A 72,089-nucleotide genomic window follows, 5' to 3' on the forward strand; every position below is an offset into this window, starting at 1 on the left:
CCAATTTCGTTCAGTGTTGGCAATTTTCCATTTGAAACGGTATATATATATATATATATATATATATATATATATATATATATATATATATCTTAATAAGCATTTAGCATGTTTTGCTGAATTTTAAGAGGTACAACATTTAGAGCATCATAAACAATAACTTTATGCCATGAAAAATAAGTAAAAGCCCTTTGTACCATCTCAAACTTCTCTGTTCCCAACTTTTTTTGAAAATCCATCTTTTATCCTAATATTTTGTGCACTTGGTTACGACGTTTAATTTTGATTTCCATCCTCAGCAATCTCGGCATTTATCTCTTGAATCTCGCCTCCTTCCCTTATATGTCGCGTCTCACCTCCCTTGTAATCCCCCAGTTCTCCAAAAACCCTACATTCCACCTCCATCACAGTTGTCATGATTACAACTTGGTTTTAAGCGAAAACCCATATCGAATGGAGCTTGGAAAGGAATGAAAACCAAGATCTCTTTTTTCAACTGGTAATATGTTTTTCTTGTATTTTTGATTATCTGTTTGATTACTGATTTTGGTTTATGTCTTTTCTATTTCAATTAGTTTAGATGTCTCGAATGACATATTCTGAATTCCATGTACAAATAATATGGTTCTAGGGTCTGTTTTCTTTCAGAGTATTTTCCCCTCATCCGAGTCCAAAGTTAGGTAGGTAATGATGGCCTGTCTCAAATTCCCATGATTTTGGTCTATATTTTTTAATCATTACGTCTTGACTGGGTGCTCTCTTTTGTAGTGTTCATAGTTGTTCATTGCGAATCACTCTGGAGTCTCTGCACCCTTCCCAGGATGAAGATGAAGCATAATGATTCTCATGCCTGCTTGATTTATACGGTAAATCTTTCAAAGCTATTCGCTATTACAGTGTTAATATCTCGGATGTATATAAATATTTACATAAGCAAGCTTGCTATGATTTTTGGACCATCTGCATACTGATCTTGAGTGCTTCTAGTTCCATACACCGTGCATGTATTGATATTTTGATTCCGTACGTTGGGTGCAGGTAGCCTTAGGTAGCTTGATGAGTTAATTTTCTTATATCTTTTTTCCCCTGATTGTTTTTTTTGTGCAACAGATGATAAAATCACTTACTTGGAGTCATGCAGACTGTTTGAAGGATCATTGTACGCAGTTGTTTGACTAATATCATGTTGTAAATTATAACTTATTGTAGAGGAGGAGATTGATATTTCTTATACACCTGATGAAATTGTGGTTAGTAAATGTATTGATATTTTGATTCCGTACGTTGTGTGCAGATAGCCTTGGGTAGCTTAATGAGTTAATTTTCTTATATCTTTTTTCCCCTTATTGTTTTTTTGTGTGCAATAGACAATAAAATCACTTACTTGGAGTCATGCAGTCTGTTTGGAGGACCATTGTACGCAGTTGTTTGACGAATATCATGTTGTAAATTATAACTTATTGTACAGGAGGAGAATGATATTTCTTATACACCTGATGAAAATGTGGTTAGTAATTAGGCAAAATATAGTACACTATAAGCAATTCTTGTTGGGTCTGAGTATACATGTTTTTTTTATGATTTCTGTAAATAGATTTGTGGGATTACTTTACAAATTTACTTGATGTTCAGGTTATATTTCCAACCATTTTTGGTATGTTACCTTGAGTTTATTATAAAATCAATTGTCGTTTAGTGGATGTATTGTCAATTTTGAAATATGACTACTTCTGCAACAGTCATCCAAGGATTCATGTTTAATTGATTCAGGAATACAGCTGAAGGATATGTTATGGAAGAGTCAGCTTCTCAAATTGCTCATTCTAAACTTGAAGGGACTATAGTAAGAGGATTTGTGATTCCCTTTATACTGGACATTAGTGTTTGTGTTGGATTAGTGTCTAAGTCCATAACTATATTTGGTATGTACTTGACCCGACCAGGCATGGTCCATTTGGGTTGCATGACATCATGCACTTGGATAGACTAAATGAGAGAAATAAGACACTTATGGTTATTAATATATTATAAGTTCTAATATATTAATAATAAGAATAATAATATTTAATTAGCATTGATCAAGAATTAATTTAGAATTAAATATGTGATCAAAAGAAGACTAATTAAATATATGGGTTGATTGTGTAAATCATCCATAACTTATATAGTGGGCCAAAGCTCCATGGATAATCAAGTTGGGTTAAACCCATAGGATGCTCCATGGATGCTCCATGGAGGTTACATAACCCATGGGTCATGGAAACGAAAGGTCACGACAATTAGGGTTTACATGGTGTAACCCTAATTGTAACATACTATATAAGTATCATATTATTCACCAAAATTGGCACAAGTGTGGGAAAAAGAAGGGCTAGCCGATTTCTTGAAGTGTGGATTTCTCTCTAAGTTATTCCAAGAGCATTTGATGTTGTGTGAGCCATTTGAGGTGTCACATTTGAGGCACTAGGCACTCAAGCCCCATGGAGTCAAGCTACACTACAAAAGGTATGTATTTTATCTACATTGTTACCCAAGTATCTATGATTGTATGCTAGATAGGGTAATACCTTGGAATATTAGCATTTGCATGTATATTAGAGAAAACATAGATCCAAGGTATTTAGGGTTGCATGTACACCATAGGAGTGTTAGAATGATCAAAACCCAACAGTGGTATCAGAGCCTAGGCTTGCTTTCTCTTATACTTGATGCAAATTGATTTTTCGAAGCCAAGAATCTGTCAGAACAGAAAACTCGACGAGTTCTGGAAGAAAACTCGACGAGTTCTGGAAGAAAACTCGACGAGTTCATGTATTTGAGCATGAACTCGACGAGTTCCATGTTGAACTCGACGAGTTTGACTTCCTGTTGGCAGATTTTCGACTGTTTTGGCTGGAATTGGACTAGGAACATTACCCTAAGCTGTTTTTGAACTTATAAACCTATTTTTGATGTGGTAATGTTCATGCTAATCCAATTTCAAAGATAATTGTCAATAGATTCATGTTTTGTATTAGTTTAAGAGTATTGCTAATTACATGGAAAAGTTTGATGTGAATTATCTTTATTCATATGAGTTGCTTAGATTAATAGAAAAGTTAATTGAATAGTTGTTTTCAATCCATTTTAATCTAAAAGTTGATTCTAAAATGTGTATGTGTAACTTGACCTCAAGTTACATGAAAAGTCACATTAAAGTTTCTTAAAACTCATAAAAGTTGGCAAAGGTTACAAAATGAAGAGTTTTGTCTTCATTGAATGGTTTTATGACTCCATAACTTGTCCTCAAGTTATGGAGGTACAAGAGTCACTTCATTAAGTAATAAAATGTGTAACCTTAATTAGTTCCATAAGTTACAAAAATAAAGAAAAGTTACATTCTTTTATTAGTTTAAAGTCTTCCATAACTTGTCCTCAAGTTATGGAACTTGAAGAGTTTTTTAATTAAAACTACTTTAAACACATAAGTTATGAAATTAATTAGTTTTGAATATTTTCAAAACTTGCCCTCAAGTTTTGGAATATGTAAAGTTTCCCTCAAGAATACTTTAATTCCAAGTTAAGCCCTTAGAGTTTTAAAAGTTAAAATTCAACCCTTATACTTTATAATATTATAAGTTAATAATATATATATATATATATATATATATATATGTATAAGAGCAAGTCAGTCTTACCATTAGTAGGCCTCATTCACGAAGCCGGTCTATAAGGGGGGGTATAAGGTTGTTGCCTATAAAATGGCAGCTTAATGGGTGTCTACTCTCATCCACCGCTTCCTTGACTGGTGGAGGGTCGTTAGCCGAACAGGTAGGACAAGGACTATAATTCTCCCTTCATTAAAAGTATTAATGATAAATACTAAGTAACTGAACACTTATAAATTCCCAATCTTAGTTACTTAGGAAAATGTGAATCAGGTGCTAATCAATAAAATTACACTTTGCACTTTGTTTAAGACGTGTGTGGTTAACCGGCACACTAACCTGGACTTAACAAGGTAGGCAAAGGGTAACTTAATGTTTATCATAGTATCGATGGAGCGTGTGTGGTTAACCGGCACATCGATTGAGGGGTAAACACTTAAGGGTACCAAGTAATTTGCATGGTTACTTCACACCTTGTTTTGTGATCCTCGGCATCCCAGTCACAAAACCTGAAGGGCACACTCGAGATTGAAACATGCCATTGAAAAGTTCAATGAATCTCAAAAGATCTAGGAGTTTCAAATCCAATTAAAACCTAATAATACATTTCGTTTATCTTGGTGGAAATTGGTGAATCGTCATTCACCTACCTTCAAATATTTTATAGCTTGGATTACAGCATCCCTGTTCTAAGTTATAAAATAGTTTGTTGGGTCCTAGCCTTAATATTTCATATTGGGTGTCATATTAAGGACTTTAGATCAACTATCTTGAATATCTCCCAAAAGATGTCTAAGTTCAGACATCTATGATCTTCCCAAATCTCTTAGAACTTTACTTCTTTCACCTCCTCCTGTTATTCTCCCTAACCCACAAGTTCTTGAAAAGTTCAAGATCACTCAAGCCCTATTGGCAAGGCAAGGTCTAGGTGTGATCACATCTTGGAGATGAAGTCACATATTGACAAGTCGGGAGAGTTGGGTGTAAAAGTCTTGAGAAAGTTGGTTGTTCAATCACTTTCTAAGTCACATAGTGAGTTCCTTTGGGACTCCTATGAAACAGACTATGACAAGACCCTTAATGATCTTATCTATTTGCTTGGTACTGCTGAATCAGCAATGATTTGGAAGGCTAGTAAAGCAAATTTGATTAGAAGATCGACTTCCCAAAACGTTATGGATAGGGACAATAGTGACACAGGCAATCCATAAAAGCATTCTCTTCCCAATGGAAAGGGATTGGCCATAGTCAACTTGGTTGACCAAATGGTAAAGAGAAAGACTAAGTCTGAGATAGTCCCATGTACTATTACCTAAGGGTCCATATGTTTCTATTGCCAAAGGAAGGGGCTTTGGTTACGAAGCTGCCAAACTTACCTAAGGATGGTAAAGTCAATGAGTTTGACTTTATTTCAGGTAAAGTCCATTGTCTAACTCTATTAAGTTCCTACTTGGAGATTCTTATTACATGATGTGACTGGGTCACATGTTGATGTTATAAGAATCAAAGAAAAGAGAGAAAGCTTAAAGGAAGTATATGCTGATTCTGATCGCGAAGATGGACTTCGATCGCATCAGAATTTTTGAGCTGTTACTTAGGAGTTATGACTCATTGCTTAGGAATAGATAACAACAAGGTTTTCATATGGATTGTAAGGATGAGTTTTTCCGCAAAGTTTTTTAAAATAAAAGGAAATTTTTGATTTTATTTATTTTAAGTATCCTTACAATGGCATTTGTGAAAAAAAAATTTGTTGCTTATATGATTCCATTGCTAGTAATATAGGAAAATGGTTTTGATTCTTTCATTGGTGGTAGTGTCTAAATTTACCAAATAAGGAAAGTTTCTCATCACCCAAGTTTAAATTGGACCGAAACTTGGAATCATGCAAGTTGTATAGTATGATGAATGAGAATTTTCATCTTTGGAAAATTAAGACTAATTCCTTGTTCACATGTATATATTAGTCAAGGGAAGGACAAAGGGATCGGGTACACTTGGGTGTGTGCTGGTCAGGTCCACCACAAAGAATATTCGTCATGATTTACTAAAGCTTAGTAAATATGGTTATACTTACAAGTTTAAGTATAATTCTGAAAAACATTGAAAATACTTCAATGTATGGCAGAACGAATGAGAAGAATCAAATTTGGCAGAAAGATAAAAGTTTCTCAAATCAGAAAAGATGGGAGAGTACTTTAGTATCATGTTTATGATCATCTTAATGATTAAGATACCATATCACAATTGATCCTCTAAGGTCATCTTAGTGCATTTTATGACTAAGAAGAGGAGTCATGAATTGTTGAAATGGTTAAATCAAAAAGATGAGTCATACTTCGTTCCAAAACAATTCTTAGAGTCATACTCCAAGATTGTAACTTGAGTGACATATCTTAAAGAAGGTTTATTAACACTAGTCAAATGGAAGAGTAAAAGGTTATCTACTCTTGTACATTTGAAATTGGTAAGTTGTGATGTTTTGGATAAAACAGAGACCAACTTAGACCAAGTGTGTGAAGTTTTTGTCTTGATAAAGAATCCGCACTATCTCTTGTATATTCGGCAAGTGAGTCTTATATGTCAAGAGAACAGTGGGAGTCCTAAAGCTCTTGAAAGTTTCAAGACCTAATCAAGAATAAAACCTGGAATTCTTCACTAGCACACGACTTGAGGTGTATAACCTATCGTGTTGACATTTCTGTGCCTATTCAAGTTGACTTTGCATAGTAGTTCTGAGAGTTCTCAATTGGTTGCACAACTACTTGGAAGCTATGGCAAGCCCTTGTGCTGCCAGGTGGCAAGAACTTAAGATTGCACAAGTTCAATCCATATGAGTTTGGATTTGTCACTAACCATGTCTTGTGATTATGGTTTTGACAAATTCATATGGGTAGGAACTCATACACCATAAAAATCTAAGTGTCATAAAATGATGGTGAGGAAACACTTTCACTAAGTAGTTTTTTAAGTAGATAGTAATCTTTGCATTCTCAAAGTCGTTAGTAGAGTACACTAACATGGACTTATGAGAAATAGCAAAGGTCTAACCAATTGAGACTATGATTACGACATCCCTTTTCATAGTTCTTAAATTGTTTAGACACACCAGTGGGCTATCTACAATAAGGTGTATGATTTTGATAAAGTCTTATCAAAGCAATCTAGTATCTGAAATTTGAACTTTGGTAAGAAAGTCAATAAAGTATTGATTTCTAGAAGTCCACTAATTTCTGAATACATGTCAAAGCTAGTGGGAGCATAAGTATTATGCTGATAATCATCATGTTAGTGGGAGCATGATAATTATGATAAGTATTGCAAGTTAGCAATGTTAATTATAGAAAACAAAAGTTTCAATTCGTGAGGTTGCAGGGGTTGAAAAAGTTGTTTTGCTATAATTAAGGGAGAGGAAATTATACTTCATTTCAATTCTAAAAGGCTTAGATTGAGATTTTAATCGTTTTAGTCAAGAATATATATATGAATTTCAGGTTGGATTGGTTCAACTTAAGGAAATTCTATATATTGCGTTCTCAAAATTCGATTATGATTACGACATCCCTCTTCATAGTCAAATTTTGAGAACATGGCAAATAAAAATATTGTAGCAAAAGACTGGTCTAGAATCATGTCTTTATGTGAAACATCATGAATCGTGTCCCATTTACTTTGGGTACAAGATCGATTACATGTGCTATAATATTTATCCTTTCTGAATTTTTCCAAATGCCTTGGGGCATTAAGGGGAAAAATGTCTAGAATTGGATATGACTAAAGTGATTAAGCAATTGTCGAGGACAATCTAAGGTTTTACCAAAGATTGGTTGCTCAAGGACAGTTGGAAGTATACTGTTAATATTGGAAGGACCATATTGACATATTCTGGAAAAGAGACAACTCTTGTTCAGAAGTAGTAGTCAAAATAGGAATATGGAGTTGTCTCCATAGGTGGAAGTTATATGTGTAAGATTAGAAAACTTAAAGCAAGAAGGATATTCAAAGCAATGTGCTTTGATACTTCGTCTCCATGGAATTGATCTCCATTGGAATAACCTGTAATGACTGATGACAAGTCTTTGTGACTTTGTACATATTCATTACAAAAGGGTCTGTGCATATAAGTTTAAAATCTAAACAGATTTTGGTAAATGTTAGGAATTTGGAATTCTTACATTTTTCGATAAGGATTTGGGAGTGTGAAAAGAGAATCATTGAAAGTACGTTCAATCGACCTATTTCACAAAGTAAGGATCATAGACAAACATAGAGTGCATTGCAAAGCTATTGTTTAGAAAATATAGTGTACATGCTTGGAGCATGGGACAACTAGTGTTTTCTAAATTCAAGTATAAAGTTGATAAAACTGAAACAATGAATAATGAGTAATCAGTATGGTGATAAATAAAAAGTGTTTTATTTATATTCATAGTTTGATACCATATTAGATTCATTTATTCTTGTGTTTCATTTTGCATGTTTTGACTTCCAGAATAAAGTAGGTTATTCTTCCTGAATGACTAAGTTATTCAAACCATCTACAGTCGGTCATATGTTGGAAGTAGATATGAATCAAGACTGTCATGGGTTGGCTTGTTGAGGTCCAAGTTGGTGGACAAAGTGATGCTACAACACTCATGAGTGCTCATAAGTTATGAGTATTGGATTCAACCCGCGCTCATTTGAATCACTTCATGGATTTTATCACGAGTGATCATGAGACGATAATATCGTATATTCTTCAAACCTAGAGATATGGGTTGTTACTATGAGTTGATAGTACATTGATTGCACGAAAACGCATTGGTAACTCGATGTTATAAAACGTGCCTTTGTGTATGATTCAACAAGTAGTAGAACAAGCCATATGAGTCGAAGTTTATCCATTCCTTTTACCTTCGGGATAAAAGCGATATCTGTGGGCCCCTCGATGATTTAGTGATGACACATGTGAGTGCTTGGCCAAGCCAGGACTGATTTGATTTGTTCAATGAGTCAGTCATCATGAATCGGAAATCGGGAAACAACAGATGGACAGAGAGAATGATTTATAATCCATGTCTTAGTCCATACGATATCTGGAATGGAGGAATATATGATCCCTTATCTAATGGACAAGTCATTGACAAGGTCAGAGTTCAGTTACAAGGTCAGAGTTCGACAGCGGCTTTTGAGAGCTACGATTGCCAGTTGGTTCTTGAAGTCATACGAAATAATAGTTTTAGACTTATCCAAGTGGGAGACTGTTGGATTAGTGTCTAAGTCCATAACTATATTTGGTATGTACTTGACCCGACCAGGCATGGTCCATTTGGGTTGCATGGCATCATGCACTTGGATAGACTAAATGAGAGAAATAAGACACTTATGATTATTAATATATTATAAGTTCTAATATATTAATAATAAGAATAATAATATTTAATTAGCATTGATCAAGAATTAATTTAGAATTAATTATGTGATCAAAAGAAGACTAATTAAATATATGGGTTGATTGTGTAAATCATCCATAACTTATATAGTGGGCCAAAGCTCCATGGATAATCAAGTTGGGTTAAACCCATAGGATGCTCCATGGATGCTCCATGGAGGTTACATAACCCATGGGTCATGGAAACGAAAGGTCAGGACAATTAGGGTTTACATGGTGTAACCCTAATTGTAACATACTATATAAGTATCATATTATTCATCAAAATTGGCACAAGTGTGGGAAAAAGAAGGGCTAGCCGATTTCTTGAAGTGTGGATTTCTCTCTAAGTTATTCCAAGAGCATTTGATGTTGTGTGAGCCATTTGAGGTGTCACATTTGAGGCACTAAGCACTCAAGCCCCATGGAGTCAAGTTACACTACAAAAGGTATGTATTCTATCTATATTATTACCCAAGTATGTATGATTGTATGCTAGATAGGGTAATACCTTGGAATATTAGCATTTGCATGTATATTAGGGAAAACATAGATCCAAGGTATTTAGGGTTGCATGTACACCATAGGAGTGTTAGAATGCTCAAAACCCAACAGTTTGATTGTTGGTAATTGCTTTCCATAGAAACGAAACCTGAAAATGGAACTTGCAAAAAGAGCATTATCTGATCGATATTGCCTCTTACAATATGTTGGCCTCCTACCATCCATACTTAACTTACCATTTCTGCTAACAAAATCATGGAAAAATATACATTTCTGACTATGTACTATATTATTAGAGAGTTTATGATAATATTATAGCATTGTACTTTTAAACAGACAAAAAGTTGACATTATTTATTTATTTTTTAAGTTTTTTATTATTATTAGTTGAACCTAACCCTAAGCTTACTCATTATTTTACTTTTAAGATCATATGTCATTCCTGGTACATGTGATGGCTATGTAGGATAGCTCTTCAGTTTTTTTGAAGGCCAAGAGTATGCTGATCATCAAATAAAAATGCAGACGAAATGAATTCCAATTATTTATGAGATTTCTGAGTTTTTGATTTATTTGAATAGATGATATCAAAAATGGAAATTTTGATTTTAAAGGGTTGTAGGATATGAGAATCTTGTTCGAAGTTATATGGGCAATATCTTTGATGTTGTTCGGGAACTTTTTGGAAGAAAAGGGCATTTTGGTCAAAAAACGGTAAATACAAACAGATTTAGAATCAATAATAAATACTTGGAAGTGATATTTTCTGGGATAATTTTTAGGGTCATATAATTGATTATTTTGATTATAACATTGTACTTAGGAGATTGTTATCATCAACTTGTGTGTATGTTGTAGAATTACTAATGGAAAGTATTAACTGTCATTGATGTGTAGACACATTAGAGTTACAAACTCAGTTTTCAATTTGTAATTACAAACTCAGTTTTCAATTTATGTTCAGCAAGCCTAAGTTGGAAACCTAAAATGGAAAGAAGGTAATGTGCCAATGCTACAAAAGAATAGGAGAAAGTATATGTATGGTGTGTAGCCGCTAAAATCCCTCCAACACACATGGCAAGCATTTTGATTAGTTTTGAATATTTTAGAGAGTGGTCAGGTACATGACAAGCATTTGGTGGTGGATATAATTTTGTTGGTAATACTATGAACCAATTAAAGTTGAATGAAATACTTATGTTATAATCTGTTTGACTTTGATGAAACACGAAGGTTCATTTTTTTAAATAGTTTGTTTGTTTGTTTGTTTTTTTATTTTTATTTTAACCTTTTATAAATCGGGTATCTAAGAACATTTGTTTTTAAAAAAGTTAAAAAATGTATATTGGTTTTAAACATAACATAATACATTAAGTAGGAAAATTTGATTCTTGAAAATCGTTTTTTAACATTCAATAAATAAATCAGTATGCTTATGTTGAGATTAATTGTGGAAGATCGCAAGGAAGTACTTCACGCTTAAAGGAAACTAATCGTTGTGTTAAAACTATCTGCCGAAACAAACTATTCACCGTGTGCGAACATACTTTTATCGTTAACCCAAACACAATGTACTTATATTTTTAACACAAAACAACAACATAGTTTACTTTCGTTTTACTTCAAAGTAGTAACAAACTTTTATTTTAACCTAAAGAGTAACTTATTTCTATTTTGAACCCAAAAATAACAAAGTTTTATTTTAACCTAAAGAGTAACTATCAAACTCTTATTTCACGGTCTAAGTTTTCGACTTTTAAATATTAAAAATTTAAAATTTTCATATATTTATTTTCTTAGAATATATAAATATTTGAATAATTTTTTAATAAATACACCTAAAGATCTCCGTCTATACATCAAATGTGTGTATAAATACGCGTTGCACGAATAATAATGTACATTGAACTATGTGTTCATGTGCATTTGTAAAGATTCTCAACTTTTCATTTTTAATTCTTACTGATTTCGTTTCTCCTAACATGACTTCTATTGATAATTGTTTAGATGTAGTAAACTGTTATGCAAAATAACTAATCGTCTCCAGAAATTAATTTCTGAAAAAAATATCCACACCCGGTGCTTGGTGCGGGTAAACAGCTATATATATATATATATATATATATATATATATATATATATATATATATATATATATATATACACACACACATTTAAGAACGATATATTTTTGTATAAATATGAATTTTTTATATTTAAATTGTAATGTTATATATATATATATATATATATATATATATATATATGTATATAAATATATATATATATATATTCTTTATAAGGAAATTGAGTAATATATAAATCAACTTTTCCACAAAAATAACTATTTTTTTTTATAAAATGAGCACTTTATCCGAAACTATGTGCTCTAGAGTGTAGTACGAAATCTGTGAGGAATATTTTGTAGTACATTTTTTTTTAAAATTAACTTAAGGGTTGGTTAATTCTATTGTTTTCATTTTTGTGTTAAGTTATGGTTTATTGGTCGTTAACTTGTATATGGTTTTTGAGAAAAATTGTATATGTTGCAAAAAGAAACAGAACAGTGCTTAAAACCCTTTAATCTATTGCAAAAAAATCATAATTACATAAAGTTAAGTATGTTTTAAGAATGATACATAAGACAAATATCATACATCCTGAATCCTTTAATCCTTAATCGCTACTATAACATGAATACATGTTAAATGGAGTAGGTTAGGCATTAGAAATGTCTAATCTTTGAAAACATTTCTCAAAATTTGTTATTTCGTCCATAATAATGCATGGAGTAACAAGAAACCATATTTTTGATAATCTAATAAAACTTAATTTGGATTTCATGTAAAATCTAAAATTCAGAAACAAATAATACCTTGCTTTGTTTGATGTTATTTGAGATAAGATTTTTACATAAGAAAATATGATGTTTGCATAATACCTTCTATTTATATAAAAAATATGATTTTTAAATGCAAAAAGATGTATTTATACGATTGCAAATATAAACATAATTATTTATACGGTTTCAAAAGTAAATTGGTCAACATTGAACGAAATTAGAAAAATTGATGTTCGATTTGGGATAAAAAAATAAAATATCAAAATGGAAAAAATGAAAGTTTGTGTTAAAATTGAAAAACCAAATGTGAAATTTTGTGTCTTTTGTGTCACTTAATAGCAATTTTGACACGTTATCATGTCAATTCAGGGTGACATAACCAAATAATTTCATATCATAATGTCACGTCACCAAAGAATGACTCGTCAGCATGCAATGTCAACGACTAACGAGTTGACAGGTGAAGTGGTTAACATTGAAAAAAATTGGAAAATTTGGTGACTAAATTGAAACAAATAATGACGCAATGTCAAAATCGAACTACTGTTTAAACATTATGACTTTTGTACAATTTATCGTATATAATAAAAGAAACTCGTGTAGAAGTAATATAGTTTTCCTTTTAGTCTTTTGCTACAATGGTTTTGGCTTTTAGACATGTTACAATTGTTTCTTATGTTGACAGGTCCGGTCTCTGTATAAAAAATAAATTTTAAAAATTGTCCATATAATTTATATAAAAGGTCAATGTCTATTTTTTATACGATTGGATATAGACTTTGACATAATACTTTTGTATGTTGACATGTTTGGTCCCTATATAGAAAATAAATTATAAACGTTATCCTTGTATTTTACAGAAAAATTTCATATGTAGTTTTTTTTAAGAAAAATGGTCCATGCGTTTAAATATTATAACTCTTTGAGTTTGAGATTTTGACCATAAGATATTTTTTATTTTGGCAGGTCCAAATGTAGAAAATAAATTATAAAATTGTTAATATAATTTATAAAAAAGATCATTCTATATATATTTTTTAAAAAATTAAAAATGATTTCTGACTTAGAAAATTTATAAATTATGCTCTCCACAAAACGGACATAAATAACTCTCGGTCTACGTCCACACATAACGGAAAAGAGAAATTTTGTAGTTGCAAACATGTCGATCAATATTAATATTTTGAGGAAAAAAACACAAAAGATTAATGGAATAAAAATATTAAATACATTTCCTCGGGTGGATAAAGTGTAAAGATACAGATAGCCTAGTGACGGAAAGTGAAACAATGAGTGGAACTATATAAACCAATAATTACTATATATATTATTAATAGGAGGTGTACAAAAATAAATTTTTATTTCGATGTATCATTACTTCAAAGTATATTAAAATACCACTTACCCTACAAAAAGAAATAAATAAATATAGATGTTTTTTTCCCTTACGGTTTCAAAACGTTTGAAAAGATACTTTTTATAAGATGGGGTTAATTCTCGTCGTCGGGGTTCAAGTCTTTTGTCATAAGTAGTTTAGGAATAGGATTTAGAATTTATATTTATTAGTCGTTAAAAAATGATTTTTAATCATGCATGTTTTTTTTAAACGGCAAAAACATAAACCCACAAAAACCTAATCTCAAACTATTCATTTTGTCAATTACGAGACTTAACCTCTATAACCTTTTAGAGGAGGGACATATTTTCAACATTTTGATACCGTCAAGCTAAAATCACTTTGTTAAAATCTGGTATGTTTTAACTTTGAAACTAAAACAAAAATTCTCACATTGCAAAACTCATTGTTTAAACTATAAATCTAATTTCCTTTTATTCTACTTTCTATTATCAAATTTGTTTCAAGTAGAACTTGAACCTTTGAAATCATAGAAAAATGGGACATGTCATACTGCTAGACCAAATGTGTTATAGTATTGACAAGTGGTATGTAACTCATCATCTTACTATATAGTTTACACTATGGAACAAGAAAAATGAAACCGATACAAAGTCTTTTGACTGTTTGAAAAGTAACATATAAAATAAGGAGATAGGCCAATGTAAATACAGGCTCGGACACAGGGGCGGTCCTAGCTAGGTGCCCGGTGTGGCACCGGCAACACCTAGCTTCCGCGCACGTAGTAGAAAAAATTTCGTTTTTTTTTAAATTTTTACCTATTGTGCCACTACGTAAAAAAAATCGTGCAACTACTAAAAAAAATTTGTGCAACTAGCCAACTATATAAAAAAAATATTGTCACTATATCGGGAATTACCAAACGAAAAAAAATAATAACGAGCCCAAATGGCCAATGTTTTAATCAATTATTGTCTAATAGTCCAATTGCCCAAAGCCCAAAATAAAACTTAATTGGATAAATTAGCAATTGGGCTAATTGCTTGTAAAAAAAATAGCCCAATCCTAATTAATTGAGTATTATCGGTTGAAAAAAAAATCACGATTACAGAATCGAAATTAGACTACTCGACTTCCTGATTTGCGTCGAAAAATCCTTCGACCAATCGACAATTCGACCTTCGATCGTGCCTTGGCAGACTCATGACCTCACAATCGTTCATCCTTGATCGATTTCATTGTTGGATCGATCACAATCCTTGATCGATTTCAACAATTCTCTTGAAGACTTGAAGTTCTACTCGACTTCCTGAAGCAAGTATCGACCCTTTTCTGTCTTTTTTCAATTTCTACTGTTTTGGTTTATTGGTTATCAAATAACAAAATCCACTTCAAAGTTCAAACTTCAAATCCCTACACTACAATGAAACAAGTAAGTTCTACTACCAATTCATTTAGATATTTGAAATTGATATGTTTTTTTGAAGTTATTGATTGACTTGGGTGAAATTGATTTGTTTTATTGAAGTTATATTGTTTGCTTAGGTGTAATTGTTATGTTTTTATTGAATTTATTGTTTGATTAGGTGAAAGCAACTTGTTTTATTGAAGTCATTGTTTGATTAGGTATAATTGACTAATTGTTATGTTTTTATTGAATTTATTGTTTGATTAAGTGAAAGCAACTTGTTTTTATTGAAGTCATTGTTTGATTAGGTGTAATTGTTATGTTTGTATAGGTTAAACTAAGTGGTTTTTTTTTACCAAAAGACAAAGACCTAATCCTAATGAAAGTGGTGAAGAATGTTCCCAAATACCAATCACCAATCAATCAATCCCTTCCGTTTCTAATCCTAATGCAACTCCACAAACACCAATCACCAATCAATCAATCCCTTCGGTTTCTAATGCAACTCCACAAACACCATGCTCTAACCAACCTAATGATAATGTTGACTTGAAAGATCTTCCAAAGGACCCGGCGGACAGGCCATTGATTACAAGTTACAAACCAAATATAAGAGATGATGTAAGAAGAGCATATTTGCTTCAAGGACCGTGTCAAGTAAGGGCACATAAGTTTCCTAAAAAAAATAGGTGATAGATTTAGAAGATTCGTTCCTTCATGGTTTGATGACTTTGATTGGTTGGAATATAGTGTGAAAATGAATAGTGCATATTGTTTATATTGTTATTTGTGTGGGGACCTCATGGGACAAAAAGGAGGGAGAGATGCATTTGTTTCCCAAGGTTTTGATACTTGGAATAAAAAAGATGTATTTCGGACTCATGTGGGTGGTGTTGATAGTTTTCACAACAAAACAAAAGAAAAGTGTGAGTTTTTAATGAGGGAAATACAAGCTATTAATGTAGTCTTGAGGAGGCAAACCGAAGCAGAGGACCATAAATATAAAGCTCGATTACGTGTTTCTATTATTGTTGTTAGACTTTTATTGAAAACCGGTTTACCGTTTCGTGGTCATGACGAGTCGGTTAACTCGGAAAATAGAGGGCTTTACATTGAAGTGTTAAAAGCCATTCGAGAGACTAGTGGAGATATTTTCAACAATACTTTAGAAAATGCTCCTAAAAACAATCAACTTATTTCCCCTAAAATTCAAAAAGAACTTGTGCAATGTTTTGCCCAAGAAGTACTTTTGAGTATTCGTGAAGAGATTGGTCAAGATGTTTTTGCTTTACTAGTTGATGAATCTAGTGATGTTTCAAAAAAGGAACAAATGGCTATTGTTTTGCGTTATGTCGATAGTCTTGGCTTTATGAAAGAAAGATTCATAGGACTAGTGCATGTGAAGGATACATCTTCTTTTACACTCAAAAACGCCATAAATGAAGTACTTACAAGTAATAGGTTGAGTTTTAGTCAGGTAATTTATTCTTTACTTTTTGTTATTTCAATTTAATTATATATATATATATATATATATATATATATATATATATATATATATATTAATTGTTTTAAATTTTAATAGATAAGAGGACAAGGTTACGATGGGGCTAGCAATATGCGGGGGGAATTCAATGGTTTGAAAGCTTTGATATTACAAGAGAATGACACGGCTTTTTATGTACATTGCTTTGCACACCAACTTCAATTAGTAGTTGTGGCTGTAGCAAAGAAGCATGATGGTGTTAGTGACTTTTTTGAGCAAATTTCGTTGGTGGTTAATGTTGTTTGTGCCTCGTGTAAAAGAAAAAACTTACTACGAGAGCAAGCAAGAGAAAGGGTGCAAAAAGGCTTGTGTAGTGGTGAACTTGAAACCGGAAGATGGTTAAATCAAGAGACAACACTTGTTCGAGCGGGAGAAACAAGATGGGGTTCACATTTCAAAACACTCACAAGTTTGATGAAGTTGTTTGCGGATGTTCTTGTAGTTTTAGATTTTGTGAAAGAGGAGGGAGGGTCATTGGCAAACCGTCAACAAGCATCTGGAATCTTAGCATATTTTAAATCATATGAGTTCGTGTTTTACTTACATATGATGTATGACATTTTACACCTCACGGGTACATTGTCAAAGCAACTTCAAAGAAAAGATCTAGACATTTTAGAAGCGACTTCGATGGTTAGAGGGACAATGGAGGCATTGCAATCTTTTAGAAACATAGGGTTTGCTAGCATTTTGCCAAAAGTATCATCTTTTTGTCAAACACACGAAATTGATACTTTAGATATGGAAGAGTTGTATATTGGTGCGAGAAAACGTAGGACTACAAAGACTAATAGGTTTCATTTTGAGGTTGAAATCTTCAACACGGTGGTAGATATGCAACTTACAGAATGTCGGGATCGATTTAGTGAAACAAGCACCCAATTACTAGAATACATGGGTGCTTTGAGCCCTTGTACTTCATTTGCACAATTTGACAAATCAAAGTTATTGAAGTTGGGTAAGTTATACAAGTATGACTTTGATGATTCAGATATGATAGGGCTTGAAGGACAACTTGAGATATTTTATCACTCTTGCATCAAAGATGAGCGTTTCACTAGTTTGAAAGGAATTTCCGATCTTTCTCGTTTGATGGTTAGTACGGGGAAGCATCGGTCTTATCCTTTGGTTTATAAGCTTTTAAAGTTGGCTTTGATATTACCCGTAGCAACCGCAAGTGTAGAAAGATGTTTTTCAAAGATGAAGCTCTTGAAAACCGACTTGCGTAACAAAATTGGCGATGAATTTTTGAACGACGCATTGCTTTGTAATGTCGAGACCGAAGCACTTGCGAAAGTTGAGAATGAAAAAGTAATGGAGCGGTTTCAAAAGAAGTCTGCACGAAGAGGACAAATTTAAATTCTAATAGATCGTTGTTATATTATGTTTAACCAGAAAAAAGAATTTGTATTAGATGTTTTATATTATGTTTGACCGGAAAAAAAAATGTGCAACCCCTACTACTAATTACTGCGTCCGCCCCTGCTCGGACATATTGAAATTTGAAATAACTTTTTAAATTTACCTTACGAATAAGTTATTTAAAGTTGAGATATGAACCATAGTGATCCACTCTCACTTCCATTCCGGTATCCCCGGCTGTTGTAGTAGTCCTGAGGGTTTCTGGTATTCGACCTCGACCTTGGCGCAAGTAAGGCATTTACTCACGAAGGTAGCATCTCCGCTTTTATGATAGGCCACCAGTATAGCTTTTTAAGATCTAGATACATCTTATCTGATCCTGACGTAGATGCTTGCTATGCTCTTCCTTACTACGAGAGTAGATAAGTGTGTCATCTAAGAAGACGATGACTACTGATCCAAGTAAGGATGGCATACCTTATTCATTAATTTCATGAATACTTCGGGCGCATTAGTCAATCTGAATGGTACTACTACAAACCCGTTGCGTCCGTAACGAGTTCGGAAGGCTGTCTTCTTGACGAACAAGACTGGAGTTCCCCAGGGTGAGAAGCTTGGTCTTATAAAGCCCTTGCTGAGCAGTTCGTTAAGTTTACAGGACAGTCCTTGCATCTGTGCAGGTTTTAGGCGATAGGGCGATTTGGCTACTGGGGTAGCCCCTGGAACTAAGTCGATTCTGAACTCGACTTGACGTTGCGGAGGTAATCCTGGGAGTTTTATGTTCTATGTGAATCTATTGCCTCGATTGGTGGGAAAAGCATCTGATTGCATTCTAAGTTTCTTCGCATGGCGGTAGGATCACTCGTAGTCTTGGGCAGTCTCCGTCCTAAAGTTCATATCAGAAGTCATATTTGGTTCATCAATCACCGCTTCGTGTATACGAGTCGTATATAATTAAGACTGAAAAGGTAGTCGAATAAATGATTCTTCCTTAAGCTCACATCCAAACAAGGAAAAGAAGTTAAAGTGGAATCATCAATTCTAAGCCTTTAGAACCTTGATTATATACCACCCTTGCGTATACCTTCCCCAGTGATAGATCAATCGTATGGGTCTTCAGGTTGAACTTGACGTACTGTACGAGTGGTACTCCAGGGAGTTTTGCTGAAGTGTCTTTGGGAAGGATACGAGACATAAGGTACTCTCTGCATGAGTACCTCGGAGTTCTGGAATGACGGCTTCGCTAGAAAGGCGATTTCGGAGGAAAGAATTTACACATGAAACTGGCATTGTGAGGATCACATTTACTCAAGTTAAACGATAATGTCGGACTACTCGGAATAAAAGCCGTTAGACTAGATCATAAAGGTGTTACAAACATCACAGTGCAACTTCTACAGAGTTTAAGTACTTTAGGTTTATCTATAAGACTACTGCTGCGAACAGGGTATACCACAAAAAGCAAGTATACGCAGCACGAGAGTTCCTTGACTGACGGGATCTCGCCAAAAAGATAAGACTCGATTTACACTAGTTTTTAACAGTTTATAAGTCTAATAAAACGAAACGCCCTAATATTTCAACGTGGGTCAGGAGTAGTTTCTCCTGCGGCTGTGATCCTTAGTATCTTCCCGTCTGCGCCAGAGTTCTTCGTTATTGGACAATCCTTCTTGAGATGTCCTATCTCACCACATAAATGACATATCTGGCTTGCACCCGCATTGGTGGTGGAAATGATGTGTCGAGTCAAAGTTATGTGGACACGGTTGCTTTCGCTGCTTCTCCTTTTCGAACAATTCCTCGTAAGGTGTCCGATTTCACCGCAACCATAGTAAGCCTGGTTGACTCCGATGTCAGGGAATGGAGTGATGGGTCGTGCCGGTGCTCCAGAGCTACGAGCATGGTGCCCTATTTTGTGGCAATTGCAACATTGCATTTCATGGCAAGCCCCATTATGATGAAAGCTACACTTGTCACACTTTGGAAGTTTTCCCTATTATGGTCTGATCGGTGCTGGGATGGCAGGGGTTGTCACTTGTTGCTGTTTCATGGCAAGTCTTTGGGATCGCTTGCGCTCCTTTTGGGCTTAGCGCTTTCGTTTCATTTTCTCGGTTTTTCGGCTCTGCATGTCTGTGACTGTTATCATTTGTTGGTTTCCCGGATTGTTACAACGATCCGAATTTTCAACCCCCTTGCCAGTCTTGCTTGCGTTGTTAGCACTGAGGTTTGCAAGGACAGCTGCAACGGCAGCTGATACCGCGGCTTGGAAAGTAGCGGCCTTGATATGAAGGATAGTGGTTTCGTTGCTCGGCTGGTTATTTCTGGGTGACGACATGATTCTGTTATGGAAAAGAGAAATGAGTTTGTGAGCGATTATGGTTGAACTTAGGAGTATTTCGACCATTTAGGAAACGAGTAGGAGTAAGTTCTCGAGGGTTTGACCTACATCCCTATGATGCAGTCCTAGTAACGAGTAGAAGTAAGTTCATAGAATGGTTATAAGACGATTGCTATCCAACCTTTGACAAGGATTGGAAGTGATCTCTGAGCTAACTTACCATAGCTCAATAACTTGACTAGAGTACGTTTCGGATAGAATTCTAATGATAGCAAAACGGAAGTATTTGAACAATGATTGGCCTAAAAATTCGCCGACTTTCAATATCATTGATATTTAAGATGTAATATGTTTGGGAAAAATGACCTTGGAGTAGGTCTTACATCATATCTGAAGTAGCAAAAGTTTTGACGGCATACTGGCCTAACTAGAAAGTACTTACAGTACCAAGTTAGTTACTTAGAAAGGTAGTACTTAGAGCATAGATAGGAAGACTATTCTTTCAACTAGGGAAAGAAAGGTAGGATATCTCCTACTGGGGACGGTTATCTCTTGGGTGAACCCTTAGTTCAGCCAGTTGACGCTCCATATCAATTAGGTGCCTTTCGTACACCCTTTGGCGTACCCAGAGCTCTATGACTTCAACTCGAGTTTTAGCTAGTTCTTGCTGCAGGGTCTCATGGTCTACTCTAGATCTGTCACGAGCATCTTCCAGACGAATGATGCGGGTTGTATGCATTCTCGCATTGGTGACAAATTCCGTGATTTGATGGAGAGCTGTCCTGCCTTGAATCTCATTTCGGGCCACTCTGCGGACCAGGATTGGCAAGACTCTGTCTGCTGAGCCCCCTTCGCTCAGGTCATAAAAGCTTCGGTCTCCATTAAATGGCATGGGTTGATCCTGCCCTTGGCTCCATGTTTCCAAGCTTTCCACCCACGGAGGCGTCGGGCCTTGAAAAGCCGGACGAGGGTTAGGATTTGGAACAAGAGCCATCGGGGGTAGGTTCTCAACTTCAGGCTTGGAGTCAGAACCATCTGCAAAGCCTTCAACCTGGTGACCATCCATAGGGATTGGGTGATCATTTTCTGGCTCTGCTTCAAACCCTCCATCATTACCTTGGTTAGGGAAGTACAAGTTGCCGTGGGGATGGAATCCAACCATGTTATCTACGCGAGAAAAGGGATATAAGAATCTAGCACATAAGTAGTTTATAGTAACACAAAATACCCCTATAGTATTTTAGATTTATGTTCTGTTCTATTGTTTTCATTGTGGTATTGTTGGTAAGTTTTTAGACTTGTTGCAACCTCACAACCCACACTTAGGCACATGCTAGTCACTCCTCGGATAATATAGTTGATCAGGCTATATCTTCCCAGTTTTGACTATATGTCTCTAAGCATACTTGTGCTGCCCAACAATCGTAATACTTTTGTTTTGTCCTAGTGACACTGATTTAAGTATGAATGCAGGCATGTATACTTATTTAAATATTTTATTATTTAAGAGTATAAACTCTTGGTCAGAGTATTTTAATCCCATTGTATTTATAGTCTGTATATCTTTTATGGGTTGATATACTCAATTCACTATAAACAATGCTCTGATACCAATCTGTCGCACCCCAAAACCGGAACGGCGAAATCGTTCGGGGGTGGAGGACGTCATGTACAGTATCACAACAATGCAAAGTAGTAAAGAAGCAACAACATCATCCATTGCATTAATAATATAATTTTAATACAAGTGTGTTCTGTCAAGTTAAATAGACACCAAAATATGAATCAAAATAAAAGATGAGTCTTGAACGAGCTCCATCTTCTCAAAAACCTAGCATCGGTACCTGTCTACTGGCGACCTGAGAATACAAGTTATTTTGAAAGCGAGTATCAGCTTTAAAGCTGGTGAGATCATAAGTATATTAGTGTCTGTATTTATATGAAAGCGTTTGTAAGTAAGTGATGTGTGAATTTGTAAAAAGGTTTGAATCTCCTAGAAAACCCTATGTTTCCTACTAAAAGTAGCCTTCTACCAAGGCATCTAGTATCTGTGTGTGTGTCTCTTGTAATAGTATGTATTTTCCCAAATCTGACTATTATTAACCAAAAATATAGTTTTTACATTTCCGTTCATTGTGTGAATGTCACAAAGTGAATGCAATGGGGAAATAAAATAGTACTGTAGTGTTGTATTAAGTAACCACTGCTGTACTAACTACCTTAAACCAATTGTTATTTAAAGTACCATGTGATCGGCCTGTACCCTGCTACCGACTCATAGAAAAACGACGATGTAAGACGTCGTAAGAAATGACATTTGGCACCCGTAGACTTGCAAGTCTCACTGTAGCGAGCAGCAAGGTGTAGGCTAGTCAATCCAGTATAGATCTATACACAAACTCATACGCTCCCCACTTAAGGAGATTCTGGATACAAAACGGTCATGACAGGTGATGCCATGCCCCGTTACGTGGCTTACACAACTGTAGTAATGTATATGTAATGTATGTGCTAGCTGTATTGTGTGTTCTTCCTCTGTCTAGCCTGTATGTATGTTCTCTCTGTATGGTATTGTTTGTTTCTCATCACTATGTATTATGTTTGTTTCTCATCACTATGTATTATGTTTGTTTCTCATCACTATTGTGACAACCCGAAATTTCTATTCTGTACAACCATTCACTTCAATAGGAGTCAAAACTATTTCTGCTAATTTTCAAGCTTTTTGGAATAAGTTTGAGTATTTTAAGATTAGTACTTCAGGAGATAACAGGAGAGAGGATGCCCTAGGGTTTATTGTGCAACAATAAAATTCCAAAACTCCAAGAGTTTGGAGTTTACGGCCTAAACAAAGGTTTTTATGGCCGTAAACCTTAAAAGAGGGTATAAATATGACACTTAGTCATTATTTATCACTTTTCACAATTTCAAGATCCACAACTCAATTCTCTCTCAAGTATCATCGACTTTTCTTCTTGATCTTCAACATTGTAAGTGTTTCTAGCCCTAAAAAGTTGATATCTTACTTAATCTAGTGATCTAACATGATTCCATCCATGAAATCATTCCAAAAGTGTAGATCTTCAAGTTTCACCAAGAACACCAAGAACACACACTAGTGTTCTTGGACTTTTAGCACCTTTTCAAGCTTCTACCTAGTAAGTACTTCTATCCTAGAGTATTATAGAGCTTGTTACACTTCTAAACATCAAGAAAACACCCAAGAAACCAAGGATCAAAGGTGTTTACGGTCCAATATGTTCTTGGACCGTAAACCCTAAAAAGGGTGCCAAAGTGTGCTCTAGTCCCTTCTAAGCCTTGGAAACTAGCCTAGATCCATAAACCATTTGGGTTTACGGCCGTAAACACTTCCTTGATGTGCTTAGTACTTGAAAACATCATAAAACCATAAACCATTTGGGTTTACGGCCGTAAAGCCAAAGGGAAATGGTCCAAGGACCGTAAACTCCTAAAAGGAGTGAAATGGTGCCCTAATCTCTTCCTAAGGCTTATACATGAAGTAGGAATGCTTCTTTGGACTTGTAAAGCTTCAAAACACGAAATAGTCAAAGAAACATGAGTTTACGGCCGTAAACTCATGGGTTTACGACCGTAAACTCAATGAGTTATGGTCACAAAACCGTAAACTCAAATAAAGGGTCCCCTTGAACCCTAAACTCAATAGCAATGTCCTACAACACTTAGATGCAATCCTTAGGACTTATAGCACTTATATGGGGTGTTTTACATGTCCTAGGATGTCTTAACTTTGTTAATTAGTTGTTTAAAGACTAATTGGATACATATATGTGTTATTATATGTTAACTAGGATCATTGTGTGTGTACAAGTCTTCACTTGACACCTAGCAATCCTATATCATCAGTTCATCCAAACCACTCACTACAGGTGAGTTCATACCCCTTAATTAACCTTTTAAATGTTTTTAAATGTTTTTATGGGGGGGGGATACAAGTTGAACAATTATAGTTATTATATCAATCACATGTGATTAATAACTACCAAACAAGTGGATTTCTTACTTTTCAAACTGTGTTACCAAACTGTTTTACTTCAAACTGTCTTACAAACTCTTTTACATACCAAATGCTTTTATCAAACTCTTTTACATGATTAAATACTTTTACTTAAACTCTTTTAACTTATATTCTGTGTATCTATATAGATATAGTTATATAAGTAGGATTGAAAGGACTTAGGACTGATAGCTCACCTTACTTCCTGTTCCTTGTTTGGTTGTGGACTTAGGGTATTCAGGTTATTTGTACGAAGGTCGTTTGAATCCTAGTTATATATCATGTATATGTGTGTAGATATAAAAGGTTACTTCTTCATTCAGTTCAATGCCTTTGGGTAGCAAAGGTATACAAACATGTTCATATACACAAACAACATTACTAGTAAACTATAATAGGTATAGTTTAGGAAGATACTATTACTAGAACAATGAAACATACAATGAGTCAGTTCATTCATGAGTAATACATAGTGATGAGAAACAAACATAATACATAGTGATGAGAAACAAACATAATACATAGTGATGAGAAATAAACATAATACTTAGTGATGAGAAACAAACATAATACATAGTGATGAGAAAACAAACATAATACATAGTGATGAGAAACAAACATAATACATAGTGATGAGAAACAAACATAATACACAGTGATGAGAAACAAAACATACATGCTTGAGAGAGAAAGAACACACAATACAGCTACCACATACATATACATATACATATACATTACATACAGTTATGTGAGCCACTTAACGGGGGCATGGCACTACCTGTCATGACCCGTTTTGTATCCAGAATCTCCTTAAGTGGAGAGCGTATGAGTTTGTGTATAGATCTATACTGGATTGACTATCCTACACCTTGATGCTCGCTACAGTGGGACTTGCAAGTCTACGGGTGCCAAACGTCATTTCTTACGACGTCTTACATCGTCGTTTTACTATAGAGTCGGTAGCAGGATACAGGCCGATCACATGGTACTTTAAATAAAAAATAGTTTAAAGTAATTAGTACAACATTAGTTACTTAATACAACACTACAGTACTATTTCGTTTTCCCTTTACGTTTACTTTGTGATATTCACACAATAAAAAATAATGTAAAAACTATATTTTTTGTTAATGATAGTCAGATTTGAAAAAATACACACTCTTACAAGAGACACACACAAAGATACTAGATGCCTTGGTAGAAGGCTACTTTTAGTAGGAAACATAGGATTTTCTAGGAGAGTTCAAACAATTACAAACTTTTACAAAACTTATACATTACAGACTTACAAACACTTTCATACAAACACATACATTAATATACTTATGATCTCACCAGCTTTAAAGCTGACAAATTCTTTCAAAATAACTTGTATTCTCAGGTCACCAGTAGACAGGTACCGGAGCCAGGTTTTTGAGAAGATGGAGCTCGTTCAAGACTCATCTTTTATTTTGATGTATATTTTTTGTGTCAATATAACTTGATAGAACACACTTGTATGAAATTATATTATTAATGCAATGGATGATGTTGTTGCTTGTTTACTAATTTGCATTGTTGTGATACTGAACATGACGTCCTCCACCCCCGAACGTTTCCGCCGTTCCGGTTTTGGGGTGTGACAGATTGGTATCAGAGTATTGTTTATAGTGAATCGAGTCTATCAACCCATAAAAGATATACGAACTATAAACGCAGCGGGATTAAAATACTCTGATAAAGAGTTTATACTTTTAAATAATAAAATATTTAACTAAGTATACATACCTGCGTTCATATTAAAATCAGTGTCACTAGGACAGAACAAAAGTATTACGATTGTTGGACAGCACAAGTAGACTTAGAGACATATGGTCAACCCTGGGAAGATGTAGCCTGATCAACTACATTATCCGAGGAGTGATTAGCATGTGCCTAAGTATGGTTGTGAGGTTGCAATAAGTCTAAAAACTTACCAACACTTCTACAACAAGAACAGTAGAACAGAACATAAACTTAAAATACTATAGGAGTATTTTGTGTTACTTTAATTACTTATCTGAGAACTAAAGGTCTTTATTAGTATATCAATAGTTGCTGAGTGGATATGCTAAGGTTATATGTGTCTAGGATATCATAGACTTAGAATCTGTGATCTTTGCTTTACTTCCTGTTCCTTGTTTGGTTGTGGACTTAGAGTTAGGGTCGCTTATTCGAAGGTCTATCCTGTCTTGGTTACATATGACTGGTATGCACTACGCAAATGTTGAAGTAACTGATAAAGATCATCTTATAATTATCTAATTAGTTCGTCTATTTAGTTATTTCTTTATCCCTTTTCTCGCGTAGATTTTATGGATGGATTCCATATCCCCGGAGACCCGTACTACCCCAACAACGGCAATGCAGGATGGCTGGGAGAAGAGCCAGAAGATGATCACCCAATCCCTTTGGATGATCACGAAGCTGAAGGCTTTTCTGATGGTTCTGACTCAGAGCCTGAAGTCAACAACCTACCCCCAGCTGCTCAAGACCCAAACCTGAACCCTCGTCCAGCATTTCAAGGACCCACACCTCTTTAGGCCACAAACTTGAACATATGGAGTCAGGAACAGGGTCAACCCATACCCTACAATGGAGACAGGAGCTTCTACAACCTCACCCAGGGAGGTTCAGCTGACAGGGTCCTACCCATCATGATTCGTAGTATTGCTCGGAACACCGAGCAAGGTCGAGCAGCTATTGACCGAGTAGTGGAGATTGACGCCAACTCTGGCGTTAACACAGTCCGCATTCGCCAGCTAGAGTCTGCTCATGAAAGGACTCAGGTCCGCAATGCAGTTCTGCAGAGGGAGCTTGCTGAAACCCAAGCTGAAGTCAGGGAACTTCGAGCTCAGCAAGCAAGATCTGATAGGCGTGTGAGAGACATAGAACGCCTTCTGTCGGATTCAAGAACTCACGCTAGTAGTTCTCGTCGCCGATAGAGTCTCATCGATTCCTCTTTTGGATATAACCTAGTTTGTGTAAAAACTCTAGTCTAATTTCCTATCCTTGTAAATCTTAGACCCGTTAGGTCTTGATTAGGTAGTAGTCTGTCAAAATTTTCCATCTTGGTTGATGTAAGACCTACTTCTAGGTTATTTTTCCCGAACTCATTACATCTGTAATTCCAATATTATTGACAGATATTTAATCTAATGAAAATTATATCCAAATGCTTTCGTTTACAATCAATCGTGTTATTCATTTGTGCTGTTGGACTATGGAGAGTTAGTCCATGAGTCATTCTCATCAATTTTCCTATCAAATTCTTATCAATATCTTCATCTTTCTAAACTTATAGCTAAAATATGCCTCCTCGTAAATCTACAAGACGCGATCCTCCTGCACCAACACCACCTGCTCCTCAATTCGACACGGCATACCTGAATGCTGCTGTAGCTGCGGCTGTGGCTACAGCCATGGCTCAATATCATTCATCTGGTTCCACTGGAGAAGTAACCCCTGTCCTATCTACTCATGGTGAAATCCCTGTGCGCTCCAGAGAGTGCTCCTACAAGGACTTCACAAACTACAAGCCATTGTCCTTTAAGGGGACTGGCGGAGTCATTGCCCTCTCGCAATGGTTCAAAAAGACAGAGTCGGTCTTTGAGATCTGCTCATGCCCGGAGGGAAGCAAGGTCAAGTTTGCTGCTTGCACCTTCGAGTCAAAAGCCCTGACATGGTGGAATAGCCTTGTCAAGTCACTATCTCTTATAGTGGCAAATGCTATGGGCTGGGAAGCTCTGAGAGAGATAATGGTTGAGGAGTACTGCCCGAGGGGCGAAATCCAAAAGCTAGAGGAAGAACTATGGAACCTAACCATGAAGGGCTCCAACATAGTCTCTTACACCGCCAGGTTCTGTGAACTGGTGGCCCTCTGTCCCAACATGGTTCATACAGAGGGGAAGAAGATTGAAAGATACATATGGGGGCTGGTGCCTCCATTCCAGGGAAATGTTTTGGGTTCAAACCCCACTGCATTCGATAGTGCCAAGCGATTGGCACATCGGCTTATAGACCATGGGGTTCGTACCCCGGCCGCAACAACAACCCTGGCCATCTCAGAACCCGCCAGAACCGTTGATTCCAAGCGGAAGTTTTGGGATGACAAGAGAAAGACAAAGGCTGCCAAAAAGCAGCAGGTCGTGGCAGTTCATGCTGCGATAGCACCTGCCGCTGCTGCTCCGGTAAAGCGGTATGCTGGAAGTTTGCCTAAGTGCAACAAATGCAACTTCCACCACGTCGGTGCCTGCCGGGAAATGTAGTGTTTGAACTGCAACAGCAAGGGGCATACTGCCCGTTTCTGCAAAGCTCCGGCTAAGCCAATCAACCAAGTCCCCGACGCCGGTGTGAGCCAAACTTGCTACGGTTGTGGCGAGGTAGGCCACTATAAAAGGAACTGCCCGAAGGCAGGGAATGCCGGTGGAGTGGCAAGAGTTCTGGCCATAGGCCACGAGGAAGCGGTTGCCGACCCCACAGTGGTCACTGGTACGTTTCTCCTCGATAACTCTTATGCATGCATTCTATTTGATAGTGGAGCGGAGAGGAGTTTCGTGAATCAAAAATTTGCTCATTTACTTAAGCAAAAATCACGAGCACTTAAAGAACCGTTCACTGTAGAAATGGCTAATGGAAAGACAGAGAGCACTAGCATTATATTCATAGGGTGTACCCTAACTTTAGATAGCCATTCTTTTTCAATCGATCTCATGCCGGTCTCAATTAAAAGTTTCGACGTCATTATCGGCATGGATTGGTTAAGTATTCATCGTGCCGACATCATGTGTTACGAGAAGGCTGTACGCCTTAATCTGCCGTCTGGCAAAACCCTAGTAGTTTATGGTGACAAACCCGGCACGAACCTTCGTATCATCTCGAGCATTCAAGCTCAGAAATTCTTGCGAAAGGAATGTCGTGCATTCCTTGCTCATGTGGTCGATGTGAGCCAAGAAACGAAAGACATTCAGAACATTCCAGTAGTACGCGACTTTCCCGACATCTTTCCAGAAGAACTCCCAGGATTACCTCCGCAACGTCAAGTCGAGTTCAGAATCGACTTAGTTCCAGGGGCTACCCCCGTAGCCAAATCGCCCTATCGTCTAGCACCTGCATAGATGCAAGAACTGTCCTGTCAACTTAACGAACTGCTCAGCAAGGGCTTTATAAGACCGAGCTTCTCACCCTGGGGAGCTCCAGTCTTGTTCGTCAAGAAGAAAGACGGATCGTTTCATATGTGCATCGACTACAGGGAGCTCAACAAACTGACCGTCAAAAATCGTTATCCTTTGCCTCGGATTGACGATGTATTCGACCAACTTCAAGGGGCAAATTTCTTTTCCAAAATCGACTTAAGATCCGGATATCACCAACTACGAGTGCTAGGGGAGGATGTTCCGAAGACAACCTTCCGAACTCGTTATGGGCACTACGAATTCGTAGTGATGCCGTTCGGATTGACAAACGCGCCCGCTGTATTCATGGACTTAATGAATAAGGTGTGTCGTCCTTACTTGGATCAGTTCGTCATCGTCTTCATCGATGACATACTTATCTACTCTCGTAGTGAGGAGGAGCATAGTCAACATCTGCGACTAGTCTTAGAAACCCTGCGTGCGGAGAAGCTTTATGCAAAGTTCTCGAAATGCGAATTTTGGATCCGAAGAGTCGAATTCTTAGGGCACGTGGTTAGCAAAGAGGGAATACACGTGGACCCTTCCAAAATCAAAGCCATTGAGAGCTGGTCAGCACCGAAGACGCCTACAAAAATTCGTCAATTTCTAGGCCTCGCTGGCTACTATCGCAGGTTCATTCAGAACTTCTCCCGCATTGCGAAACCTCTTACGACACTGACCCAGAAGGGCATGGCCTTTGACTGGGAAGAGAAGAAGGGGAGAGCGTTCCAAACGCTCAAAAGAGCCTTGTGCACCGCACCAATACTATCCCTCCCCGAAGGGATAGAAGACTTCGTTGTCTATTGCGATGCGTCAAATCAAGGACTAGGATGTGTTCTGATGCAGCGAGGTAAGGTCATCGCCTACGCCTCGAGACAGTTGAAGACACATGAGGTCAACTACACCACACACGATCTAGAACTAGGAGCAGTTGTGTTTGCTCTGAAGATCTGGAGACACTACCTGTACGGTACAAAGAGCACAATCTTTACAGACCACAAAAGCCTACAACATATATTCGACCAGAAAGAGCTCAACATGAGACAACGACGGTGGGTCGAACTACTCAGTGAGTACGAATGCGAAATTCATTATCATCCAGGTAAAGCCAACGTAGTAGCTGACGCCCTAAGTCGGAAAGAATATTCTGGTCGTAGAGTCAAATCGTTGACTCTGACTATCCATTCACAATTATCCACACAAATTAAGGAGGCTCAGCTCGACGCTTTGAAACCTGAAAATGTGGCAGGTGAATCCCTGAGAGGGATGGATAAGAACTTGGAGGTTAAGGGTGGCAGAGCTTATTTTCTCATGGATCGGATCTGGACCCCGAAACTTGGTGGTTTCAGAGACTTGGTCATGAACGAGGCGCACAACACTCGTTATTCCGTCCACCCGGGTTCAGATAAGATGCATCTGGATCTTAAAAAGCTATACTAGTGGTGGCCTAACATGAAAGCAGAGATTGCTACCTTCGTGAGTAAATGCCTTACTTGCGCCAAGGTCAAGGTCGAATACCGGAATGGAAGTGGGAGCGGATCACTATGGACTTCATAACCAAGTTGCCCAAGACAACGGGTGGACTTGATACCATATGGCTCATCGTCGATAGATTGACCAAGTCTGCACACTTCCTGCCTATCAAAGAAACAGACAAGATGGAGAAGCTTACAAGAACTTACATTCGGGAGATTGTACGACTGCATGGTGTTCCCATATCTATTATCTCGGACAGAGATAGTAGATTCACTTCGAGGTTCTGGCAGTCGTTACAAAGTTCCCTAGGAACTAGGCTGGACATGAGTACAGCCTACCATCCACAGACAGACGGTCAAAGTGAGAGGACTATCCAAACCTTGGAAGATATGCCGTGAGCCTATGTGATCGACTTTGGGAAAGCACGGGATACTCATTTACCCCTTGTAGAATTTTTCTACAACAATAGTTATCACACGAGCATAAAGGCTGCTCCATTCGAGGCCCTCTATGGCCGAAAGTGCAGATCCCCTCTGTGCTGGGCTGAGGTGGGTGATACCCAGTTAGCTAAAGGATGAGTTCCTGACAGCACTCTCACAGGTCCGGAGATCATTCAGGAAACGACAGAGAAGATCATTCAAATTCGTGAACGATTGAAAGCCTCTAGTGACCGGCAGAAAAGCTACGCTGATAAACGAAGGAAACCGTTGGAATTCCAGGTGGGCGACCGAGTTCTATTGATGGTCTCACCCTGGAAGATCTTGATACGCTTCGGAAAGCGTGGAAAGCTAAATCCAAGGTACATAGAGCCTTTCGAGATTCTCGTAAGAATCGGCCCTGTAGCTTACAAACTTAACTTACCGCGCGAACTCAGTAACGTACATTCTACTTTCCACGTCTCGAACTTGAAAAAGTGTCTGTCCGACGAGACTCTTGTAATCCCACTCGACGAGATCGAGATCAACGAGAGACTCAACTTCATGAAAGAACCTGTAGAGATCATTGACCGGGAGGTCAAGCAAACGAAACAAAGTCGTATCCCGATAGTGAAGGTTCGCTGGAACGCCAAGCGAGGACCTGAATTCACTTGGGAATGAGAGGATCAGATGAAACTGAAATATCCTCATCTTTTTACTTAGTTATTTGTAACTACTTATTTGCTTAAACTCTAATTTCGGGACGAAATTCCTTCTAACAGGGGGATGATGTGACAACCCGAAATTTCTATTATGTACAACCATTCACTTCAATAGGAGTCAAAACTATTTCTGCTAATTTTCAAGCTTTTTGGAATAAGTTTGAGTATTTTAAGATTAGTACTTCAGGAGATAACAAGAGAGAGGATGCCCTAGGGTTTATTGTGAAACAATAAAATTCCAAAACTCCAAGAGTTTGGAGTTTACGGCCTAAACAAAGGTGTTTACGGCCGTAAACCCTAAAAGAGGGTATAAATATGACACTTAGTCATTATTTATCACTTTTCACAATTTCAAGATCCAAAACTCAATTCTCTCTCAAGTATCATCGACTTTTCTTCTTGATCTTCAACATTGTAAGTGTTTCTAGCCCTAAAAAGTTGATATCTTACTTAATCTAGTGATCTAACATGATTCCATCCGTCAAAATCATTCCAAAAGTGTAACTAAGAACACCAAGAACACACACTAGTGTTCTTGGACTTTTAGCACCTTTTCAAGCTTCTACCTAGTAAGTACTTCTATCCTAGAGTATTATAGAGCTTGTTACACTTCTAAACATCAAGAAAACACCCAAGAAACCAAGGATCAAAGGTGTTTACGGTCCAAGATGTTCTTGGACCGTAAACCCTAAAAAGGGTGCCAAAGTGTGCCCTAGTCCCTTCTAAGCCTTGGAAACTAGCCTAGATCCCTTCCTTGATGTGCTTAGTACTTGAAAACATCATAAAACCATAAACCATTTGGGTTTACGGCCGTAAACCCAAAGGGAAATGGTCCAAGGACCGTAAACTCCTAAAAGGAGTGAAATGGTGCCCTAATCTCTTCCTAAGGCTTATACATGAAGTAGGAATGCTTCTTTGGACTTGTAAAGCTTCAAAACATGAAATGGTCAAAGAAACATGAGTTTACGGCCGTAAACTCATGGGTTTACGACCGTAAACTCAATGAGTTATGGTCACAAAACCGTAAACTCAAATAAAGGGTCCCCTTGAACCCTAAACTCAATAGCAATGTCCTACAACACTTAGATGCAATCCTTAGGACTTATAGCACTTATATAAGGTGTTTTACATGTCCTAGGATGTCTTAACTTTGTTAATTAGTTGTTTAAAGACTAATTGGATACATATATGTGTTATTATATGTTAACTAGGATCATTGTGTGTGTACAAGTCTTCACTTGACACCTAGCAATCCTATATCATCAGTTCATCCAAACCACTCACTACATGTGAGTTCATACCCCTTAATTAACCTTTTAAATGTTTTTAAATGCTTTTATGGGGGGGGGGGGAATATAAGTTGAACAATTATAGTTATTATATCAATCACATGTGATTAATAACTACCAAACAAGTGGATTTCTTACTTTTCAAACTGTGTTACCAAACTGCTTTACTTCAAACTCTTTTACATACCAAATGCTTTTATCAAACTCTTTTACATGATTAAATACTTTTACTTAAACTCTTTTAACTTATATTCTGTGTATCTATATAGATATAGTTATATAAGTAGGATTGAAAGGACTTAGGACTGATAGCTCACCTTACTTCCTGTTCCTTGTTTGGTTGTGGACTTAGGGTATTCAGGTTATTTGTCCGAAGGTCGTTTGAATCCTAGTTATATATCATGTATATGTGTGTAGATATAAAAGGTTACTTCTTCATTCAGTTCAATGCCTTTGGGTAGCAAAGGTATACAAACATGTTCATATACACAAACAACATTACTAGTAAACTATAATAGGTATAGTTTAGGAAGATACTATTACTAGAACAATGAAACATACAATGAGTCAGTTCATTCATGAGTAATACATAGTGATGAGAAACAAACATAATACATAGTGATGAGAAACAAACATAATACATAGTGATGAGAAACAAACATAATACTTAGTGATGAGAAACAAACATAATACATAGTGATGAGAAACAAACATAATACATAGTGATGAGAAACAAACATAATACACAGTGATGAGAAACAAAACATACAGGCTAGACAGAGAAAGAACACACAATACAGCTAGCACATACATATACATATACATATACATTACATAAAGTTATGTGAGCCACTTAACGGGGGCATGGCACTGCCTGTCATGACCCGTTTTGTATCCAGAATATCCTTAAGTGGAGAGTGTATGAGTTTGTGTATAGATCTATACTGGATTGACTATCCTACACCTTGCTGCTCGCTACAGTGGGACTTGCAAGTCTACGGGTGCCAAACGTCATTTCTTACGACGTCTTACATCGTCGTTTTACTATAGAGTCGGTAGCAGGATACAGGCCGATCACATGGTACTTTAAATAACAAATAGTTTAAAGTAATTAGTACAGCAGTAGTTACTTAATACAACACTACATTACTATTTCATTTTCCCTTTACATTTACTTTGTGATATTCACACAATAAACAATAATGTAAAAACTATATTTTTGGTTAATGATAGTCTGATTTGGAAAAATACACACTCTTACAAGAGACACACACAAAGATACTAGATGCCTTGGTAGAAGGCTACTTTTAGTAGGAAACATAGGGTTTTCTAGGAGAGTTCAAACAATTACAAACTTTTACAAAACTTATACATTACAGACTTACAAACACTTTCATACAAACACAGACATTAATATACTTATGATCTCACCAGCTTTAAAGCTGACAAACTCTTTCAAAATAACTTGTATTCTCAGGTCACCAGTAGACAGGTACCGGAGCCAGGTTTTTGAGAAGATGGAGCTCATTCAAGACTCATCTTTTATTTTGATGTATATTTTTGGTGTCAATATAACTTGGCAGAACACACTTGTATGAAATTATATTATTAATGCAATGGATGATGTTGTTGCTTGTTTACTACTTTGCATTGTTGTGATAATGAACATGACGTCCTCCACCCCCGAACGTTTCCGCCGTTCCGGTTTTGGGGTGTGACGACTAGGTATTATGTTTGTTTCTCATTACTATGTAGTATGTTTGTTTCTCATCACTATGTACTATGTTTGTTTCTCATCACTATGTATTATGTTTGTTTCTCATCACTATGTACTACTCATGAATGAACTGACTCTTTGTATGTTTCATTGTTCTAGTAATAGTATTAGTATCTCCCTAAACTATACCTATTATAGCTTACTAGTAATGTTGTTTGAATGTATGAGCATGTGTGTATACCCTTGCTACCCAAAGGTATTGAACCGAATGAAAGAAGGAACCTTTATATCTATATACATATACATGATATATAACTAGGATTCAAACGACCTTCGGACAAATAACCGATACCCTAAGTCCACAACCAAACGAGGAACAGGAGGTAAGGTGAGTTATCAGTCCTAAGTCCTTTCAATCCTACTTATATAACTATATCTATACAGATATACATTTAACAGAATATAAGTGTAAAAGAGTTTAAGTAAAAGTATTTGACATGGAAAAGAGTTTGTAAACAGTTTGAAGTAAAACAGTTTGGTAACACAATTTGAAAAGTAAGAAATCCATTTGTTTGGTAGTTATTAATCACATGTGATTGATATAATAACTATAATAGTTCAACTTGTATCCCCCCCATAAAAGCATTTAAAAACATTTAAAAGGTTAATTAAGGGGTATGAACTCACCTGTAGTGAGTGGTTTGGATGAACGAATTGTATAGGATGCTAAGTGTCAAGTGAAGACTTGAGCACACACAAGGATCCTAGTTAACATATAATGACACATATATGTATCCAATTAGTTATAAAACAACTAATTAACCAAGTTAAAACATCCTAAGACATGTAAAACACTTGATTTAAGTGCTATAAGTCCTAAGCATTGCATCTAAGGGTTGTAGGACTTGGCTATTGAGTTTAGGGTTCAAGGGGACCCTCTATTGGAGTTTACAGCTTTGTGACCAACTCCTTTGGAGTTTACGGTCGTAAACCCATGAGTTTACGGCCGTAAACTCATGGCACTTCTACCATTTTGTGTTTTGAAGCTTTTCAAGTCATAAGGAAGCATCCTACTTCAAGTATAAGCCTTAGGAAGTGTTTGTGGCATCATTTCACTCCTAAATGGAGTTTACGGCCCATGGACCATTTCTCCATGTGTTTACGGCCGTAAACCCATATGGTTTATGGTCTTTTTGATGTTTTAAGTCCTAAGCACATCAAGGATGGGATCTAGACTAGTTTACAATGCTTGGTAAGGGACTAGGGCACACTTTGGCCCCTTCCTTAGGGTTTACGGTCCAAGAACATCTTGGACCGTAAACACCTTTGATCTTGTGTTTCCTTGGTGTTTTCTTGATGATTAGAAGTGTAACAAGTCTTATAACAAGCCTAGGTAAGAGTACTTACTATGTAGAAGCTTGAAAAGGTGCTAAAAGTCCAAGAACACTAGTGTGTGTTCTTGGTGAAACTTGAAGATCTACACATTTGGAATGATTTCACGGATGGAATCATGTACGATCACTAGATTAAGTAAGATATCAACTTATTAGGGCTAGAAACACTTACAAAGTTGAAGATCAAGAAGGAAAATCGGATGATACTTGAGAGGATTTGGGTTTTGGATCTTGAAAAGTGAAAAAGTGATTAAAATGGCTAAGTGCCATATTTATACCCTTGGGGTTTACGGCCGTAAACACCTTGTTTAGGCCGTAAACTCCAAACTCTTGGAGTTTTGGGACATGATTGCTACACAATAAACCCTAGGGCATCCTCTCTCCTGTTATCTCTTGAAGTACTAACTTTAAAACACTCAAACTGACTCCAAAATGCTTAACAGTTAGCAGAAACAATTTTGACTTCTATTGAAGTGAATGGTTGTACAGAATAGAAATTTCGGGTTGTCACACATGTGATTAGATATAAATAATCACATATGATTAAAGTTGAAAAAAAAAACAATAATTGAATCGAAAACAAGATAATGAATCTTGTCCACATAAATCATATGTGACTGGATACATATAATCACATGTGATTGTATGTATTTAATTAAATATGATTTATATGGACAATATTTATTTTCGCGGTTTCAATTCAATAATTGGTCTCGTGTATTTAATCACACTTAATTATATGTAATTAATCACATATGAGTTATGTGGACAAGATTTGTTTTTTATCCTCAATTTAATAGATGTTCTCGTATATATAATCACATGTGATTATATATCTAATCGCATATGATTTATATAGACCATATTCGGTTTTCCAAATAAAATCATCTGTGATTTGATACATATAATCACGTGTGATTAAATGTATTTAATCACATTATATTAAAGTGGACAAAGAATAATTGGTGAATCAAGAATGCGAAAATGAATATTGTCCACACAAATCATATGTGATTAGATACATATAATCGCATGTGATTTTATGTGTTTAATAATATATGATTTATATGGATAATATTTGTTTTCACGTATTTGATTCAATAATTGGTCTCGTGTATTTAATCACATGTGATTATATGTATCTAATCACATATGATGTATAGACAAAACTCATTTTCACGTGTCCTATTCAATAAAAATTATCATATGTGCACAAAATTCATTTTTTCGTTCTCAATTAAATAGTTGTGCTAGTTGTAACGCCCGTGTTTCTGGGCTAGGCATTAATGTTGATGTAATAGTCTAGGTTAACCTTTGTAACTCATTTTGAAATAATAAGAATGTATTATTTGAGTATTATGTGTTTTGTGCTTAATTGTGTGACTTAAATGAATTAAGGATAAAAATAAGCGTCAAAATGAAATGTTAGATAAACCCGATATCTATGAAGGATGTGGTAGTGGTCGTGATGAGGTTTCTGAATATATATAGGATGCTGAAATCCGAGTTATAACGAAGAAGTTATGACCTGTCGAAGTTTCGCGACAGAACCGGCACGACGCTGAATGACGTAAAATATGAATTTTAAAATAGAGCGATATTTAGCCTTAGTGATCTAAACGGAAGTCTTAGAATACGTTAAACCGAGAGCGTGCATAAAAAGAATATCTAAATCTGACTTCGTATGAGGAAGTTATGAATTTTCTAAGTTTCAGCTTAGCAGTATGCAACCCGAAGTTCGATTTTGAGATCGAGTGATTTCTAGCCGAAACAATCTAAACAAGAATCGAAGATCTCGTCAATAGTAGTGCAATGGTAAAAAGACAGACGAAAACGGACGTCAGATGAAGAAGTTATGGATTTATAACGGAGTTTTCCTGTCCCGGCCTACTAAAAATAATATAATAAAAATAAAGTCAAAATTAGCCGATGGAGTCTAAACGAGAGTTGTAGAGCATGATCTCACCTACGTGTGGATATAAAGAACGTCGAAAACGGAGCTCGTATGCGAAAGATATGAATTTCTGAAGTTCGGAACACAATATTCGAGGCTGTGTCAGAACTCACGACGTGAGCTCAGTGTTCACGACGTGAGCAAGTGATGGACGTCTTCCAGAGCAAGTGGACGAGTGACGAACACATTGACCTACTAGGGTCACGACGTGAGAATTGGAAACTCACGACGTGAATCCCGAATGTTGGCCCTATAAATAGAAATCGAGGGTCAGCCGATTTTGGTTGCCCTATCTCTTCTCTCTCACTCCCGATACCCTCTATAGCCATCCCGAAGTACCCCCGAAGCCTCGGTATCATCCCGAGACCCGAAGCAAGTCCCGAAGCTCTGAAGATCCCGAGAAGAAAAGAGTTTCCGAGCCGAAGCTCTGTCCGCGAGAAGCCCGGTGTGTGAAGATCTCCTGGTTTCCCCAAAGAATACTACTTTTAGAGCCGTAGTGCTGTCCGATCATCTTCTGATCAAGTGAGTGTATATTCGTTTTCTTCTAACACATAGATATGAAGTATTCTTTATAAAATACGTGCTATGTGTTTATATATTATTTGTTTATTTGAACTAGTTGTTGAATGTATGTTTTGTACAGGTTTTGAGCTGTATATAAATGTATATATTTTGTCTACTAATATGTTGGGTAGAACATGGGTAGACAGTTGGTGTGTGATGAAATAAAAATGATGAGAGGCTTCGATGTTGTTGTTGATCTAGTCATCTAGCGGAGTATGGATGACGACCACGGACTCTTTCTAGACAGTCCAGTGGAACGCTAGCAGGCTCATAACCTGTAGGTGTTGTGAACGATGTGTTCACCGGTGTACTCTATCCCCCTCATGGTTGCCTTTAGGACATCTATTGACAAGGAAACCCCTTTGCAGTAATGTCCGTCCCGATGAAAATCCTAGATTAGGTCCCTTGAAATAGTTGTTGTCATAGGGACGTAAAGTGAGGATAACGGGAATGGGTAAGCGGGTTATTGTTGGTTGGTGAAATTAAATATAATTATTTATTGTGGGTTGAAAACCCTATATGCTCACCAGCCTCCCAAGCCTGACTCACTCAGTTTTTCTTTGTATTACAGGTAGTGGTCCGAGAGCATAAGTTGGATGACATTGTCAAGATATTTTTGGATTATAGACCAGTAGTTATATGTAACTGTTGTACGGTCTATTTTGTATTGTTTATGCTTTTGGTCTGTATCGGAACATGACATCCCAAGGTTTTGTTATATAATGAAAATACATTTCCTTATGAAATGCTTTGATAAATTTTATCTTATCATATTTTGTTTTGGGAACAAATTCCGCAACTCTTTTAATCAAAGGATTACTCTGATTTTATTTAAAAGCATAAATGAAACCGGTCTTTTCTGGCCGTGATTTTGGGGTTGTCACAGTTGGTATCAGAGCATTAGTTTAAGCGAACTAGGAATTTGTAGGATTTCTAGACTTAAACTTAGAATGCTAAGTGAAGATTGTGAGATGTGAGCACTAGCTTATTTAGGAAAGTATGCCTAATATGCTTTATGTGCTAAATGATTTATGCCTTATATGCTGTTATTTGTTCGGAACTATGGTCTGTTGCCGACCGGATCTGGAAACCTTATGTGTTTAGGATTCTAAACGTACGACTACGATATTAGAACTAACATGAAAACGTTTCGGAGTGATAAGGATGATTTGATTTTCTATCAAAATTGAGGACCTAAATTCACCTTATTCGGTGTATAGATCAAGAATGGCAAGAACAAGAAGCGGAGTTGGAAACGCAAACGAAAACAGGAATCGACCACCTGTAATCGAGCAAATACCTGTTGTAGCTGCTGCACCCGAGCCAATAACAATGGCTAGTGTACTATTGATGATTCAGACGATATTGGATGGTCAGATGGAAGAAACTAGACGTCTGCTTCAATAAAATCGTGAAGAACTTTCAATTCAAGTTGAAGAGCCCGAAGTGAATGGAGGGCCGTCGGAAGGAGGTAACTTCAGTGGGACTGTTGGTCAAGCCAACCCACCGATTGTTAGATAAAACAATCGTGATGAAGGAAATGATGGAAGAGGATGTAAATACAAGGATTTTATGGCATCTAAGCCACCGTGTCTATCCGGAAGCCCGACGCCGGTGCAAGTTATGGACTGGATCTCCGAAATGGAGACAATGTTTGAAAGTTACGAATACAGCAACAGGCAGAAGACTGCTCTTGCGATCCCTTTGTTAAAATCTGGCGTGTTGAGTTGGTGGAAGCTGTTAGCTGACTCGATGCCCAAGGGAGAAGCGAGCAAGATGTCTTGGGAAGACTTTGTGGAACAACTGAAACTGCAATACTGCTCAGAGCAGGACCTTCTGGAAATCAATAATGAGTTTCAGAATTTGAAGAAGGGAAAAATGAGCGTTACTGAATACGCTGCAAGTTTCAGAGAAAAGATGAAGCTTATTCCATATTTAGTTCCAACAGAACTCTCAAAGGTAAACAAGTTTGCCCTCGGACTACCAGCAGACTATGGTCAAATGGTTAAGCAAGCAATCACATTGAAAGCCGCCATCTGGGCTGCTAAGAATGTTGAGACTCAGATCAGGGAGAAGGGTCTGGAGAGATCAGAGGGTGGTGAGAAGAGGAAGTTTGATGGGCCTTCAGGGTCCAACAAGAAAACGAAATTCTCGAAGTCTAGTTCTAGAGGAGGAGGAGGCGAAGCGAAGTGGTGCGACAAATGCAAGAAAAAACATCATGGGAAATGTGACGGGGAAGTCACATGCTTCAAATGTGGAAAGCCAGGGCACTATGCCAACGAATGCACCCTCACCAAGAAAGTTTGTTATGGGTGTGGAGAGGAGGGGCACATCTCGAGGGATTGTCCGAAAAAGAAGGAGGAAGCAAGACCCAACATTCCACCAAAGCCGAAGGCGAGAGCCTTCCAGATGACACTGGAAGCTGCTAAAGAAGAAGCCGATGTCGCTTCAGGTACCTTTCTCGTAAACGAATTGGCTGACCAAATTTTATTTGATTCTGGAGCCAACTACTCCTTTATTTCGCATGAATTTGGTAGAAAACTAGCTTTGCCTGTCGATAGACTAGATAATGCTTTATTAGTCGAAGTTCCTAGTGGCAAGTTTGTACCTGTTAGCCATTGTATGAAAAACATCTTAATTGATTTGAATGGGAATAAGTTCCACGAAGAATTATTGCCTATTGAGCTAAATGGTTTCGACATCGTGCTGGGAATAGATTGGCTTAGCGCCAATGACGCCGAGATATTGTGCATAAAGAAGATAGTCAAAGTAAACCCGCCAGGGAAAGAATCATTTATGGTGTATGGGGACAAACGCAGGGTAAATTCTGGAATCATTTCTCTAATGAAAGCCAGAAAGTGTTTGCCCAAAGGATGTACATCATATTTGGCATTCGTGATTGACGCAAAGAAGGAGAAAAAGGAGATGCAGAGCATTCCTGTCGTGTGTGAGTATCCGGAAGTATTTCCCGAAGATCTTCCTGGATTACCGCCTGATCGACAAGTAGAATTCCATATTGACTTGTTACTAGGAACGAAGCCAATAGCAAAAGCACCTTACCGATTAGCACCAACGGAGATGAAGGAGCTGATGATGCAACTTCAGGAGTTATTGGACAAAGGTTTCATAAGACCTAGTTCATCACCCTGGGGAGCTCCGGTGTTATTCGTGAAGAAGAAAGATGGGAATATGAGAATATGCATTGATTACAGAGAGCTAAATAAGGCAACGATAAAGAATAAATATTCGTTGCTGAGGATTGATTACCTGTTCGATCAACTACAAGGTTCAAGTTATTTTTCAAAGATCGACCTAAGTTCAGGATATCATCAGCTGAAGGTGAGAGAGCAGGACATCGAGAAGACTGCATTCAGAACACGATATGGACACTACGAGTTTTTGGTTATGTGATTTGGACTAACCAATGCTCCAGCAGCATTCATGGATTTAATGAACAGGGTTTATAATCCGTTCCTTGATAAATCTGTGATAGTATTCATAGATGACATTCTGATTTACTCAAAAAGCCAAGAGGAGCATGGCCGACACTTGCGAGAAGTGTTGGAAGTCTTGAAGAAGGAGAAGTTGTATGCTAAGTTCTCCAAATGTGATTTTTGGATTCGAGAAGTCCAATTCTTGGGTCACGTGGTCAACCAAGAAGGGATAATGGTTGATCCAGCAAAGATTGAAGCTGTAATGAAGTGGGAACAACCGAAAAGTCCCCACGGCGATTCGAAGCTTTTTGGGATTAGCCAGATATTACCGAAGGTTTATCTAAGGCTTTTCTTCGATCGCTAGTCCATTAACAGCTTTGACCCACAAAGGAGCTGCTTATGCTTGGAATGATAAGCATAGAGAAGCATTCGAGTTGTTAAAGAAGAAGCTATGTGAGGCACCGATTTTATCTCTACCCGATGGAGTTGAAGACTTCGCTGTCTATAGCGATGCGTCTGGGGTTGGATCGGGTTGTGTTTTGACCCAAAGAGAAAAGGTGATAGCATATACGTCTCGACAGATGAAAGAGCATGAAAAGAACTACCACACTCATGATTTGGAGTTGGCAGCGGTAGTTTTCGCTCTAAAGATATGGAGGCATTACCTCTATGGCACGAAGTGCAAACTTTTCACTGATCATAAGAGTCTCCAATATCTCTTTAGTCAGAAGGAATTGAATATGAGGCAGCGACGCTGGCTAGAATTACTTAAGGACTACGACTGTGAGATACTTTACCACCCCGGTAAAGCCAATGTTGTTGCTGATGCTCTCAGTCGGAAAGTCAATCTTGAGAGAAAAAGGCCAAGAGCGTTGAGAATAGAAGTTGTCTCGACCATTGTGGAAAGTATAAAGAAAGCTCAAGAGGAAGCTTCTGAAAAGAATGACCGGAAGGAGGAACGTTTGGGAAAAACGTTGGTGTTCGGTACAAACGGCCATTGACTGAAGGTATTCCAAGATTGTATTTGGGTACCTAAGTCAGGAGGAATAAGAGATCTTCTGATGGAAGAAGCTCACAAAACCATGTACTCGATTCATCCTGGTAGCACTAAAATGTATAGGGACCTAAAACCCTATTACTGGTGGCCGAAGATGAAGCTCGATATTGCAAAGTATGTGGCTGAGTGTGAGACATGTGCAAGAGTGAAGGCACAACATCAGAAACCATACGGGAGTTTAGAATCTTTACATGTGCCGATGGGTAAATGGGAAGACATTGCTATGGATTTTGTCACTAAACTGCCCAGAACAAAGAATGGTCACGACATGATTTGGGTGGTCGTTGATCGATTCACTAAGAGTGCGCATTTCATAGCAGCCAATGAGAAATGGTGTAAGGTCCTGAAAAGGATCTTTACCAATGATCAAGCAACAAACAATCACAGATAGAAGAATAAGAAGAAAAGAAATCGAGCTTGCACACGTTTATATTCAGAAAAACGTCAAGTACAACTCGATGGAACACTCTGTAAATACAATGGCATCAACAACCGCACAATGACCTACACCTCTGCTATTTATACTAGACAGGACCGCAAACAGGGTTTACGACCGTAAACTGGGTTTACGGCCGTAAACTCTGTTTACGGTCGCAAACACATTTTCTGACCAAAGACACATAAACAACTCACAAACTGTATTACAGACTCCTACTGAACAAAATACAATGAAAGCCTAGACCAAGCCATTAACTGGACCCTTCAATCTCCCCCTTGGTTTGGTGCTAGCTTGGACTCAACTTTTGTCGACCACCAGCACATCAAATTTTCCCATAGCTCCGTTCCACATCTCTTTCTCGATAATCTCAGCAACCATCGAAGTGTATTCCTTTGCAGCGGACTCAAAAAGTTCTTCAGCCACCACGATCTGATGAACGGAGAGCTGATGTATATCCTGTTGGGTTTTGAGCATTTTAACACTCCTATGGTGTACATGCAACCCTATAAACCTTGGATCTATGTTTTCTCTATTATACATGCAAATATTAACTAATCCAAGGTTTCATCCTAACTACAAAGTTCTAGTTAGCTGGCATACCTTTTGATGTAGCTTGATGTCTTCAAGCTTTAAGAGCTTAGCCCCAATAGTGTGGAAGCCTCAAATGGAATCACAAATCACCAAAACACCTTGGAAGAACTTGAGAGAATATGTATGCACACTAAAATCGGCCCACTCTTATTTTCACACACTTGTCCAATTTTGTGAGCCAAGGACCCCTTTATATATTATGGAGGATTAGGGTTACATCCATGTAAACCCTAATACCCATGACCTTTCATTTACATAGGATCCATGGGTTAAGAGCTCCATGGACCATCCATGAAAGCTTAGCCCAACCTAAATGAACTTGGCCCATTCCATATATATAAGAGTCCATATTTAATTAGTTCTTTTTGATCACTTAATTAATTCTAAATTAATTCTTGATCAATACTAATTAAATAATATGATTCCATATTAATATATTAGAAATTATAATATATTAATATAAATCATAAATATACTATTCTCATAAGACTATCCATATAAATTGTGCCGGTGAAGTGCAACCCAAATGGACCATGCCGGGTCGGGTCAAGTACATACCAAATATAGTTATGGACTTAGACATTCATCCAACAGTCTCCCACTTGGATAAGTCTAAAACTATTATTGAGTATGACTTCAAAACCTAACTGGCAATCGTAGCTCTTAAAGCCGCTGTCGAACTCTGACCTTGTCAATGACTTGTCCATTGGATAAGGGATCATATATTCCTCCATTATAGATATCATATGGACTGAGACATGGATTATAATCATTCTCTCTGTCCATTTGTTGTTTCCCGATTTTCGATTTATGATGAGTGACTGATTGAACAAATCAAATCAGTCCTGGCTTGGCCAAGCACTCACATGTGTCATCGCTAAATCATCGAGGGGCCCACATATATCGCTTTTATCCCGAAGGTAAAAGGAATGGATAAACTTCGACTCATATGGCTTGTTCTACTACTTGTTGAATCATACACAAAGGCACGTTTTATAACATCGAGTTACCAAATGCGTTTTCGTGCAATCAATGTATAACCAACTCATAGTAACAACTCATATCTCTAGGTTTGAAGAATATAAGATATTATCGTCTCATGATCACTCGTGATAAAATCCATGAAGTGATTCAAATGAGCGCGGGTTGAATCCAATACTCAGAACTTATGAGCACTCATGAGTGTTGTAGCACCACTTTGTCCACCAACTTGGACCTCTACAAACCAACCCATGACAGTCTTGATTCATATCTACTTCCAACATATGACCGACTGTGGATGGTTTGAATAACTTAATCATTCAGGAAGAGCAACTTAGTTATTCTGGAAGTCAAAACATGCAAAGTGAAACACAAGAATAAATGAATCAAATATGGTATCAAACCCTATGAATATAAATAAACACTTTTATTTATCACCATACTGATTACTCATTATTCATTGTTTCGGTTTTATCAACTTTATACTTGAATTAAAAACACTAGTTGTCCCATGCTCCAAGCATGTACACTATATTTTTCTTAAACAATAGCTTTGCCATACACCAAGTATGCACTCTATGTTTGTCTATGATCCCTACTTTGTGAAATAAACCAATTGAACATAATTTCAATGATTCTAATTTCACACTCCCAAATCCTTATCGAAAAATGTGAGAATTTCAAATTCCTATCATTTATCGAAATCTGTTTAGATTTTAAACTTATATGCACTGACCCTCCTGTAATGAATATGTACAAAGTCACAAAGACTTGTCAACAGTCATTATAAGGTATTCCAATGGAGATCAACTCCATAGAAACTAAGTCTCATATTCAAAGTACATTTCTTTGGACATGCTTCTTGCATTAAGTTTTCTAATCTTACACAGATAACTTCCACCTATGGAGACAACTCCATATTCTCATTTTGACTATCACTTCTGAATAAGAGATGCCTCTTTTCAGAATATGTCAATATGGTCCTTCCAAAATTAGCACTATACTTCCAACTGTCCCTGAGCAACCAATCTTTGGTAAACCTCAGATTGTCCTCGACAATTGCTTAATCATTTTAGTCATATCCAATTATAGACCTTTTCCCTTCTTAATGCCTCTGGGCATTTGGAAAAATTTAGAAATGACAAATATTATAGCACATGCAATCGATCCTGTACCCAAAGCAAATGGTACACGATTCATGATGTCTCACATAAAGACATGATTTTAGACCAGTCTTTTGCTATAATATTTTTATTTGCCATGTTTTCAAAATTTGACTATGAAGAGGGATGCCGTAATCATAATCGAATTTTGAGAACACAATATATAGAATTTCCTTAAGTTGAACCAATCCAACATGAAATTCATATATATATTCTTGACTAAAGATGATTAAGGTCTCAATCTAAGCCTTTAGAACTGAAATGAAGTATATCCTCTCCCTTAATTATAGCAAAACAACTTTTTCAATCCCTGCAGCCTCACGAATTGAAACTTTTGTTTTCTATAATTAACATTGCTAACTTGCAACACTAACAATAATTATCATCCTCCCACTACCATGATGATTATTAGCATAACACTTATGCTCCCACTAACTTTGACATGTACCCAGAAATCAGCTGGACTTCTAGAAATCAATAGTTTATTGACTTTCTTACCAAAGTTTAGATTTCTGATACGAGATGCTTTGATAAAACTTTATCAAAATCATACACCTTTCCTTAGATAGCATGCATGTGTGTCTAAACAATTTCAGAACTATGAAAAGGGATGCCGTAATCATAGTCTCAATTGTTTAGACCTTTTGGCATCTGCTTCAAATCTACTTGGTGGAAGTGTTTCCTTACCATCATTTTCATGAATCGGAGAGAAACCTTATGACCCTTAGATTTTATGGTGTATGTGTTCTTATCCATGTGAATCGTCAAAACCATAGTCACAAGACAAGGATAATGACAAATCCAAACTCATATGGACTGAACTTATGTAATCTTAACTTCTTGCCACCTGGCAGTACAGGGCCTGCCATTGCTTCCAAGTTGTTATGCAACCAATTGAGAACTTTTAGAACTCCTATGCAAAGCCAACTTTAACTGGAATGGGCACAGAATATGTCAACACGATAGGTTATAAACCTCAAGTCGTGTGCTAGTGAAGAACCTCATGTTTTATTCTTGATTAGTTCTTGAAATTCTTTTTAGGATCTTTAAGACTCCCACTATCCTCTTGACATATTAGACTATCTTGCTAAATATTCAAGAGATAGTGCGGATTCTTTATCAAGACAAACACTTCACACAATTGGCCTTAGTTGGTCTTTGTTTTATCCAAAACATCACAACTTACCAATTTCAAATGTACAAGAGTAGGACACTTTTACTCTTACATTTGACAAGTATTTTAAACCTTTCTTTAAGATATGTCACTCAAGTTACAATCTTGGAGTATGACTCTAAGAATTGTTTTGGAACGAAGTATGACTCATCTTCCTGATCTAACCATTTCAACAATTCATGACTCCTCTTCTTAGTCATAAGAATGCACTAAGATGACCTTTAGAGGACTAATTGTGATATTATTTCTAAATCATTAAGATGATCACAAACATGATACTAAAGTACTCTCCCATCTTTTCAGATTTGAGAAACTTTTATCTTTCTGCCTAATTTGATTCTTGCCATTCGTTCTGCCATACATTGAGACTTTTCCAATGTTTCAGAATTATACTTAAACTTATAAGTATAACCATATTTACTAAACTTTAGTAAATCAAATAGTCTTAACGAGCTTTGTGGTGGACATGACCAGTGCACAAGAATGTGTACTCGATCCCTTTAGTACTTCACTTGACTCACACATCCATGTGAACAAGTAATTAGTCTTGATTTTCCAATGCTTGAAAGTTCTCATTCATCATACTATTCAACTTGCATGATTCCAAGTTTCGGTCCAATTGAAACTTGGGCGATGAGGAACTTTCCTGATTTGGTAAATTTAGACACTACCACAAATGAAAGAATCAAATCCATTTTCCAATATTGCTGTCAGTGGAATCATATAAGCAACAATTTTCCACAAATGCCATTGTAAGGATACTTCAAATAAATAAAATTAAACAATTTTATTTTATTTTAAAACTTTTCGGAAAAACTTATCCTTACAATCCATATGGAAAATTGTTGTTATCTATTCCTTAGCAATATATCATAACTTCTTAAGCAACTGCTCAAAATTCTGATGCGATCGAATTCAACCTTCGCGATCAGAATCAACATATACTTCCTTTAAGATTTCTCTCTATTCTTTGATTCTTAAAACATCAACATGTGACCCAGTCACATCATGTAATGAGGATCTCAGAATAGAACTTAACAGAGTTAGATAATGGGCTCTACCTGATGTAGAGTCAAACTTATTGACTTTAACATCCTTAGGTAAATTTGGCAGCTTTGCATTCAACGCCCCTTCCTTTGGCAAAATAAACATATGGACCCTTTGGTAATGGGACTATCTTAGACTTAGCCTTTCTCTTTACCATTTGGTCAGCCGGGTTGACTATGGACAATCCCTTTCCATTGGGAAGCGAATGCTTTTTCTGGATTTCCAGTGTCACCATTGTCACTGTCCATAAAGTTTTTGGGAAGTTGATCTTCTAATCAAATTTGCTTTACTATCGTTCCAAATCATTGCTGATTCAGCAGCACCAAGCAAATAGATATGATCATTAAGGTTCATGTCATAGCCTGTTTCATAGTAGTCCCAAAGGAACTCACTATGTGACTTAGAAAGTGATTGAACATCCAACTTTCTCAAGACTTTGACACCCAACTCTCCCGGCTTGTCAATATGTGACTTCATCTCTAGGATGTGATCACACATAGACCTTGCTTGCCATTAGGGCTTGAGTGACCTTGAACTTGTGTGTTAGGGAGAATAATTGGAGGAGGTGGAGGAAGAGAAGTATGACTTCCATGAGCCAAACTCGAGAAGTCATATTCATTAGGAAAGCTTGGTTTGGGAAGATCATTGTTGTCTAAACCAGACATCAACAATGGGAGAAATTCACGTAAAGTTGATTTAAGTCCTTAATATAACACCCAATATGATATATTAAGGCTAGGACCCAACAAACTATTTTATAACTTGGAAGAGGGATGCCATAATCGAAGCTATAAAATATTTGAAGGTAGGTGAATGACGATTCACCAATTTCCACCAAGATAAACGAAATGTATTATTAGGTTTTAATTGGTTTTGAAACTCCTAGATTCTTTTGAGATTCATTGAACTTTTCAATGGCATGTTTCAATCTCGAGTGTGCCCTTCAGGTTTTTGTGACTGGGATGCCGAGGATCACAAAACAAGGTGTGAAGTAACCATGCAAATATACTTGGTACCCTTAATATTTACCCCTCAATCGATGTGCCGGTTAACCACACACGCTCCAACGATACTATGATAAACATTAAGTTACCCTTTGCCTACCTTGTTAAGTCCAGGTTAGTGTGCCGGTTAACCACACACGCTCCACTAATAGCTTAAACAAAGTGCAAAGTGTAATTTCATGGATTAGCACCTTATTCACATTTTCCTAAGTAACTAAGATTGGGAATTTATAAGTGTTTAGTTACTTAGTATTTATCATTATACTTATAATGAAGGGAGAATTATAGTCCTTGTCCTACCTGTTCGGCTAACGACCCTCCACCGGTCAAGGAAGCGGTGAGTGAGAGTGGACACCCATTAAACTGCCATTTTATAGGCAGTAACCTTATACCCCCCTTATAGACCGGCTTCGTGAATGAGGCCTACTAATGGTAAGACGACTTTCTCTTATACATATAATATATTAAACTTTTAATATTATAATAGTATAAGGGTGTATTTTAGACATTTAAAATACTTGGTGGTTTAATCTATTAATTAAACTAGACTTTTAATTTAATTAAAGTCAAACCATATATTTACGGATTAATAATACTCTTTTAATTAAACGCTTTAATTAACTATTAATAAAGTCCATCAAAGTTAATTTGAACTATTCAACAAAACATCATAATTCCAATTATTAAACTCAAAATTAAAACCATTTAATTAATTGTTTAAGTTATGAACCCAAGAGTTTTAGAATTCAATTCTTTTTTTCATAAAAAACTTTTCTCAAATTCCAAAACTTGAGGGCAAGTTTTGTAATTCTTGAAAACCTTTGGATTCCATAACTTATGGAATTAATGGTGTTTTATAATGAAACTTTCCATGTTCCATAACTTAAGAACAAGTTATGGAATTCTTTAAAACATTAACACCAAATTTTGTAACTCCATAAAAACTTTGAATCAAAATTTTTTTTTTAAAAAAAAAAAACTTTCATATCCATAACTTATGGAAGTTTCAAAAATTCTTAAGATCATAACTTTAAAAAAAACTTTTGAGTTCCAAAATTTTATGACAAAATTTGTAACTCCTTAAAACCATTTAGATCAAACTTTTATAACAAATAAAATAATCATATCATTCTATATTTTAATAAATTGACCTAATTCAACTCTTGTAGTAAAGTGACTCAAATTTTATAAATAATTAGTTTTTCATAAAATCAAGTAATTATCATAAAATTTGACAAACTTCACGTTTTTTTTCTTTTTTTTTCCTTCAACTTGAAAAAAAAATACATTTGCATCAAATATAATAGAAAACAACTCATGGCTCTGATACCACTGTTGGGTTTTGAGCATTCTAACACTCCTATGGTGTACATGCAACCCTATAAACCTTGGATCTATGTTTTCTCTATTATACATGCAAATATTAACTAATCTAAGGTTTCATCCTAACTACAGAGTTCTAGTTAGATGACATACCTTTTGATGTAGCTTGATGTCTTCAAGCTTTAAGAGCTTAGCCCCAATAGTGTGGAAGCCTCAAATGGAATCACAAATCACCAAAACACCTTGGAAGAACTTGAGAGAATATGTATGCACACTAAAATCGGCCCACTCTTATTTTCACACACTTGTCCAATTTTGTGAGCCAAGGACCCCTTTATATATTATGGAGGAATAGGGTTACATCCATGTAAACCCTAATACCCATGACCTTTCATTTACGTAGGATCCATGGGTTAAAAGGTCCATGGACCATCCATGAAAGCTTAGCCCAACCTAAATGAACTTGGCCCATTCCATATATATAAGAGTCCATATTTAATTAGTTCTTTTTGATCACTTAATTAATTCTAAATTAATTCTTGATCAATACTAATTAAATAATATGATTCCATATTAATATATTAGAACTTATAATATATTAATATAAATCATAAATATACTATTCTCAAAAGACTATCCATATAAATTGTGCCGGTGAAGTGCAACCCAAATGGACCATGCCGGGTCGGGTCAAGTACATACCAAATATAGTTATGGACTTAGACATTAATCCAACATATCCCACTTACCAAATTGAAGCAAATCCCTTTTGTCATACAAGCGGATACAATCGTGTTTAAGCTTGATGACAGCAGCAGCTGTGGATTCATCATACACCCAATATAGCATAGATGCGAGAGATCCATCAGGATAATTTTGAAGAACGGGAATCTGCTTAACTTGAGCAGTAGCGGGCCACATCACTGACCGAAGGGGCTGACTTGTTTTGGGATCAATGACGTTAGAGTAAACCTTGATTATAGACTCAGCAGTCTTCATCGAAGGGAAGCCCTTAGCTACTTAATCTTCCAAATAGGATTTGAACTGAGTCGCCCTGGGATTGTTTGATGGATTTGAGAAAGGAGCTTTAGACAGCTCCGTAAGATCAATCCTAGTAAAGGAATGAGAATCGTGAGCATCTTTGTATAATTCAGTATTGCCGCTCTTTCTTCTCACCATAAACATATTCATAGTGTCATGGAATCCCCATGAGATGATTCCTGACCTATCACCATAAACGTCTCTGAAACGATGTTCGCCTAGATCCGTAATGGCGATCTGTGGTTGATCCCAGAGGGCATTATGATCTGCGCTCCTTTTGAATAGAAGTTGACCATTTTCAGCTGACTTGGACAATTTAGCGCGTTTTAATGCCATTACACTTGGAGCCTGAGCCGGTTCTTTCTCAAAACGATTAACGACGGTGGTCGTCCTTGTAGGTTGTGGAACTATGGGAGTATCTTGATCAGGAAGATAGATCTTTGGCTCGTCAACAGATGACTTGAATTTGTCGCCAAAGTTTTCTTTCAGCTTCTTCTTAAGATCGTAGTAGCTGGCGGTCAACAGGCCGAAATGCGTCTGAAGGTCAGTAATTTGCTTCGAATTTAGAGCTTTGTCTTCGATAAGTTCGGCCACTTGAATATTGAGCTTTGTATTCTCAGTCTGAAGGTCTGCGACCTTGATATCCAGCTCAATATTTCTCTGATCTAAATCAACATTTTTCTGATTCAGAGCATCGATCTCTTTCTGGAGTCCAAGGAGTGAAGGATTCTCTTCTCCTGAGGTGCCACCCCCAATAGAAATTCCTTTGCCATGAGAGGGAGGCGTTGTGAGTTGTTCTCTGGCCAAAAGCCTGGCTAACTTAACCGAGGCAACATCATGCTCTGGCCTGGGAGGAGAGAAATCCATGGGGAAGGAAGAGCCACCAGCTTCATAGAAGGTACTAGGACCTTCACTGACAGGTTTAGATGAAAAGATAACAGGAGTTGTTGGTGGAGCTGTAAAACTTTGAAGTGTACCCGAGTCAAGAATTCCCTGTCTAGGGTCAAGTCTTCGTCTTTTTGTTGGAGGTTGAGAGGCCTGTGTAGTTGGGTGATCACTTTCCAATGGCTCAGATGTAGGTAAAACAACATCAAGGGGAGGAATCCCTGATACTGTCACCATAGGAATTGCTATTTCCGCCGTTGGATTGGAAGGAGGAGGCGTGGCTTCGAGAACGTCTTCTTTTTCCCTTATCTCCGTTGCTGAATGAGCAACTTCATTGATATTTTCAAGCAGTGTGTTGAGGTTTACGCCGGTCATGAAATCTTCATTACTACCGAAGTTGAGAGGAATTTCATCGTTATCGAATCCTGTGAGGTCGAGGCCTTCGTACAAATCAGTCTCCGTTCCAGACCCCTCATTGTAATCTCCTTGTACCTGAACAGATGTCAATTCGTGTTCCTCAGCTACTTGAGCATTAGCAGCTGGAGTTTCTTCTTCATCATGATCTGAAACTGTGATGACATCTTCAGAAACAACTCTCTCGGAGGAAGTGGGCTCAGAAGACATCTTGTCAGACGTTCCATGAGATTCGGAAGATTCATCTATTTCAGCAAATTTTCCGAATTTCACGAGAGGATGTAGGCCTTGGAAGACGACTTTGCCCTTTCAATTCTGCTTGATGAGACCAATCGTGTGTGGGCCTAATATTTTATATCCAGCTTGTCACCATCTTTGATCATCTCTGGGAATTGATTGTCGATGAACATCTGAATAAATCTCGGATATAGCAAGAATGCATCTCTGGTCTCCCGGCTTATAGCGTTGATATTTACCAAGAACTCATCCAAAATGAACTTCGAGAAGTTGAATTTGATGCCAGCAGCCAGTGAAACGATTGCCCCTGTGTTCCTGAGAGAGATTTCATCAGCTCCTGATCTCCTCCCCGAGATACAACTCACGAACACATGGGCCAAAAATCTCCAGTAGGGAGGCAGAAGCTTCTTCACCGTGGGAGGGTAGATTCCCTCATATCCCATCCTTTTGAGAACCTTTTGAACATCATCAATCCCAATTTTAGTAGGAAAATCGGGTTGATCATTGATCAGCAATGTTTCTCTGATATACTGCTCAGTGATTATGATCTTGCATCCTTTAACCACAGCTTTAACAGCGAACGCACCATTGTCTTTTGACATCTTGGCCCTCTGCCAGAACTCCCTGACAATGTTCTGATAAATGATTGGATTCACAGTGATGGCACAAGCCAGGCAGCATTCTCTTAGTCTGTAGATCATTGATCTGAAATCTCCATGAGCAACAGGAGGTTCATCCAACACAATTGCCAGGTTATGCATGTCAGCAAACTTAAGACTCGCCATTGATCTGCACTTAACCAGGCCAAGTAAGAAAACAAAGTATTTAAACAATTAAAGCTTTAAGTTTTCTTAATTAAACAATTTTATTTTGGCCTTAAAAAAAATTATTTTGATCAAATTTTTTTTTGAGTTTACGGTCAATATTGGTCAAACAAGAGTTTACGGTCAATATTGGTCAAACAAGAGTTTACGGTCCAAAGTGGGTTTACGGCCGTAAACCCATTGCAATGGTCACCTGACCATGAATTGAGTTTACGGTCGTAAACTCAGAGGAGTTTACGGTCGTAAGCCCAAAAGGAGTTTACGGTCGTTGAATCTCCCCAAACCGTAAACCCTCCCCAAACCGTAAACGCCGACGAACACATAAACGACGATTAATCCTCCAGTTTCAGTCAAATCGATGAACCAATAGCTTTTCCCCAGTCGGTTTTAGCATACCTTCGAAGTGAACTTACTGATTTCGCAAAATCTCACAGAAAATTTCGAGGATGAGAGAGAGTAGAGAGAGAAAGAGTTTGCGGCCGCAAGGAGAAAAGGAAGGTGAAAAGGGTTTACAGCAGTAAACCCAACCTTTTATACCTCCTTAGAGTTTATCTGTCTCCCACACAGTATTATGCACAGTCCAAATCCCGATTAAATTTTCAAAAATAAAACTTTTTGAGGATATTAAAATAAAAGTAAAATTAAAATTAAACTAAAAATAAAATAAACTAATTTCTAAAATTTAAGAATTAAAAGATTTAAAAATTAAATTTTTGACAATTATAAAAATAAAATAAAAATAAAAATAAAATTAGAATAAACACAGACAAAATTTATCTCAAAATTCACTGAAAATTATCTTGTGACACTGAGATCAAAGTTGTTAGACAGCCTTACTCCACTTGTCGGTACCGTCTATCTTCACGTCTTTGTCTGGTTGATCGCCGGTATTCTGGTCCACTTAAGCACGAAAAATTGTGACAGAATTAGGACATACTATTAGTTATAAGACAGAGTGATCCTAAGTTCCTAGATAATATTTCTTAAGGACCATTCAGCTGACGACGACCAGGGATATTGTTGTCCACCTAAATTGAGCAGCGAGATCTATAGAAAATCTGTAAGTGTTCAATTTTAATTGTACTAGAACATGGTTCCCGCTTCCTGATATGCTCCAATAATCAAGAACTTCCAGAATACTCCTTACATCGGGTGAGCAGACAATCATTAAGAGAGAAGATAGATTTAGAATGCATATGCTATACACCCAGGTCGGATCTCTTCCAATCACGTAGAGGGTGAAACATATGACTAACTGAAGTTTTAGAGGGATTAAGAAAAAGAATGATGCATATACTGTGTACCAGGTCGGATTGTGAGTCACGCAAAGGAGACAGTATATGGCTAACAGATAGAAAGAATTGCATAGATAGAGGATGTAGAGAAATAGAGTTGCATATGTTACAGTCCAGGTCGGATCTCTTGATCACTCAAAGGAAGCAACATATGACTAACAGACAGATAGAGAGAAAACAATTTTCTACAGACCTAATTTATCGGAATTCACCAGTCACCCCATCAATACCGGAATTAAGGACAGAATCCGCACATCGAGGAAAAGTTAATCCACGGTTCCAAGTACAGGTTCTTTAATGTGACTAGTAGATTCCCATATATATCTCCCTGCTCAACCTATCCAAGCGTCGTATTGTCAGGCTAAACGGATCTAACTAGGTCAAGATTTGTCAAGTCTATGAATTCCTTAAGTTCAACTCTGCCTAGTCATGTCTATTTAGAATCTTTCGTGCCTACCAACGCATCAAACCCAGAGCATAGACCCTTCAAATTTGGGTACGTTACGCAGACTCAGATTGCCTGTTATCACTTGATAATATCACTTCCCAGTACTATATCAACAAGCAAAACTGAAAGCGAGAATATTTTTGATTTTTCTGAATTTTTAATGTTTTTGGATTTTTGAATGTTTTCTGAAAAAAAAATAAAACAGAAACAAGATGTTTTTGGATTTTTTTTTTAAATTTTTAAATTTTTGTTTGGTTTTTGTTTATTTCTCCCCCTAAATTTGTGCATGGGTGAGAATGAAAACACTAAAATGCGCAAATTTAAACTAACCTAATGAATAACAAAAATTTAATCCTCAAAACGAATCATTTTTAAAAATCCCACAAGCACATCGAATCGAGCTTTGTTAAAAGGCTTGGTGAACAAATCCGCCACATTATTGGCAGTGGGAACCTGTTCTAGCCTAATGAGCGAGCGCTCATAACAATCTCTGATAAAGTGAATTTTGATATCAATGTGCTTGGTTTTGGAGTGTTGGACAGGCTTTTTAGTTATTTGAATTGCGGCCTCATTATCACAGTGAATTGGGGTTTCTACATAATTCAAACCGTAGTCCAACAGCTGATGTTGGATCCAGATAACTTGAGAACAGCAGGCAGATGCAGCAACGTATTCCGCTTCTACTGTTGAGGTAGAGACGGTATGCTGTTTCTTGCACTGCCACGACACCAGCCTATCGCCAAGGAATTGGCACCCTCCTGATGTTGATTTCCTGTCAAGCTCACAGCCTCCATAATTACTATCAGCAAAAGCATATAAATCAAATTCATAATTTTTTCGGATACCAAAGACCCAATTTTGGGCTGCCTTTAATATACCGAAAAATTCTTTTGACAGCAATAAGATGAGAGAGTTTAGGATTAGCCTAATAGCGAGCACATTGACAAACTGCAAACATGATGTCGGGACGACTTGCAGTAAGATACATCAACGATCCGATCATCGATCTGTAGTGTGTCTGATCTACGGATTCGCCATCAATGTCTGGATTCAGCAGGGGTCTTTCAGCCATTGGTGTCGATGCAGGTTTCGCGTCTTGAAGCCCAAACTTCTCAAGAACATCCTCCACATACTTAGCTTGATGTAGCAGGATTCCGGTTGAATTTTGTTTGACCTGAAGCCCCAGAAACATGGTCATTTCACCCAGTGAACTCATCTCAAACCGTTTTTTCATCACGCCTTCAAACTCTTTGCAAAGCTGTGGACAGGTAGACCCGAAGATAATGTCGTGAACGTAGATCTGGACTAGTATCTGATCATTACCAACATGCTTGATGAATAAAGTTTGATCAATAGTGTCGCGAGAGTATCCATGCTCGAGCAAATGCTTTGTTAGAGTCGCATACCATGCTCGAGGAGCTTGATGTAACCCATACAATGCCTTGTCCAACTTGTAGACATGATTAGGAGATTTGGAGTTAACGAACCCAGGGGGTTGATCAACATAAATTTCTTCCTTCACCTTGCCATACCAGAAGGCAGTCTTGACATCCATTTGGTAGACCGTGAAGTTCATGTAGGAAGCATATGCGAGAAAGATACGAATAGCCTCCAATCGAGCCACGGGAGCTTAAACCTCAGTATAGTCAAGACCCTCAACTTGTCGAAACCCGCGAACCACCAACCTTGTTTTATTGCACACTATTACACCAGAATCGTCTTGCTTGTTAGGATAGACCCAACGCGTGTCAAGAGACCTTTTTGTTGGGTTTTGAGCATTCTAACACTCCTATGGTGTACATGCAACCCTATAAACCTTGGATCTATGTTTTCTCTATTATACATGCAAATATTAACTATTCCAAGGTTTCATCCTAACTAGCATATTATGAAGCACCTATACTACAAAGTTCTAGTTAGATGACATACCTTTTGATGTATCTTGATGTCTTCAAGCTTTAAGAGCTTAGCCCCAATAGTGTGGAAGCCTCAAATGGAATCACAAATCACCAAAACACCTTGGAAGACTTTAGAGAATATGGATACTTGGCTCACACTTATGAAATCGGTTATTGCCCTCTTTAGTGTATCCACACTAGCCACTAGCATAATTTCATGAACCATAAGACCCTTTATATAGTGTGGAGGATTAGGGTTAAACCCTAATACCCATGACCTTTCATTTCCTAGGATCCATGGGTTAAAGCTCCATGAACCATCCATGAAAGCTTAGCCCAACCTAAATGAACTTGGCCCATTCCATATATATAAGAGTCCATATTTAATTAGTTCTTTTTGATCACTTAATTAATTCTAAATTAATTCTTGATCAATACTAGTTAAATAATATGATTCCATATTAATATATTAGAACTTATAATATATTAATATAAATCATAAATATACTATTCTCAAAAGACTATCCATATAAATTGTGCCGGTGAAGTGCAACCCAAATGGACCATGCCGGGTCGGGTCAAGTACATACCAAATATAGTTATGGACTTAGACATTAATCCAACTTCGACTCATATGGCTTGTTCTACTACTTCGACTCATATGGCTTGTTCTACTACTTGTTGAATCATACACAAAGGCACATTTTATAACATTGAGTTACCGAATGCGTTTTCGTGCAATCAATGTACAACCAACTCATAGTAACAACTCATATCTCTAGGTTTGAAGAATATAAGATATTATCGTCTCATGATCACTCGTGATAAAATCCATGAAGTGATTCAAATGAGCGTGGGTTGAATCCAATACTCAGAACTTATGAGCACTCATGAGTGTTGTAGCACAACTTTGTCCACCAACTTGGACCTCTACAAGCCAACCCATGACAGTCTTGATTCATATCTACTTCCAACATATAATCGATTGTGGATGGTTTGAATAACTTAATCATTTAGGAAGAGCGACTTAGTTATTCTGGAAGTCAAAACATGCAAAGTGAAACACAAGAGTAAATGAATCAAATATGGTATCAAACCCTATGAATATAAATAAACACTTTTATTTATCACCATACTGATTACTCATTATTCATTGTTTCGGTTTTATCAACTTTATACTTGAATTAAAAACACTAGTTGTCCCATGCTCCAAGCATGTACACTATGTTTTTCTTAAACAATAGCTTTGCCATACACCAAGTATGCACTCTATGTTTGTCTATGATCCTTACTTTGTGAAATAAACCAATTGAACATAATTTCAATGATTCTAATTTCACACTCCCAAATCCTTATCGAAAAATGTGAGAATTTCAAATTCCTATCATTTATCGAAATCTGTTTAGATTTTAAACTTATATGCACTGACCCTCCTGTAATGAATATGTACAAAGTCACAAAGACTTGTCAACAGTCATTATAAGGTATTCCAATGGAGATCAACTCCATAGAAACTAAGTCTCATATTCAAAGTACATTTCTTTGGACATGCTTCTTGCATTAAGTTTTCTAATCTTACACAGATAACTTCCACCTATGGAGACAACTCCATATTCTCATTTTGACTATCACTTCTGAACAAGAGATGCCTCTTTTCAGAATATGTCAATATGGTCCTTCCAAAATTAGAACTATATTTCCAACTGTCCCTGAGAAACCAATCTTTGGTAAACCTCAGATTGCCCTCGACAATTGCTTAATCATTTTAGTCATATCCAATTCTAGACCTTTTCCCTTCTTAATGCCTCTGGGCATTTGGAAAAATTTAGAAATGACAAATATTATAGCACATGCAATCGATCCTGTACCCAAAGCAAATGGTACACGATTCATGATGTCTCACATAAAGACATGATTTTAGACCAGTCTTTTGCTACAATATTTTTATTTGCCATGTTTTCAAAATTTGAAAACATGGCAAATACCAGATATACTTCATTTCAGTTCTAAAGGCTTAGATTGAGAACTTAATCATCTTTACTCAAGAATATATATATGAATTTCATGTTGGATTGGTTCAACTTAAGGAAATTCTATATATTGCGTTCTCAAAATTTGACTATGAAGAGGGATGCCGTAATCATAATCGAATTTTGAGAACGCAATATATAGAATTTCCTTAAGTTGAACCAATACAACATGAAATTCATATATATATTCTTGACTAAAGATGATTAAGGTCTCAATCTAAGCCTTTAGAACTGAAATGAAGTATATCCTCTCCCTTAATTATAGCAAAACAACTTTTTCAATCCCTGCAGCCTCACGAATTGAAACTTTTGTTTTCTATAATTAACATTGCTAACTTGCAACACTAACAATATTTATCATGCTCCCACTAACATGATGATTATTAGCATAACACTTATGCTCCCACTAGCTTTGACATGTACTCAGAAATCAGCTGGACTTCTAGAAATCAATACTTTATTGACTTTCTTACCAAAGTTTAGATTTCTGATACGAGATGCTTTGATAAAACTTTATCAAAATCATACACTTTTCCTTAGATAGCATGCATGTGTGTCTAAACAATTTCAGAACTATGAAAAGGGATGCCGTAATCATAGTCTCAATTGTTTAGACCTTTTGCCATCTGCTTCAAATCTACTTGGTGGAAGTGTTTCCTCACCATCATTTTCATGAATCGGAGAGAAACCTTATGACCCTTAGATTTTATGGTGTATGTGTTCTTATCCATGTGAATCGTCAAAACCATAGTCACAAGACAAGGATAATGACAAATCCAAACTCATATGGACTGAACTTATGCAATCTTAACTTCTTGCCACCTGGCAGTACAGGGCCTGCCATTGCTTCCAAGTTGTTATGCAACCAATTGAGAACTTTCAGAACTCCTATGCAAAGCCAACTTTAACTGGAATGGGAACAGAATATGTCAACACGATAGGTTATAAACCTCAAGTCGTGTGCTAGTGAAGAACCTCATGTTTTATTCTTGATTAGTTCTTGAAATTCTTTTTAGGATCTTTAAGACTCCCACTATCCTCTTGACATATAAGACTATCTTCATAAATATTCAAGAGATAGTGCAGATTCTTTATCAAGACAAACACTTCACACAATTGGCCTTAGTTGGTCTTTGTTTTATCCAAAACATCACAACTTACCAATTTCAAATGTACAAGAGTAGGACACTTTTACTCTTACATTTGACAAGTGTTTTAAACCTTTCTTTAAGATATGTCACTCAAGTTACAATCTTGGAGTATGACTCTAAGAATTGTTTTGGAACGAAGTATGACTCATCTTCCTGATCTAACCATTTCAACAATTCATGACTCATCTTCTTAGTCATAAGAATGCACTAAGATGACCTTTAGAGGACTAATTGTGATATGATTTCTAAATCATTAAGATGATCACAAACATGATACTAAAGTACTCTCCCATCTTTTCAAATTTGAGAAACTTTTATCTTTCTGCCTAATTTGATTCTTCCCATTCGTTCTGCCATACATTGAGACTTTTCCAATGTTTCAGAATTATACTTAAACTTGTAAGTATAACCATATTTACTAAACTTTAGTAAATCAAATAGTCTTAACGAGCTTTGTGGTGGACATGACCAGTGCACAAGAATGTGTACTCGATCCCTTTAGTCCTTCACTTGATTCACACACCCATGTGAACAAGTAATTAGTCTTGATTTTCCAATGCTTGAAAGTTCTCATTCATCATACTATTCAACTTGCATGATTCCAAGTTTCGGTCCAATTGAAACTTGGGCGATGAGGAACTTTCCTGATTTGGTAAATTTAGACACTACCACAAATGAAAGAATCAAATCCATTTTCCAATATTGCTGTCAGTGGAATCATATAAGCAACAATTTTCCACAAATGCCATTGTAAGGATACTTCAAATAAATAAAATTAAACAATTTTATTTTATTTTAAAACTTTTCGGAAAAACTTATCCTTACAATCCACATGGAAAATTGTTGTTATCTATTCCTTAGCAATATATCATAACTTCTTAAGCAACTGCTCAAAATTCTGATGCGATCGAAATCCAACTTCGCGATCAGAATCAGCATATACTTCCTTTAAGATTTCTCTCTATTCTTTGATTCTTAAAACATCAACATGTGACCCAGTCACATCATGTAATGAGGATCTCAGAATAGAACTTAACAGAGTTAGATAATGGGCTCTACCTGATGTAGAGTCAAACTTATTGACTTTAACATCCTTAGGTAAATTTGGCAGCTTTGCAATCAACGCCCCTTCCTTTGGAAAAATAAACATATGGACCCTTTGGTAATGGGACTATCTCAGACTTAGCCTTTCTCTTTACCATTTGGTCAACCGGGTTGACTATGGCCAATCCCTTTCCATTGGGAAGAGAACGCTTTTTCTGGATTTCCAGTGTCACCATTGTCACTGTCCATAAAGTTTTTGGGAAGTTGATCTTCTAATCAAATTTGCTTTACTATCGTTCCAAATCATTGCTGATTTAGCAGCACCAAGCATATAGATATGATCATTAAGGTTCATGTCATAGTCTGTTTCATAGTAGTCCCAAAGGAACTCACTATGTGACTTAGAAAGTGATTGAACATCCAACTTTCTCAAGACTTTGACACCCAACTCTCCCGGCTTGTCAATATGTGACTTCATCTCTAGGATGTGATCACACATAGACCTTGCTTGCCATTAGGGCTTGAGTGACCTTGAACTTGTGTGTTAGGGAGAATAATTGGAGGAGGTGGAGGAAGAGAAGTATGACTTCCATGAGCCAAACTCGGGAAGTCATATTCATTAGGAAAGCTTGGTTTGGGAAGATCATTATTGTCTAAACCAGACATCAACAATGGGAGAAATTCACGTAAAGTTGATTTAAGTCCTTAATATAACACCCAATATGATATATTAAGGCTAGGACCCAACAAACTATTTTATAACTTGGAAGAGGGATGCCGTAATCCAAGCTATAAAATATTTGAAGGTAGGTGAATGACGATTCACCAATTTCCACCAAGATAAACGAAATGTATTATTAGGTTTTAATTGGTTTTGAAACTCCTAGATTCTTTTGAGATTCATTGAACTTTTTAATGGCATGTTTCAATCTCGAGTGTGCCCTTCAGGTTTTTGTGACTGGGATGCCGAGGATCACAAAACAAGGTGTGAAGTAACCATGCAAATATACTTGGTACCCTTAATATTTACCCCTCAATCGATGTGCCGATTAACCACACACGCTCCAACGATACTATGATAAACATTAAGTTACCCTTTGCCTACCTTGTTAAGTCCAGGTTAGTGTGCCGGTTAACCACACACGCTCCACTAACAGCTTAAACAAAGTGCAAAGTGTAATTTCATGGATTAGCACCTTATTCACATTTTCCTAAGTAACTAAGATTGGGAATTTATAAGTGTTTAGTTACTTAGTATTTATCATTATACTTACAATGAAGGGAGAATTATAGTCCTTGTCCTACCTGTTCGGCTAACGACCCTCCACCGGTCAAGGAAGCGGTGAGTGAGAGTGGACACCCATTAAACTGCCATTTTATAGGCAGTAACCTTATACCCCCCTTATAGACCGACTTCGTGAATGAGGCCTACTAATGGTAAGACGACTTGCTCTTATACATATAATATATTAAACTTTTAATATTATAATAGTATAAGGGTGTATTTTTGACATTTAAAATACTTGGTGGTTTAATCTATTAATTAAACTAGACTTTTAATTTAATTAAACTCAAACCATATATTTATGGATTAATAATACTCTTTTAATTAAACGCTTTAATTAACTATTAATAAAGTCCATAAAAGTTAATTTGAACTATTCAACAAAACATCATAATTCCAATTATTAAACTCAAAATTAAAACTATTTAATTAATTGTTTAAGTTATGAACCCAAGAGTTTTAGAATTCAATTCTTTTTTTCATAAAAAACTTTTCTCAAATTCCAAAACTTGAGGGAAAGTTTTGTAATTCTTGAAAACCTTTGGATTCCATAACTTATGGAATTAATGGTGTTTTATGATGAAACTTTCCATGTTCCATAACTTAAGAACAAGTTATGGAATTCTTTAAAACATTAACACCAAATTTTGTAACTCCATAAAAACTTTGAATCAAATTTTTTTTTTAAAAAAAAACTTTCATATCCATAACTTATGGAAGTTTCAAAAACCCTTAAGATCACAACTTTTAAAAAAACTTTTGAGCTCCAAAATTTTATGACAAAATATGTAACTCCTTAAAACATTTAGATCAAACTTTTAAAACTAATAATATAATCATATCATTTTATCTTTTACTAAATTTGACCTAATTCAACTCATATAACAAATGATTCAAATTTTACAAATAATTAGTTTTTCACAAAACAAGTAATTATCTTAAAATTTGACAAACTTCATGTTTTTTTTTCTTTTTTTTTCAATTTTGAAAATCAAACATTTGCATGAATATAACAGAAAACAACCTGTGGCTCTGATACCACTGTTGGGTTTTAAGCATTCTAACACTCCTATGGTGTACATGCAACCCTATAAACCTTGGATCTATGTTTTCTCTATTATACATGCAAATATTAATTATTCCAACGTTTCATCCTAACTAGCATATTATGAAGTACCTATACTACAAAGTTCTAGTTAGATGACATACCTTTTGATGTAGCTTGATGTCTTCAAGCTTTAAGAGCTTAGCCCCAATAGTGTGGAAGCCTCAAATGGAATCACAAATCACCAAAACACATTGGAAGACTTTAGAGAATATGGATACTTGGCTCACACTTATGAAATCGGTTATTGCCCTCTTTAGCGTATCCACACTAGCCACTAGCATAATTTCATGAACCATAAGACCCTTTATATAGTGTGGAGGATTAGGGTTAAACCCTAATACCCATGACCTTTCATTTCCTAGGATCCATGGGTTAAAGCTCCATGGACCATCCATGAAAGCTTAGCCCAACCTAAATGAACTTGGCCCATTCCATATATATAAGAGTCCATATTTAATTAGTTCTTTTTGATCACTTAATTAATTCTAAATTAATTCTTGATCAATACTAATTAAATAATATGATTCCATATTAATATATTAGAACTTCTAATATATTAATATAAATCATAAATATACTATTCTCAAAAGACTATCCATATAAATTGTGCCGGTGAAGTGCAACCCAAATGGACCATGCCGGGTCGGGTCAAGTACATACCAAATATAGTTATGGACTTAGACATTAATCCAACACTTTTGACCTTCGGTAACTCAACCAACTTCCAAACCCCGAGCTTTTCAAACTGATTTAGCTCTTCATGCATCGCATCTACCCAGCTGGGCTCATTCAAAGCCATGTCAACGTTCTTGGGCTCTATTTGAGATATAAAGCAAGAATAGAGACATGCATTGACATCTCCACTCTGACTTCTGGTTTTAACTCCGTCACCCAACTGGCCAATGACGTTATCGATCAGATGATCACGTTGAATTCTTGAAGGAATGTCTTGGCTGATATCATTGAGTGAAACAGGAAGAGTGTGAATGTTGAAACCTCCATCATTTGCTGATTGGTCCACATTGGATGGATCTGCTACAAAGTCATTAGCAATTTCTTCAGGAAAGAGTAGTTCCATAAAAGTTGGATTGACAGCGGAAGCATCTCTAGACATGAACTCTCTTTCAATAGGGGTAAGAGGTGTAGCATCAACATCAGGAGTTCCATCTTGAACTTTAGAATCTGGACTATCAAGACGATCACATGACTCCCCCTGAGGTGGAGCAGAGGAATCCCCCTCAGATGGAGCAGAGGACTCCCCCTCAACCGTTGGAGGTCTGTAAACAACTTCTTCGTCTTCGTCTTCAGAAACAATCTTTGAACCAGAAGAGGATCCATTTGAGCCATCTGAAGACACATTTAAGGATTTGAAAAGCGATGTGTAATCAAATAACCAGTCAGGACCCACTCGAGCGTCTGTTTCATTCTCCTCCAACCAGCGCATGTCATAGGATTCAACAATCTGCTTAGTCTTCTTGTTGTAAACCCTATACGCGGTTCGCGCAGCATACCTTATAAAGTAACAATCATTGGCTTTGGCATTAAATTTAGGGTTGGATTCCAAGTGAAGAAGGGTGCAAGGGCAGCCAAATACACGGAAATGGCTGACTGAAGGCTTGTTTCCATAGAGAATCTTGTACGGTGTCTTCATCTGTGCTTTGTTGATTAGAACACGATTCTACACGTAGCAAGCAGTGTTAATCGCCTCGGCCCAAAAGAAAACAGGTAATTTTGAATCACAAAGCATTGTCCTTGCTGCGTCTTTTAAAGTTCTATTTCTCCTTTCAGCAATGCCATTTTGTTGAGGCGTGTGAGCAGAGTTGTATTGACGCACGATCCCCTTTTCTGCGCAAAAATGGTCAAGAACCACATTCTTGAACTCAGTTCCATTGTTAGTACGAAGCGCCTTCACCTGGTTGTTGGTTTGTTTCTCAATCATCACAATGAACTTCTTTATCAGATCAGCAACCCCCGCTTTGTTAGATAAGAAAAAGACCCACGTAAAACGAGAGAAATCATCGATCACAACTAGACAGTACGAGCTTCTGTTGATGCTCAGGACGTTGACCGGACCAAATAGGTCCATATGCAATAGTTGGAGCACCTGATTGATTGAGTTGACTTGCTTGGGCAGGTGTGGTTTTCTATGATGCTTTCCTTGGGCACAAGACACACACTTCTCAAATGTAATAAAGTATCTGACAGGTAAGCCTTGGACCATTTCATTCTTAGCAAGGCGATTCAGGTTTTTCGCGTTAGCATGACCGAGTCGTCGGTGCCACAGCATTGCGTTTTGTTCGGAGACTTTTGAAAATAGGTAAGTGACTTGTTCAGGGATGTTGTTGTTCATATCAATAATGTAAGCATTCCCATCCCGCTTAGATTTGACGAGAATCCACTCTTCCGGGATGATAATGCCTGGCTTGAGAATCATGCATTCTTTATCGGTAAAGTGGGTAGAATAGCCTTTGTTGCAAATTTGGGAAACACTCAACAAGCTGTGCTTTAACTCGGGAGCAAAGTTGACATTCTTAAAGCTTAGCACTCCATTTGTAACAGTTCCTCTTTGAGTAATCTTGCCACCATCTCCGCCCGCGAAGGAAACATAACCCCTATTAAAAGATTGAATGTCGCTCAGTTGGGAGATGTCTCCAGTCATATGTCGGGAGCAGCCGCTGTCGACGTACCAGGGACGGACGACATTCCTCCGCAACTGTCCCTGCAAAATGAGCGGGATCATTTAGATTTGGGAACCCAGGTCATCACTGTCCTGGGTTTCCTTTTCGCTTTCTCTGATTTATCTTTTAAAGATTTCAAATTAGGATCCTCGTTCCTAATCACTTCAGAGGATGTAGATGATGGATTGGAAATTGTTTTGGGCATCCAATGATATTTAGATTTTACAACATTCTCAGGTGGTTTTGAAATAGGTTTCTTATGAGTTTGCACAGAGCATGTGGATGTTCTACCCGAAGTGGTTGAAGATCCAGAATTGCTTTTTGACGAAACCGATCTTGGCGAAGCCTTGTTCGGTTTTGGCAAACTATTTTGAGCTTTGTTAGTAAAAACCTTTTTATTCTTTTGAAAAACAGCCCTTTTTATGCTTCGATCATCTTTCCAATCATCATTTCGAGAACGAGTTCTTGAGGATTTTCTAATTAAAGACCTTCCTCGAGATTCGTTCTCTCCTCTTGGTGACAAATAGTTCACAAAGATCCTATTTTGACAATTCCTAGCTATATGACCACCAACACCACAATTAAAACAAATCGGTTTATTATTTCAACTTGTACTACATTTCTCAGATTTATTTTCTTGACAGACACTCTTACTCTTCTCAGAAGAACATGCATGAGAAATAGGTTACGAGATAAGTGAGGGTGCCTCAGATGGTGTGACTTGTGGAATTGATGGGTTTTCATGAGAATCACAAGCATCAGAATTACCAAACAATTCATCAAACATATCAAAGAAATTAAGTTCAATAGTAGCAGATGTGGAAATATCACATGAAACATTATCAGTCTTAACATCAGAACCACAAACATTTTCATTTGAAACAGAAATATCAGAATTACAAACAGATCAGAAACAAATTCTCCAACTGCAAGCTTTTCCTGATCTAATGGTTGATCTGCAGGGGAAGTAGAAATGTCAGTACTTTCAACATTAATAAATCCTCCTGAAACGAAACCAGATGGCTTGCCATAAACCATAAACGGTTCATTGGCAATCTCATCCTTGGATAGGGGTTGATACTGATATGTATGATTATAAGGAGGAGGTACACTATCATATCCTAAACCCTTTGACTGATTTCGTTTGAACTGCATGCAGTGATCGATCATGTTGGCAACTACCTCCCTTGATCCATCAAATTTTCTAAAATCAAAATTTGCAGTTTTAAATTGTCTTTTTAATGTATCAAGCTCGGTAATTAGCGCATCATTTTGTCTTGTAACATAATCATAAAGCTCAAACTTTTCACTGTATTCTGTTTGAATTCTCTTAAAGTCCTTTATTTTTGTCTCTAACTGGGCCTTAAGGGGTTTCTGTCCTTTCCTAAGCTGATAACCCTCATATCTAAGGTCCTCTACTTCTCTACGTAATAATTGAATTTCATCATGAAGAAGTTTAACATATTCATTACAAGCCTGAGAACAAGACGGTAGATTTACCTCACTTTTCCTGGGCTCGGAAGTAGAAGACAGCATTAGAGCAAACTGCAGCTCCATCATTTCTGCTTCGGGATCAGTTGCATCATTCTTCAAGGAAGCATCATCAATCTGAGCTAGGTGAGCATTTTCTGGCCCTGAGATAGTCAAAGCCTGAATCTGGTCTTCCCAGTCAAAAGACTGAGCAACCATAGCAGTTTCACCATTAACCGCACCACCTGCACGGTTGTTTCCCACTGCAACCATCGTCCTGTTGTTGTTCGTCCTACGATCTGGTTTTGGACACTCACGAGCAAAATGACTCGGCTCGTGGCATTTGAAACATCGCAGCATGCCCTTGTTGAATCCCACCTTCTTGTCAGCATTCATGCCCCAGTTGCTCTTCCCTGTCTTCTTAGCAAACTGCTTGGCCCTGAAAACAGCCATAACAATCTGCCATGTAATGTCCATCTCTTCCACATCTTCAGGATGAATCTGATCCAGGTCGGCAAATGACAGCTGAGGTGGAAGCTCTCCAGCTACAAAGGCATTGTAGCAGTTAACAAGCCCAGTGGCTAGAGCCAGATTTTCATCAGTGTCTTTAGTGTTTGAGGAAGAGGCTACAACATGCACATTTGGAGAAGGAACAACTTGTGGAGTGACAAATGGCTGGCTTTGAGAGTGAGGAATGGATGATACAGCAGCAAAGGTTTGAATCTGAGCTTGTTGAGCAGCAAAAGCTTGACCTGAGGAAGTCATGATTGATGAGAGAGCATTGTTGGATGAGATTCGAAGGTTTACAGTAGAGTACGAGTTCACATGGTTTATTTCGCTCTGTTTGTCATCAATATCACAAGCTTTGATGATCGCCATGATTTCACTAAGAGTGAGGCGGTTTAGATCCTTGGTCTTCTTAATCACAGCAACATTCATATCCCATGATCTAGGAAGAGCATTTAGAAGTTTCTTGTTAATTTCTGACTTGTTCAAGAAAATCCCAGATATGTTCATGTCAGTCGTGAGAGTTGTGAACCGCTGCAGCTGAGCCTCAAGAGTCTCTCCTGGAATGTAGTTGAACATATTGAACTTTTGTCTCAACATGTCCTGGTGACTCTCCTTCATATCTTCATTGCCCTCATATACCTCAATTAGGGCTTCCCACAAATCTTTAGCTGAAGTGTACTCTCGGAACCCTTGAGCAATATTAGGAGATAATGCCATGGTTAGAGTGGCTAAAGCCCTTTCCCGCTCTTCAGCTTTCTCAAACTCCTCATCAGTGTAGTTTTCAACAGCCTTGTCAATCACTTGGCCTCCGACTGTCATAGTGATTCTAACAGGGCCTCTAAGAATGCTTCTCCAGACTTTGAAATCCTTCATTTTAATGTATTTTTCAATTCTGTACTTCCACTCAGGAAAACCATCTGCAGACATTAATCTTGGAATACGCGTAGTAGTGCCCATGACAGTATCAAGTTCGTGAAAATGATTTTGACTTTGAGATTCCATTTAAAATTAAAGCAGATTGAAGTCACAAAAGAGTTTAAGGTTGATGATGATTACGACCGTAAACTGGGTTTACGGTTGAAGAGTTTACGACCGTAAACTTGGTTTACGGTTTAAGTGATTACGACCGTAAACTGGGTTTACGGTTGAGCTGTTTACGACCGTAAACTACGTTTACGGTTGATGAGTTTACGGTTTGTACGTTTACAGTTTAAGCGATTACGGTTAATGAAGCTTGGTTTACGGTTTTTGAAGATTCACAGTTTACGGTTGTTGAAGATCTTGAGTTTACAACCGTAAATAGGGTTTACGGTTGGCAGTAAACTCCCAGAAAGCCTTCAAAAACACGTTTTTGCAGTAGATTCAGTTCCTTTAACCACTAAAACACTAAAACCAATCTTCGAACGATAAGAATATCAGTTTAAGCAGCCCAAATCTCGATTGAATGAAGCTTTGACACCGGTTTTTTGCTCTGATACCAATTGTAAGGTCCTGAAAAAGATCTTTACCAATGATCAAGCAACAAACAATCACAGATAGAAGAATAAGAAGAAAAGAAATCGAGCTTGCACACGTTTATATTCAGAAAAACGTCAGGTACAACTCGATGGAACACTCTGTAAACGCAATGACATCAACAACCGCACAATGACCTACACCTCTGTTATTTATACTAGACAGGACCGCAAACAGGGTTTACGACCGTAAACTGGGTTTACGGCCGTAAACATGTTTACGGCCGTAAACTCTGTTTACGGTCGCAAACACATTTTCTGACCAAAGACACATAAACAACTTACAAACTGTATTACAGACTCCTACTGAACAAAATACAATGAAAGCCTAGACCAAACCATTAACTGGACCCTTCAAATGGTCTATGGATAAGCTTGTGAATTCTTACGTGAAGGAAATTGTGAGGCTTCACGGTGTTCCGTTAACGATTGTGTCAGATCGTGACAGCCGTTTCACCTCGCGATTTTGGAGAAGTCTACAAGAGGAATTGGGTACCAAGTTGTGTTTGAGTATAGCTTACCATCCACAGACTGATGGTCAGAGCGAACGAACGATACAAACACTTGAAGATATGCTGAGAGCATGTACCCTGGAATTCCAAGGTAACTGGGATGAACATTTACCTTTGGTAGAATTTTCCTACAATAATTGTTTCCGCTCGAGGATAAAGATGGCACCTTATCAAGCTATGTACGGACAAAAATGTCGTACGCCGTCTTGTTGGCTTGAGGCTGGGGAAAAGCAGTTTATGGGACCGGAGATAGTCCATCAAACTGCTGAAAAGTTGAAAATAATTAAGGAGAGAATGTTAGCAGCTCAAGATCGTCAAAAGAGCTATCCTGACAAGAAAAGACGACCGATGA

General features: G+C 37.0%; 1 protein-coding gene across 1 annotated transcript; it reads left to right on the forward strand.

The window, feature by feature from the left end:
• Nucleotides 1-15,928: 15,928 nt before the first annotated feature.
• LOC145121937 (uncharacterized) lies at nt 15,929-18,076 on the forward strand. Its single transcript, XM_079057617.1, has 2 exons — nt 15,929-16,648; nt 16,757-18,076. Exons 1-2 carry the CDS (start codon nt 15,929-15,931, stop codon nt 18,074-18,076), a joined length of 2,040 nt encoding a protein of 679 aa, XP_078913743.1.
• Nucleotides 18,077-72,089: the final 54,013 nt, after the last annotated feature.

This window comes from Lactuca virosa, chromosome 6 (assembly GCF_052849685.1).
Source record: "Lactuca virosa cultivar CGN04683 chromosome 6, Lactuca_virosa_CGN04683_v6, whole genome shotgun sequence".
In the NCBI taxonomy this organism is placed as follows: Eukaryota; Viridiplantae; Streptophyta; class Magnoliopsida; order Asterales; family Asteraceae; genus Lactuca; species Lactuca virosa.

Bases quoted from the DNA above. Each gene is read 5' to 3' on its own strand.
- LOC145121937 (XM_079057617.1), top strand. From the start codon at position 15,929: ATGAATAGTGCATATTGTTTATATTGTTATTTGTGTGGGGACCTCATG. The intron at 16,649-16,756 runs GTAATTTATTCT...AAATTTTAATAG, and splicing joins ATAGGTTGAGTTTTAGTCAG to ATAAGAGGACAAGGTTACGA.